Below are 72,089 nucleotides of genomic sequence, written 5' to 3' on the forward strand. Positions count from 1 at the left end.
GAGGTAGTGTATTGGAGAAAGATAACATGTATAAAACAGAAGGTTTTTGCATGTTGTTAACTGCAACTGAAAGGAGAAAGAGTTAATGTCAACATACAAAGAATCAAGTTCCTACTCAATTTTCTGAAGAAAGAATATGATGTTTTTCTCTTGGTCTACTTGACTCAGAAATTCCAGTGATATTCTTCCGTGAATCTTCTCTTCTTGACAATACAGGTAGTCCTCAACTTACAATCACAAAAATTTCTGTGGTTAAATGAGGCATTTGTCAAGTGCATTTTGCCCCATTTTACGATCTTTCTTGTCACAGTGGTTACCACTGAAGTTGATAATTTACTAATCAGATTGTAGAGTGAATCTGGCTTTCCCATTGACTTCGCTTGTCAGAAGGTCACAAGAGGGGATCACAGCACCTTGGGACACAGCAACCATCATAAAAATGAATCAGCTGCCAAGCATCTGAATTTTGATCACATGACTATGGGGATGCTGCAAAAGTCGCAAACCTTTTTCAGTCAATGTAACTTTGAATGGTCACTAAATGAACTGTTGTAAGTTGAGGACTAACTGTACTGCAGAATCTTTGATTCTACTCTGATTCTTCCAGCTTTGTTTCCTGCCTTCTCTAAAGCTGCTTCTGGCTTCATCCTGTTTGGTAAAGTTACACACAATTAGGGCTTCTCCATATTTCTTATCTGACTCTGTTATCAAGTATCCCCATCAACCATCATGCAACAGTTTAATGGCATATAGCTCCTGCTAATGTTGATTAATTAAATTCAATTAATGCAATTAATTTATGTATTGCATTTATACCTTCCCACAATCTCACAATTTTGGGGACTTGCACAACATAAAAATATAAAAACATCCATGGAATAATTCAAATAACAAGTAACTAAATCATAAAGTCACTAAACCAATGCACCATACAAATCCTAAAAGATAATTATTCACCATATAGTAATTTGGCAGCAAGGTTTATCAAGCCTTTAGTGATTACATTAAATCCTGTCATATATTATGCAACTTCCTTTAGCCTTTCTCCATCTCTAAAAATAAAGAAACCCAAATGCATTATATTAGGGAAAAAACATTACATATTAAGCAAATTTGCATCATTATAATTGTATTTATTAATAGAAATATACCTGAAAAAATAATTGCATATTTTCTTATGTTTTTGAAAGATTTTCAAACACATATGGAAATAGGACAAATGAAATTGAAGACTAGAAAAAATAGAAAGCATGATAATAGATCGTCCCTCTATCCTGCGTCCAATCAAAGTACGGTATCTATTGCCTGGGTCATTCAATAACGATGTCAGCTTTTAAAAAATGCTCCTGTTGTTAAAACATTTAACATCAAACTGAGTAACCTAGTTAATCTTGGAGAGTCTCTTATCCAATGAATGATTTATAACAAAAGAGTAGTATACTTTATTAAAAGGTTTTCATGCTTTAGAAGCTGTCACGTTCAAGCATATAAGAGATATCATTCAAATAACAGAAGAAATACATCATCATTATTATTATTATTATTATTATTATTATTATTATTATTATTATTATTGTTGTTGTTGTTGTTGTTGTTGTTATTATTATTATTATTATTATTATTATTATTATTATTATTAGTAGTAGTAGTAGTAATAGTAGTAGTAGTAGTAGTAGTAGTAGTAGTATAGAACATTTATATCGCTGTCCAATCCACTTTTGGTGATTCTGGGCAGCTTACAAAGATAAAATCATAATACAAAAGCCAATAACCTCCCCACACCCCTGCTAATAATCATCAAACAAGTTACTTGATGGTTTCATATCACTCTGGGGTCTCCAGGCCTATTGGCAGAACCATGTCTTGAGAAAGAAGGCCTTGAGAAAGAGTTTCAAAGAGAGACAATATTATCTTTGCAGCGATAACTTTCACAGGGAGGAAGCCACCACAGAAAAGGACCTTCTTCTTGGTCCTACTAGGGGTGGGCTGCTGGAGGTTCTCAGAGGTTCGACAGAGTCCCTAGCTAAGATTCTGTACAGTTCAGAAAACTGCCAAATCCCACTCCTGGCTGGCCCTGCCCACTGCTCCTCCCCTCCCAGGAATCCCCACGCAGCCCATTTTGGATGCAGGTACCTGCAGGGCATGCACAGAGGCTCAGAGAGGGTGAAAAATGGCCTCCTGGAACTTCAGGAAGGCCAAAAATGCACCCCTTTCCAGCTTCCAGAGAGTCCTTGGAGCCCAGGGAGGCTGTTTTGCCCTCCCGTAGGCTCAAGGAAAGCCTTTGGAGCCTGGGGAGGGCAAAAATGCCCCTCTCCCACCATGGTGCAGGAGGATGACTAGGCAACACCCACTATGGCCATGCCCACCTAGCAACTGGGCAGAGAACACTTTGCTAAAATTTTTGAAGCCCACCCCTGTTCCTACTAGATAAACCTTCTTAGGAGCGGGGACCTATAGAATTTCCTACCTCCCCACTCTGGTGGGTTGAAGAGGATTTTGAACCAGCTGAAGCTTTTGGTACTTTTCAAGGGAAGCCCCATGTAGAACACATTGCAATAGTCAAGATGAGAGGTAACTAGGGCAGGTAATTCAACACTCTTACTACTTTAAAAGTGGGCCTCCTCCAACCAGCAAACAATCAGGGGTAAGATAAGCCCAACAGGTACTAAAGCACATGCTCTCGCTCACTTCTAGCCACCACCCTTTTCCTCCTCTCAGACAGGTCACATCCAACACTCCCATCAACACATTCACTCTACATCCATTCAACTCAGAATCTTGCCCAGTCATTCTCATCCACCAAGTAGGGAGCCACTGCTCTCACACAGGTCTCACCCGGGGAGGGAGACAATCACATCCATTTGACTCTCACCCAGCTTCCATCTCTCCCAACATTTGAGTTACCTTCAGGGCCAGATTGTAAACCAATCCAGAGATTTTAAAGGAAAGGTCAGAAGAGCAACCCAAATACACACAGAGACATTTTTGTTTCTCTCTCCCCCCATCTCCCTCCCTCTCTCATTTTCAACTCCTAATGAACACATAGATATAATGTGGTACATAATATCTATTTTATGTATTGAGATGCTAGATAGGTAGATAGATGATAGATAGATAGATAGATAGATAGATAGATAGATAGATAGATAGATAGATAGAAAGATAGATAGATAGGAGATAGATGAGAGAGAGGTAGACAGGCAGGCAGGCAGACAGACATACATACATACAGACAGACAGACAGACATATGTTGATTTCATCTTATACCCAGGCCTGAATCCTGGTTGAAAGGGATTCAGATACTCCATTTCAAAATTGTCCAGTATAGCAGGGTCCAGTGGTGACTTCTTGAGAAGAAAATGAGCCAAAGCCTCCTTAAGAGGGAAACCCACTCTCTCAAGGAGGCATATTAATGCCATTTTCTTTCTTGTTTTTATTTATTTACTGAATTTATATAACTGCCCAGCTTACTCAAACAACTCTGGTGGCGTACCACAAAGCTGATTTTTAGCTGATATATATTAAACATCGTATTGAAATTTTGCATTTTGCATTTCTGAAGAAATAGCCTGAATCTTGAAACACCATAACTCCCAAACAACCATATTACTTTGTGAGGGAGTGATACTGGGAAGTTTAATTCAGCAGTATTTTCAAAACCAGGTTTTCCCAAGTCTAAGATGCCTTTCTATCACTTTGACCTGGAATTCACTGAATTAATACAATCACCAAAAAATAAAATGTTGGCGTTGGATAAAATAGGAAATGCACACATTGTCTATGCATTAAAAAAACAAAATCTCCCCCTCCCTTTGTTCCTTCCAAATAACAGATTTATTTCCAGGAATCCTTTTCCAATTTTACACTTGACCTCAGGTGGCAATAGCAGCATTATTTTCAGCAGAAGGGGTCGTGTTAGACTGGCTTTCTAAATATCTGTATGCAATTTATAAACATAGAAAGATACTAATTATCTTTACTCAGAATTTTTGCTCTTTGCTGACATTGCCAGTGTGTTAACTATTTCCTTTTTCAATACTCTTCTTCATCACAAGCTTAATTCTTGTTCACTTCAGAGTCACATCCATCATGTGGATGTATTGATTGCAATAGGGTTTTGCCCCCATTTATTTTTCAATGATTATTTTATTTCTTGTTGAGCTTACAACTGTATTTACTGATAGTCTTCCATTCAAGTATTAACCAGATCTAGTCCTGCTTAGCTTCTAAAAAAGATGAGTCAAATGCTACTACCTGCTGAGGCTTCCTTCTCAATACACATCACCATACCTCTCAAATGTCTGGCACAGAACTAATTTTCTTGTGGAGCCTTTCATGTTCATTTCCATCCTTCCTCAGAGAATAAAATTGGGGGGTTCATTTAAAGAGGAATATTATTATGGCTTTCCCACATGGTTTGCCTAATCATAAATGAGAAAGCAAGTTTTATCAATAAGCCACAACTGCCAGTATTCACATGTTATAAAGGAAAACCATATTATGGCTTGGTGATACAAGAATCCAGTTAATGTTGAAACTTGCACTTCTCTTCATGGACTGTTTCATGAGGACATGATTGGGGATAGGAGAATGCCCAGTTACTCTCTATCATTAGGGATAATTTACCTACATGCATTCAGTGGCACAAGAGCCAAGTCACTACAAGTAGAAGAGTCTTCTGCAGTGGATCCCACTTGTCTAGATATATAACTTCAGTGTTTACACATTAACAGATGATATTACTGCTGAATCTATACCAGTGTATGCTGTGCAACAGCTCTATAAAGTGTTGAAGCAGCATGCTTATCTCTTAGTATGTGTGTATATCCCTTTTACTCCAGCTGCCAACAACCTAAATTATTCAGCTAGTTCTGGCAGCTGGACCAAGTTGTTATTTTTTTTTTAAGATGGAAATGGAGGTGTTGCCAAAGAACTAATAATATTTAAAATTAGGGTTGAGCAACAAGGCAGTTCTTGTAACAATTAACATCACTTGCAGTCTGCAAGGAGAGTTGCACTCATTTGCAAAAGAATATTAAAATGATCTGCTTTATAATCAATGGCTCCATGCAACACATTACAAATCAGCCAAAACAGCTTCCCTTTCTCTTTTTTCTCCTGCCAAATATCCTGAGCTGAGACATATGAGCCAAAGCAATTCGCCACTGCTTAATAGCATAGCAACTGTATTCACATGGTTATCTTTCCATAAATCCACACTGATCAAATGAATAAATAGAACTTTAGGGATCAATGAACCTCTCTCCTTTCCTGGAGAGAAAGCTCAGTTTCCCATCAAAGTCATGATGAACAACCTGGCAGCAGCAACTCATGGGAATGGTATTTGTGGGCTTCCCAAATTAAATACCTATTTTTATATTAGTAAAGAAATCTCAATCTATAATTGAAAATTGTTTATAACTTTCATGGTTTCAAAAGTAGTTAAAATGTCTTAAATAAGACATCCCATTGCTGATTCAAGGGAAGGAGGAAGATTTCTGATGTTTCCTTCCAGCTTTCCATAAGAAATTTCAATGGTGAAACCAGCAGGAAGTCAGAAATTGCTCCTGTTCTTATTGCTTTTTTTTTTTTTTTTTTTTGTCCACCCATGGTCATTCTGTTTCTCTATTTAGGCATGGAAATATCTCTGAAATGATGACACAAAAAGAGCAGGGTTATCTAGTAACCAACAAAAAAGTAGAATCTGGCTTCCGGTTCAGGCTTCTTCGGCGATGGACCGAAATCCGCGATTGTGAGTGGTTTTGATCCATGCTCGCTGCTGGAGTGCCCCGAGCTGCCCGGATTTGGGGATGAAGCCACCCCGTAGAGGTGGTGAAGAAGGGGGAGCTGTCAGATGGGTTGAGGAGAGCCATATCTCTCCTCGGCTGGCCTTATTCCCTTTCCCAAAGCCGGTTGCAGCAGTGGTCAGAAATGGCCACCTCAAAGAAGAACCCGACCAGACAAGATTGTGCAGGAGGAAGTTTAAAGTAGAAAGCTTGACTGACCAGGTTGAATGGAGAACATCTATTTAAGGTACCTGGAACCTGGATTTTAAAGACTAATACTATTCCTAAAAAAAAAGATCTTAAGCGGCGAAAGAGAAAGGAAAAGGACAGAATTGGCTTTTTTTCCTCTCACATTGACAGTTTCGATTAACTTGGAATGTTAAGAAGAAGAGATTAAATAAGAAATTGATACTAATCCACTTTGACATTAATAGGCTATTTTTAGCTGAAAATAAAGTGTCAAAGGGATAAAGATTCTTGGATAATTCAAAAATTTTCTTCAAAAAAGAAAGAAAGCAGAGGAGGGAAAAAGGAAAAAAGACGGTGGAATCTGGAAAATGGAGGAGACCACCTGGAACTTAAAAAAATCGATAGTGGGATTTTAACAAGGCTTGCAAAAGATACATTGTAGCTGAAACTTTGTTACAAGATAACAGAGCCCCTGGAAAGAGAAAGTGAGAAAAGAAACAAGAAACAGTTTTGGATTATTGGATGATTCGTGGAATTTTGGATGGTGGATCCTAATGAAACAAAATAAAATCAGTTGGGGGTTGTTTAAATGGCATCACTCCTTGAAGAGTTAAAAATGAGACTTAAAGAACAAAGAGAAGAAGCACAAGAGGGAAGATTATCTTTTGGCTTCATATTTCAATTTTTAGAAATGGAGATTTTGAACTATGAAAAATAACAAGAAATGCTGGCAGAACAAGAAGGGCGGGATGAAGAAGAAGCCATCTTTAATGACCAAGCAACTTTAAGCAGGGTGAAAAGGGGAAAGGGGGGAAAGGGAGTTAAAAACTTAAGCTTTGAAGCAACAACAACAAAAAAAGAGTAATTTGAAAAGCAATTATAATATTAGGAAGAAGCAGAAGGGAGGATCACAGAAGGGAGAATCAGATAGAAAAGGGAATAAAAAGGGGAGGGAGAAGAAGAGAGGGAAGAGGGAAAAGAAAAGAAGCTACAAAGGACAGAAACAAGATATAAAGGTACAGGAAAAGCGTACAAAAATTAAAGGTACAAGCCTATTTAAAAGACACAGAGACAATGATTAAAATTTAACTTAAGGAGAGGATTCTGCAAGGGTGCATGGGATAGCATTGTTATATTAGAAATAGAAAAGAGTTAGAAAATATGTTTAGATGATTAAAGTGATAGAAAAATTTGTATTGGTGTGTAATGGAATATTTGTTTGTAAAGAGAATAAGGCTCTCAATGATTTAAAAAGAAAGTTAAAAAAAACTGAAAAGAAACATGGAAGATTTTTATCAGTTGACAAGATGAATTTGAATAAGAAAAATAATTTTATTGACTACTGTTAATACTGTTTGGTTTTTTATTTAAAGAGTAATAAGTAAAATATGAAATATAGATGATTAAAGTGAAAGACAACTGATATTACTAGGTAATGTTTGTTAAAAGAAATAGAAATGTAAAAGATTGTTATTAATATTAATGGCAGAGAATAGAATAGAATAGAATAATTGAATAGAATTGAATAGAATAGAATTGAATAGAATAATTATTCCATTTACTATTGTTATACATATATACACAGATATATATACGTGTTTTCTTAAGTTTTCGCGGGTACAGACCAAGACTCCCAACCAATCAGGATGAAGAAAAAACCATTCTGGCACAGCAGTAGGCTAGCCCCAAATTTAAAACTGAAACAACTGTAAAAGTCTGACTCACAGACGAACACAATACAGAAGCCTGACGATGGCAGATGAGATTCTGCTGAAACGTTGCTACAACTTTAAAAGCACAACTATAATGACGTGGGAAAATATCCGAACAAAGCTAAATACCAGATATATATACATATATACTTTTTTCTTTTAAGAATTTGGTGTGTATTTTTAAGGGAATGTACCAAGCAGAATTTGATTGAAAATAGGTATGTGTTATAAAATAGAGGTTAAAAAAATGAATGTTATAACTATAAAGGTGTAACTTAAATTTTTAAACAAGATTTGAAAAAAGATACAAAGGTGTTACACTCCAGTCTAGTAGTTACAGGGGAAAATTTGTCTTATGAGAAAAGCTAATATGAAATTGTAAACAGGACACATGAAAGTATAAAAACATTGATTAGAAAGATTTTAAAAATTAGAAAAAGATATGTAATTGAATTAAGAAAGGAATGAGATGATTTAAAATACGGTTATAGGAAGTAAAGAAAGGGAAAAGCTATTGAAAAAAATGCGAAAATAGTTATATGAATTAGAATGTATAATGATAAATATGTATTGAGTTTATGTCTGTATGGAGAAGTGATAATCCGGGGTCATGCTGTTCTCAAAAAAAGATATTTTATTTGTATTTGTATGTTTTGTGAAAACTTAAATAAAACTTTTATTTAAAAAAGTAGAATCTGCTCCCAAACTGGCATTTTTACATCTTTTAGAGTTAATGCTAAATTACATAACAAGGAACTTACATTTTTACTTCTGGCAGCTAAATTAATAATTGTTGAACAGTGGAAGTTTCTAGATAATTTAACAATTAAAAGATGGCATACAAAAGTATGATCATTACTCTGCTTGTAAAAGTTGATAACGTTTGAATATTAAGTTCACAGAAAGATGAATGGCATTTTACCAGAACAAAGGGTCTTATTTATATTGTATGAATAAAAATATAGTGGATATATTGATTTGGAAATATGTAAAGGATAAACTGATGCATACTTAAATATTACTTTTTATTCATTTCTGCAGCTCAAGAAATCTAGCATTTTCTTCATACTATTCTGAATAGTAGGTATTTTAGAAGTACTAATCCATATTACCACATGGACATTAGATTTCAATTCCCTTTGTCAGATGAATGGGGAGGGGAATGTACATTTTCCAGGCAGTAGGTTTATTACTAGTAGTGTCAATGTGAATCTGGTAATCACATTTTTCATTGTGCCCAAAGGGTAAAATATTTATAGTGACAATATAATTTGGGTCAAGGTATTAAGTTAAGTAAAAGTTGTTTTATTCAATATGTGATGAACAGTATCCATATTAAAAGCCAAGGGGAAAAGTGTTCAAATATGAAAATATGCTGAAAACAAATGCATCTGTTCATTCTTCATAAATGTTTTAAGGCATGCAGGCAAACACATATTGAAATCCATATTTACTGCATGCAACTGAAAACTAATAGAATTTACTTAATCCAGAGAGAGACTGGATTACAAATTTAACTTCTAATCACCATCAAAATATAGTTTTTCTTTAGAAATCACCATATTGGTTATTGTCAGTCATGTTACAATAGAATTATAGCTCTTCTCTTGGTAAACAAATAATGGTATTAGGTACACAATGATTCAGTAAATAAATATCTCTTCCAAGTTTGAGAGACATTATGAAACTTCCATAATAAGATTACTTTCAATAGAATGAGCCAGCACAGTAATTCCCCAATAAAATTTGAATTCTAAATAGATTCATTCAGAAATCTTATTCTACCCTTTTGTGCATCTATCTACATGTTATGTGGTGATCAGTTCAAAATGATTTTCTTCTATTCCCCATAGTCAAGCTATATTCATAGTTTTGTTTTACACCAACCTGAATTCAACCCCAGAACCATTTATTTCTTTTGTATGCTTTGTTTTGAAGTCTGTATCTGTAAATTCAGTTGCATGGGTCGTGCTGGCTGTGGAATTCTGGGAATTGAAGTCTACACAACTTAAAGTTGCAGCTTAGTGGTGGCTACCTCATGGGGTGGTTTCAGTTCAGCTCTGAGAATTATGCAGAATTTTCTGAGCTTTGCAGACCAGTCCCATGATTTTGTGCTTGCCCTTTGCTGCCTAGGGCACTGGACATCCGGCACCACCATCTGGGGGTCCTCCATGTGGCCTGAGAAGGATAGAATGGCTCCTCTGAAAGACAAGGGTTTGGGGCTCTCCCTGTCTTGCTTTCTTCTGCTGGAGACAGTGGAGTTTCTTTGGTCTTTTCTCTTTTTGTTATTTTTGGCACATATGAAAGTCACTTGTGTTAAGGCACCCAGTTTGAAACTGTCCTTTTGCATGGTTATGGTTTTTAGGGACTATAAGTGTCAAAATACATTAGGGATTATTTTTTTACATTCTTGTTTACTTTTGGATAATTTAATTCTGAAGAACTATTTATTCATCTAAATTTAGATAAATTTATCTATCTATTAATTTAGCCCTATTTATATTCTGCCCATCTCACTTTCAAGCATTTTTTTGCTAGACATTCCCAATCTTATATTACTATATTAATATTTGAGCATCTCCTCAGTGCTTACATGACTAAATCTGCATATATCTAACCTAGGTACAAATCTTTACAATCCCATGTGCAATCAGATCACAACCTAAATTAGAATTAGATTTTTCTACAGATAAGCCACTGCTACTCTGAAATACTAAGGGCTTTCAGATATTTTAAAAAATGAGATAAAATGTAAATTTTTATTTATTTATTTGTATCCCGCGTTTATTATTTTTATTATCCTTGCTCAAGGAAGAGAACATATCCAACACAATTTCCTCCTCCTATTTTCCCTACAACAACCTGTGAGGTAAGTTGGGCTGAGGGAGAGTGACTGGCCCAAAGTCACCTAGCTGACTTTCATGGCCAAGGTGGTACTTAAACTCATGGTCTCCCACTTTCTAATCTGATGCCTTAACCAGTAGACCAAACTCACTCAACATGAAGCCGGTTTACATAATGGCATCAGGGTGAAATCCAACTACCTCGTCCTGGCTCGGGAGAGGTGGTAGGAATGATTTGAATCGTAAAAAATCACCCCTGGTTGCTTTTACTATTATATCAGCCATGCCCACAGCCATGCCCACAGAGCCGGTAGGAAAAAAAATTGAATTTCACCCCTGAATGATTGCTTTGCTTATTTATTAGGACTGGTTTTTACAATGGTTATATGACAACTAGCACCAGAATTCTCTGAGTAAACTACCACAAAATATAATCCAAATATTAAAATGCTTTTAAAATAAAAGATAGTTAAAATTTTAACTTTAATGTATTCTGACCAAGGCTTCCTGAGACAGTAACAACCACACACTGTTCCCCAAAACACTTTTTAAAAATTATTTCAATGGCTGTGAATTATATGCATTTACAGCCTGTAATGAGTTCCAAACAGTTTATGAATAATCCAACAGAAGTCTGCCACAGTCTTTCGGGATAAGGCTGATAAGCACCCACCTTTATCTCCCTTGAAATGCTGCCAATGACTAAATTGCCAATTAGCTGTACAAGGCCAAATGGAGTACAAAGTCAACACAGAGTTTCAGATTTTAAATTGACCAGAATGAACAAAGTTGCTTCCTGCAAAGGCTCATGTCCCTTTCCTCCTCCTTTATGTCTTATGGGAGGGGCAAATCATCTTCAAGCCTTCTCCTGAGTTGCCCCTTTTGTCTTAACTGTTCTTGCCTTCTCTGCACAAGCGCGCACTGGGAACAGGCTCCCCTTGTTTCTCTGCCTCGCTGATGTCAGATTCTGGAGGCTCCGGAGTCAGCACATAACTCTCAGATGGCCCTGGTCCTATCTCTGTGTAGGATGCAGATTCCTCATCCGAGCCCTCCCCGGACTCCTGAACTGGCCCATGTTCCTCCCCACCATCTGACTCTGCTGCCAGTTCCGCAAGCCACCGGCGGAACACAATATTTCATCAATATCATTCTGGCTGTAGGGATGATACTTCTTTATATTCTAATGCCACATATTCACAAAAGTGACAGTTATTAGTATGGAAACAAATCAAGTGATCCATGAAACTGAAATGATCAAGGTTTTATTATATGCCCATTGAAATATAATATTTATTCATTGGGAAATTATACATATTATTAAACCATGATTTCTGATTATTTGTGTTTATCTTAGGTCTTCTCTAGAATAATGGCTAATTAAACCACAATATTAAAGAATAACAGATGATAGAGATAAAGATAAAAACATACGCCTTTCATCTAATGCTACAACTAACTCTATACCTTGTGAGCTGCATTAAAGATTCCATTCAGAAAGCAGTTTGCTAATCCAGATGTATTAACAGATGCTGAGTTAGTCTACTATATTCTTCTATCTGGCTTCCAAAGCAAAATTTCTTGATGTGATCAAACTGTTCTGAAAGAAGCTGGAAATGTATTTGTAAGCTACACAGAAGAGGCAGATCAATAAAGCATATTAAAAAATGCACCTGAGTCCCTATTACTGATTTGATCAGAGGATATTTGGCTTCAGGAAATGGTACAATCATGAATTCCAAATAGTCTGTCCTATTCATGCTTAGATCAAACCTTAAGCAGCATACGTTGCATGAACTTAAAAAAGAATTGCAGTCCAATTCTACTAATGTGGGAGTATTAGAAGACAAATAAAGGATGTATACTATTATTTTTGAAGTACAGACACATTGAATCCAGGGATGAGCCTATAGGTCAGGGGTAGTCAACCTTTTTATACCTACTGCCCACTTTTGTATCTCTGCTAGTAGTAACATTTTCTCTAACCACCCACCGGTTCCACAGTAATGGTGATTTATAAAGTAGGGGACAAAACCCCTACCACCCACCATGAAAGCTGGAATGCCCACTAGTGGGCTGTAGGGACCAGGTTGACTACCACTGTTATAGGTGAAGGACTGAATTACATAAAGCAATATGACCAAAACTTTCCCCATGTACAGTGGAATATTGCTTTTCTTAAGGCAGTAAAACGAACCAATTTAATTCTAAGAATTATTTCAGTATTTTGCATGAATTCCTATTCATGGGCTGTTGATTCCAATGGACATATCTCTCTAAACAGGTATACAATGCAATGAAAAGAAGCTGTTGGTTATTTTAAAGTGTCATTTGCCTCATATCTATGTATATTTAAACATATGTTTGGGTATTCTATTGAATGTGCATAGCTTGTAAGTGGTTCATTTATGACCAGGGAATGAAACAAAAGGTAACTGATTCTGGTATGATCAGCTTGGTCTAAATTACAATCTGAAACTAAAAAGGAACTGATGTATTCTAAGACACATTTCATTTGTTTCCATAAAATGGGTAGATTAAACTGTTGATGAATACCAATTCCCTCACAGATTGCACTTAAATCACATGGGTTCATTGTTTCAGATAGAATCCATGAAAAGTGTTCCTATCTTCTATTTGTCTTGTCCTTTAGCCCTAATTGGATTCTTTCCCATTCTTCAAATTGGCATTCTTTTTAAATATCAAGAAATTGATACATCTATCTATCTTTATCCAGTCAGTCATGGACCAACACAATTAATTAGGATTAGAAAAGAAACATATAATTGTTCTAACTATCTAAAAAGGATTAAAGGAAGTATTGCAGTGTGTTGTAAAATTATAGGACAGAACATAGCTGTGGTCAAGGAAATAAAATCAGATTGATCTGATAACAACAATTTAAGATAAAACAAGTGAGTATGACCAGGATATTTAGTAAATGATGGAAATAATAATTCCTGGTGAGCATCTGTGTAGAGTGGCAATAAAGAATAATATATTCTGTCATTTCAATTATCCCTCCACCATATGGACAGTTTCTGTTCAAAAGGAATATTTTGGTATCTTCCTCCAATAATAAGGGAACATTGAATCTGGCTAAGGATAAAGCTAAATTATATCTAGCTGGTTGGACAAAATGAAAATGTGTGCAGAGTAGCTCAAGAAGATATTTCTGGGTAGAACTAGAAAGTCTTGCTTGCAGCTCTAAATCAATGGACTGCTGTTTGAAATCAGATAGTGTATCCTCATAGCCCATCAAAGTAATAACTGGCCACGAAAAGTTGTAATGTTGCTGTTTGGCATGTATTACTTGGCACCAGGAAGACTGGAAGCTATCTATCATTATTAAAGTGACTTAAATTTAAGTAACTAGAACCAGCGACAGTCCAATATTACTTCTTTAGACCATGCAACCTGAATGCAAACTGCAGCGTCCAGAATTCCCATGCTGCCAGGAGATGAATAAAAATGAGAAAGGTTACATTGATAAATTGTTGTATTCTCTTTAGTTCTGACAGGGAATCAGTGTAAAAAGTGGAACTTCTTGATTGCCCTACATTTGGAAGGAAAAATTTCATTAATCACAAATCTGTCCCAGAGGCTCTATTTTGTCCTGGGGGACATGAAGGAGATATCTGTTAAACATTATTCTTAACCTCCTTTGTACATCTACTTAACATGTTAAATAGCTTGATGAACCAAAGTGAATTTGTCATTGCCATTGTTGATACACATTTAATTGTCCTAATTACCCAAGAATGTATCTCATGTCAAATGTTGTCTATATTCATGAGAGTATCAGATCTATGAAAACTTGGTTGATGGGTTTCCATCCAAACTTATACACCAGTCATAACTACTGCATCTATGATAAAGTTGATATATCTTAGATACTTACAATATTTTTGTCCTAGTTTTCAAGATACCTTTGTAAAAGGAAGATTGAAATAGCCAATTAATGGACTTGAGAGACATTTGTGTAGTACTTGGATTACGTCCTTGACTTCTTTTTTATCTTGGATCAGTCTGTATATCTTCCCAATGTGTGAGACAACTTCCAGAATTCCCAAGACAGCAGAACTCTTAGAGAGCATTCTGAGAACTGAAATCTTTGCATACCAGTATAAACTTATCCACCTAATTCTGACACACAATGCAAAACATACATTCCAGGTTATACATAATACATCCAGAGACTTATACACTACTAGCACTGATGATGTTACCTAGTTAAGGTAATGAAACATCTTCAAGAAAACACACAAGCTCAGAGAGCATCAAGGACCCCTCATTTCAATCTTGAGCTACAAACATTCTCCTTTATTGGTACTGATACATGGAGATGTCCTTCCTTTCTTGGCAGCCCTGAAATCCTGATAAACTTTGATTTCAACTCATTAGTTTTATTGGAGAACCAAGATTTTATTCATATTTGTAATGGAACTGAATAATACATAACTAGTTCTGCATCATGACTTAATTATTCTAAGAAGAACATTATCTAACCATTATTTAATTGATGAAGTTTACCAAGTAAGAAGTTTCCACTGAAAATGATTGTCTCAGTCATAAGTGTTTGGAGACGAGATTTAATTCTGCAGTCTAAATAACTCTTCTTCCCAATATGTACATGTTCCCAAAATCTTTACCTATTCATAAGCAATAGCTGTGTGTGGTTGTCTTCATTGTTTAAAAAGAGAAACCCATCTCTTCTTCTTCTCTAAGTCTGTTTGAGCAAGAGGTTATTGTGTAGTCTTCTATCAATGTCACCGACATTCTAATAACATTTTTAAGGATGACTTCTCTCTCTGCCCCAGATATTCTTCTTCTCTGTTTCAGTCCAGTAGCAGACATGACGCTAATGAATGCAGAATGAACTGAATAGAATGGCAAGCATACTGTAGGATGCAGCCTCATTCAGAAATAAATAAAGAAATAAAAAAACAGCAAAGGCATCATACTGTACATTGCATGCCAGATGGCTAACTCCCATGAGTTAATGAGAGGACCCAAATTTGGATGATTTAAAATGTCCTGCGGATATATTTTTTTCACATGAAAAGGCTGCTTTACATATGTATGGTCGATGCATTGCTGTCCCTTTTTTTTTTTTACAGATCTTCATATAATCATAGGGTTGTAGTAACTGTTATGACTTTCTTTTATCCCTAAAAATTGTAAGCATTGCTTTATTCTCTTGGTATTTCAGCCATGATTGTTTTGCTTTCACCTTTTTAAAAAAATATATATAGAAACTGTTAATTTTTAAAATGATATTTTATTCAGTTTGAAATCTTTTCCAGAGTAAAAGCTAACTTTTGAACTCATAGTGCATCTCCTTTCCATTTTGTAAGCACTATGTGGATGGGTATCAGCCAAAGTTGTCTTTTATGGAAATCATTATTTCTTCATTAACTGTTTTTGCAGTTTATCATATCAACCAGAGATTTAAGAGAAGCTTTCTCTTCATGGATGCCAAATAAAAATCACCAACTGATTTTCCCACCACCACCTTGTGGAAAGTTAGAAAGGAATTGTGGAAGGAGATTCTGAACTCTCTCAGTATGAACATTTTTGGAAACCAGAACAGAAAAGATGAAATCTGATATGGCAGGAGAAGCTAATAAAAGAAAGACAAAGTTAAAAAATGGGCTGGATCCAGAATAGAGCTACAGAGAAAAACATTCCCGAAAATACACTGCCAATAAATCCCTAGGAGAAAAGTTGTTGAGCAGCAGTTTGGAATGCAGCCAACTACTCCTTCTGAGTCTCTCCTTCCTGGAGGCCAGAGCAGTATCTGCTCTCATCTTGTGTTGTGTGTGTGAGCGTGTGTATGCAAGTCCAGGGTAGGGTACACACAGTGTGTAACCTACACTGGATTTACACACACACACACACTCATACACACAACACAAGAAGAGAGCAGATACTCACACATGCAGAGGCAATATACAATATATGTACCTATCCTAATTATATCCTTGCATATAGACATCTATAGATACATATAACATATCTAGATGACATACAATAAAGGTATACAACCTGTCTAGTCCCTTGCGAAAAGGTACAAAGTTCATCGTGTATGCAAGCCCTCACACACAAACAGACATGGAAAACATTATGTTCTTATATAGAATAGCAATCTAGATGGCCCTTGCTAGTAAGAAATTGAAAAGAATTGTGCCCTGCTTGGTTTCTCTAGCTTGTTAATTCTGAGACTGTGACCATATAATATGCAAAATTTGCTGATTTGGCACATTGACTTGATGCAAAAAGTGCTACTGCTTAAATCCAGAGCTGTGTTATGTAACAATGTTTGTGAAGTCAATCACACTGTGTATATAATGATGCTGTATGGAATATGATACATGAAAGACACATAAGATGCTATGATTTAATATCCAATCTTTCCTACTCCTAGGAAGACCAGGAGTTTTCTTACTGATCACCACTGGCAGCCTACAAATTGGGTGCCACCAATCCTTCCATAAACAGTTTCGTGATGATATTTAATTGGGTAATGAAATATCTGCAAGTAAACAACCAAGTTCAGAGAGTACCAAGAATTCTACAATTCAATCCTGAGCTACAATATTCTACAATATTGGAACAGTTCCATTAATTTTCAGAGATAACATTACATACAGTAGAGAATATCTCTATAAACAAGATTAAGTAGAACAGGGGGGAGGTTGTTAAAATTACCATCCACTGCTGTCTTTTTAAAGCCCAAGAAAGATTAACTCTTTCTTATGAATTTTTCTAAAGAAAGAATTAAATTATAGAAATTTTCTAATGGATATTCTTCCCTTTTGCCCTAATTGGGGGGGAAATGCTGTACAGTATATGTCCACATCTATAGTTCTCATGATGCAAGTAATTACTGCAAGGAGATGATTGTTATTAAGAACATAAGGATTCAAATCTTCCTTCTTCATCATGTAACCTTATGCCATTCATTTCCTTTCCAAAAGACAATTCTGTACTCTTAAGACATTTGGCTTTTGATTTATATCTGTCTACAGTAGAGTGATTGCAATTCAGCCCATGATTCAAGATGAAGGGAGTGTATTGATTGTTTTAAAACTGCATTATATTTTTTTCAACTCTGTGTCCTTTCCTTGTTTTTCACGTAGGCTACATTTTGTTTGTAATTTTTCTGTCCTCCAAACCATGGCTGGATATTGAGCTGAGATTTTTTCTGAGCTATCAACAGTGACAATTGGGTCTTTCTCTTGAGAAATCACAGCCAATTTCAAAACCAGCAGCATATGAGAGAAAAGTTCAAAGTTTTCCTTTGACTATGAATGGCAAGGCTTCTTCCCCAAGGATTAGGAAATATAGGCAGCCAACATACACCACACAAAGAAAGCAGTATCACTTAGATATTTGAGTACAGCCGATTGAAATACACAATGCAGGAACACCAATGGACAGCTCATGTCAACTCACAGTGATGCTACTTCATACATGATATTTAAATCTAGACAATTACAATAATTCTAAAATATAAAAAGAAAAGGAGTTGAAGAAAGGTTGTATTAGCTCAGTTTGTATTTTAGTGCTGGCAACAGCAATTTTCTATTATTTTTAAAATACATGTAAAAGGCACATATGACTTCTTTGCTTATAGCTTGTGAACATACTTGATGTGTTAGCATGAAATAACACATGCTAGAAATAGCATGATCTGAGAAAAGATGAAAAACTATTACTAGCCCATAGGGAATGTATCACCTGCTTGTTTTTTCTAGCTTTGATTCAAAACAGTCATTTTCTAAATGGAACAGATCTAAGAACTTCAAATTACATAGTCTCCAGTGCTGAGTTCCAATCTAATAGCAACTCCAGCCCATCCTTTGTCCATCATTTTATCTTAGGATCTTTATCACTGGGATGCTCTGCATGTTTTATAATCTTGTTCTCGTAGTTGATCCATTAATGGCCCAATGAAGTGTTTGAAAGTAAGTATGTCTACCCTATCAAACTGAAGGACTAAGAGGGACATGATATCTATCTTCCAGTACTTGAGAGGCTGTCACAAAGTATAGGGCATTGACTTATTTTCTAAGACACCAGAGGACAAGACAAGAAGTATTGCGTGGAAGCTTGTTAAACCTAGAAATAAGAAGATTTTTTTCTCCAGATTGGGTAAACCACGCTTTCCTTGGTCTTCCTTCCTTCCTTCCTTCCTTCCTTCCTTCCTTCCTTCCCTCCCTCCCTCCCTCCCTCCCTCCCTCCCCCCTTCCTTCCTTCCTTTTTTTGTTTCTGTGAAGCTGAACAAATAGTTCTTCTTTGCTACAGTTTTTCCATAAACTTATATAGGAACACAGAAATGTGAAATGTATTCCCTATTACTTAGATAATTGTAGCAATGGTTCCAATAGAAGAGAATATATACAATTCAAGGTTGATAAGTGGACAGGTTCCTGCAGTTTTGTTGGCAAGATTTTTGAAAGTGGTTGTCTCCTTCCTAGGGTTGAGAGAGAGCAACTGGTCCAATGTTACCTAGTTAGCTTTGTATCCAAGGCAGAACTAGAACTCAGCCTCTTAATTTCTAGCCTGATTCCTTAACCAAAATGGCTCTCTTGAATCTCATTTACGTATATTTAAAATATGTAATCAGAGTCCTAGAAAGGAAGAGAACTCATGTTTTTCAGCAACCAACAACAAATACACAGGAAAGAGCACCAGATAATCGGGGAAGAAACAAAAACCTAATCAGGGGACCTTCAAGGAAGAAACCAGACCCAACCAAGATTGGTTAACAGATATATGGCTACCAGACCACACTCCTTACACTGATGATATTGCTTAGTCTGGTAATGAAAGGTCTGTAAGGAAACAACCAAGCTCAGAAGGCACCAAGAACCTTCAGTTACAATACTACCATACCATAAAGGAAAAAGGAAAAGTTAGAAAGGATATGCATTAGCATCAAATAAAATAATGGGAGATGAGACTGAAGGCATCCTTGTGTGCAAACATCTGGAAAACAAAAGAAAGGCAAATAGACATGTGAAAATGGAAGAATTGCTGAAAGAAAGAAAAAGCAGACATTGGTAGAAAGCAGCTGTGAATCTTGCTTTCCCTGCAAAGATGGGAAGGGAAAAAAATTAGGGAGAAGACCAGTCAGGTCTTACAGCAGCTATTTTCTGGATAGAAAACCAGACTGGTCCCATTGTCAGCCTACTGAATTGTACTCTGGGGTTGAATTTCTTCAAAACAGCTAGGAGTAGCATGGGAGACAAGCAGCTTAAGCTGCAGTATGGAGTAATTTTTAAACGTTACTTGGCTTGCAGAACTGTTCCCCCATATGGAGGAACAAAGGTTAAAATAGGGATAATAATAAATGCAACCTACAAGATGAATATATTTATTCTTGCAATGCCCCTACTGCTAACCTTTATATTTTTGTGCTCTTTTGGCCTTTGTTTATGCATAAATATATTTAGATGCAAGCTCTATTCCAAACAAGAAAAATCAACATTTAAAAATTATTAATCTATGTGCCACTATAAATCTCTTACTTTTTATAGTAGCAGATGATTCTGTCTGGATCTTGTATCCCCAAATATAGCCATATAAATCATTTAGCATTAATCTAGAGATTTACATCCACAAAACAATATAAACTTTTAGCTGCTTATTTTGTTCAGATTTCTTTCTAGCAAAGTGAAGATGAAATCATTAATAAAAAACTTCAAGCACCCTCTCCAAAATAAGCAATCTCGTGTGCAGCATAAACCTTTTAAATTACATTAGCTAATCAGAATCAGTGTTGAGCAATCATTGTCTTTTATTAAATGACCACTGCACTCATATTGCTTTTCAATTAAAACAGAAAACAGTCACAGATGATTGAATAACACATCTTGAGAGCAATAGCTTCCACTGAGGCAACCACCACCAGTAGGAAATCGATCACTTAAGGATATAAGTTAACTTTGTGAATAATCCTTGCTATTCTTAAACCCTTTTTGCATATTCTGCTCAGGTAATTGTGGAGGGAATTTATGAGCTTATGATAAATAAGTCTCTGAACATTGGTTGAAGTGTAAGCCCAATTGTGCTTGTCCCCAGATTATTTTTTTACCTTAATTTTCTAAATAGCTGTATGAGAAGAACTAACTCTTATACATCAGGGCTCAGTTCTGTCCTGAATATCTTTAAACATCTTCAAAAAAGTACAGAAGAGAACATCTGGAAATAAGCATGCAAACAATGTATAGCTTGGGCTCTTGATTTGTCTGCTATTCCAAAGAAGCTACAGTGTCTGGAATGGTTCAGGGACAAGTGAAGGTAAACAAATTGAAATTTTATCCAAAGAAGACAGAAATGTTTTAAAGTTGCACTTACTTGAAGAAACTGACATCTAGGACAAAAGTTATATATTAAAGTACGATTTGTTCCAATAGCTAAGTGATTAGGTCACCAATTATAGCTTATTTCCAAGTTTTGTTCTACCTGTCAGGTTTAAAAGACAACAACAGGCACAGATTTGAATGGTCAGAAATTAAACAAGTTGTTCACATCATACCAATTACCGTATTTATCGGCGTATAACACGCACAGGCGTATAACACGCATCTTCATTTTAAGAGGGAAATTTCAGGAAAAAAAATTAAATTTCTAAATAAAAACTTTGAAGCAAAATAAGGGTAGCTCAGAACTTTTTTTTTATTAATATTATTACCACTTATAAGGTAAATCAGTGGTCCCCAACCTTTTTTGTACCAGGGACCGGTTTCAAGCAGAAAATTTTTGCAAGGACCGGGGGAGAGAAGAGAAGGAGGCTTCGCTCTCTCGCTGCTCCACCATCCAAGGAAGAAACTGCTTCAAAGAAGCGGGGGGCTTTTCCTGTCGCCGCAGCTATTCCGAAGCGCCCGTTTCACCCCCACTCCCACCCCGCGCGCGCTTCAATCCACAGTGTCCCATTCTGCCTGCCTGCCTGCCTGCCTTAGTTTCTGGTTGTTTGGGAGCAGCTTCAGCTGAGAATAATAACTATTCGCCTCTTTTACTCAGCCGAAGCTGTTCCGATTCAACCATTAACGAAGGCAGGCAGGCAGGCAGAACGGAGCACTGCGGGCGGGCGGGCGGGCGGACGGGGTGGGGGTGGGGAGAAACGGGCGCTTCAGGGAAGCTGCGGCGACAGGAAAAGCCCCCGCTTCTTTGAAGCAGTTTCTTCCTGTGCTGGTGGAGGAGCGAGAGAGCGACTGAGAGAGCTGACCAAGAGAGAAGGACAGGCTTCGGTTGCTTCCTCCCTCCCCTTCTTTCATTTGTGTCCTTGATCCCCGATCCCAGCAGCATTCACCGAAGGTGAAGAAAGCCGCCATTTTTTTAAAAAAAAAAAATCTTTGCGGCCCGGTAGAGAGTGCTCCACGGCCCGGTACCGGTCCGCGGCCCGGTGGTTGAGGACCCCTGAGGTAAATAATGCAAAATAATGCCCTCTGCTCGCACCGCCCGGCCTCCGCTCGCACCGCCCGGCCTCCGCTCGCACCGCCCGGCCTCCGCTCGCACCGCTCGCACCGCCCGGCCTCCGCTCGCACCGCCCGGCCTCCGCTGGCTTCTTAACATTATATCGGCGTATAACACGCATACATCATTTGCCCCCTATTTTCAGGGGGAAAAAAGTGCGTGTTATACGCCGATAAATACGGTATATATTCTTGGATCAAGTGAAAACATTGGGTTTGTCTAGAAATCTCTTATAAGTTTGAGTCCAGAGTCATTGCATACAACACCTTTTTGAATCTTAAAATTCTACCCAATGCTGTCAAAGTCCATGTAACATTTATTATAATCCCAAAGTTGTAGCTCCGAATTAATGGAATTGCTTCCCATTTCCTACCTTGCTGTTTTAAATGATGCAGAGTTTTTAATCCTGCCAAATGTCTACAAATTTGACTGTTAACTGTGTGTTTATCATTTATCCAGTTCTGTTTTATTATGTTACTTACTCAGTTGATGCTATGTAGAGCTCAATAGATGATTCTATATGTACAATGCACTCAAAGTAAGCCCCACTGAGTTTAAAGAAATTTGCTCTCAGATTAAAAGATGGTAGCTTTTAGTTAAGATTTTGGAATTCAAAAAATTCATGTTACTTCTGATTACATAATTTACTCATATAATGCTACATATAGAATGCTCACTGTGCTCTGAAAAAGGATTTTGATTGCTGCAAGTTAAATATATGATATATAGCTTCTAATCACTTTATCTTTTTTATGAAGCAAAAGATAAATTCTAAGATTAAATTACAATAAAGATTTGAAACTGAGAGGAATTTTGTTGAAATTTCTTTTTATATGTGCATGAAAAACTTTAATGCTTTTCATTTTGGATTTTGGAAAGATTTTCATACATGCATATTACTAAATTAATCTGAAAAATCTGAATTTTAGGAAAATCTTCAGGGATTCCAGTTCTCTTTTTTCAACAGGTTAAGACAATCTGCAGAAATGCAAAGTATTTCATAAACTGTCTTGAATATTTCTTGAATTTGGTCGAGAATAAGTGCTCTTGATTTGTGTAAAATTGTAATTTTGAGAATACTTTGAAAACACTATACCAAAATGCCTGCTCTGAAATAGCACCTTTTCCACTGACAAAAAGGCTATGAGAGAATTCTTTCTTCCATTTTGTCTGTCTAACCACTATGATCCTTATCATATGCCGTCTAGTTGTACCAAACCCTATAGATTTCATCCAACATCAACAAGGAAGAAGACATTATTCTCTGAGATATCTTTCTCCCTGTAATAAGCCATAAACCATCTTTGTAATGACTTACCAACAAAAAGAGCTGTGGTGGCACAGTGGTTAGAATGTAGTATTGCAGGCTAAATCTGCTGACTGCCAGCATTTCAGCAGTTCGATTATCACCAGCTCAAGGTTGACTCAGCCATCCATCCTTCTGAGGTTGGTAAAATGAGGGCCTAGATTGTTAGGGGCAATATGCTGACTCTGTAAACTGCTTCAAGATGGCTGTAAAGCACTGTGGAGCAGCATATAAGTCTAAGTGCTATTGCTATTAAGGGCATGCTAGAAATATTCTTTTTTATCTTGGCATTTAGACCCAAAGATGTTTTATTGTGTATAAGAATACACACAGAATGGAGATAGGGCTAAGTATGTAGAGTCTGGTGTGCTATGTTGTATATTATGCTATTAGGGCATTTCAATATAATGATGAAATTATTATATATTACTGCATTCCAGTATTCCATATTATTCATATTCTAAAATGCATGACATAATAATAGATGTTGCACAGTTTTTTCAAGCAAACGAACCAATACACAAGTAAATTCCTTCTGTCTGATGCTTGTAACATTTGCTAGGTAGTTTTTGTGTGGACATGACCCAAATGGAGCTAATTTAGCTTTAGAAGGGGAGGAGCACTGAATCTAGGCAAGTAAGAGTTAATTTGTACAGGAAACAGTAACATGTAGATAAATGCTACATCACACATTACCATTTTTATGTCACCACCCCATCATGACTCTCCCCTAACCCATCCCTATCTTCACACTCATTAGGATTTCATGCATATTCATGACCCTGATTATATAGCCACTTCTTTGACTTATTTTAATTGTGCGCAGTGACATTGCAAGACAGGATACCTGACCTTTTCAAGATCATTCTCCCTCTATTACTTTTCATAAAGCTATTAACTTGTCGCCTTCCATAAGATTGCAATAATTTATTTCCCACTAATAATAATAATAAAAATAAAAATCCTAGTGCCATGCAAATTAAAATTTATTCAGCAAATAGAATTCTTTGGATTATTTTCTAATGGCTTTAAATACTTCCATTTTAGGAAGAAAAATAATATTAATGGATGCAGGCTGAGTGGATAATTGCAGGCATGGGCAAAAATATGAGTATGCAACCTATGCTGTCGTTTGCAGCACAGCAATTACTACTAAGTGTTGCTTTACTTAATTTTTTTGTTTAAAAGTATGATAATTTATATCAAGGAATATCATTAAAATGCTGAAATATTCCCCACAGTGCAGAAAGCAGAAACTTGGTTACCTAACATATATAAACAACCATAAAAATAAATAGTACATACAGTGCTAGGATGAACAAAAAATCTGCAAATGACATATAACAAAGTAATCATGGATTTTGAAACAATTCCTCGATTGTGTATATGTCTGGGGAGGCATAACAGAGTCACCTCTAACCATCTTCACATGGTTTATAGAGCTGCCTTGGCAGGCCAGTCAAGCCTTAGCTAGTGCCAGAATACCACAATTTTAGTTGTCCTGATGACATTGCACTATTTCAAAAGGAGTGGCACCAGAGATCCATTTGCTTTCTAGTCTAATTCAAACTTTTGGAGCATACAGTAGGCAGTTTTCACAGGCCAGCAACTGACTTGAACTTAAAGCCCATAATGCAGGTCTCAGCCAGTCCTTGAGTATTGAAGATTTGTCCTGAAATGAATACAAACTCCAGCTCCTTTATAGTGCAATGGTGGTTTATTCATTAGCTCAGCAAACAACAAATGCTCTTCTCTGACAAGACAGGCTAAAAGCCAGGCAAGGTTAGAGTTGGGTTTGAGTTTGCTCCCTGTCCTTTTATTACCATTATCATGAGATACACCCAGGGATGGGATCCGACCAGTATAGCTACCGGTTCTGTTGCTCTGCGTCGTGTGCGCATGCGCGAGTCGTGCGAGTCATGCGAGTGCAATTTACAACCTGCTGAGCTACCTGGACAGATGAGCAGCGCTGTGTGCGGGTGTGCAGCGGTTGAAAAAGGCCCTTTTTCCTGCTTTTTCAACCACAGCTGTGCCGCGCAAAGCAACTGTGGTTGAAAAAGCAGGAAATAAAGGACAGGTAAGAGTTCGGGTGGGCGGGTGGGCCAAACCAGCAGCAGACACAGAACCGGTTCTGTGTCTGCTGCTCTTCAGAGCTATTGGTTCTGTAGAGCTGGACAGAACTGGTAGAATCCCACCCCTGGATATACCCCACCACACCCAGGCCTATACGCAGTTCTAATTCTGGCCACGCCTAACCCATTATCCTATAACATGTCTATATCCCTACCCTATTCCAACCCTCACTAACTGATCCCCACCTGGTGCCACCTTCACCATGTTTTAACCTAACTCCTAATTACCATCTATATGTACCCCAACCCCCTTTAACAATATGCACCACATCAATACATGAAAAGAGCCATTTCCAGTAGCTATGCAGTTGTTTCAGAATCCATCCTCCATCCCCATAGTTGTTGCAGAATCCATCCTCAGTTCTGCTGAGTCATTCCAAAGCCATCGGCTAGCACCCAAGCAGAAATACAGATCCAGCAGCAGCAGAGATAAGGTGACATGGCCAACTGACTTGCTTGCGAGGCATATTCAGAGCTGATGGGCTCCGAGTGAACTCGGAGCCTGACAGGCGGCCCCTCTACCAGAGATCCACCTGTAAAGCAATAAAAAGGGAATAATTATCACCATAGTGGTTCACGTCTCCCCCTTGGGTTTCCCAGGGTACTGTTTATGGAACCTCCATTGAAGACATGGTGCATTAACATCGATGTGGCCAACCCATGATGCCTCACCTAAAGGATATCCCTTCCATTTTACTAAATATTGTAGACCTCCTCTATATATCTGTGAATCAAAAATAGACTATCTCATAATGATCTGCTTTCACTGGACCAGGTAACCGATCATTGGGATTATGTCTTCTGGGTTTAATGAGACTAATATGGAATACTGGGTGGACCTTTTTGAACCATTTAACTGTACCATGACAGGATTAATCACCCAATTTATGGTAAAAGGTCCTATATATTTGGGGCCCAACTTTTTACATGGGACACCCAACTTCAGATATTTGGTAGTCAAGTATACTAAGTCTCCTATTTGAAATGATGGGTAGTCGCTCCCTTTCTTATTGGCATGTGTCTTATAAGCTTTAAATGCCTTATGTATAGCTTCATGTACGTTTCTCCAAGTTTCTGTGATCTTCATAGACCAGGTGGTAGCAGTGGCAGGGTTGTCCATCATCTCGGGTAATTCAGGTAGAGCTACAAAATCTATTCCATATACAACCTTAAAAGGGGCTGTAAAGTGGCTGGAGCTGCTCTTTTGCGTGTCCAGAGATACTTTATCTGTTACCTTCCTATTTACAGGATGCAGAATAACAGAGTTGAAAGGGACCTTGGAGTTCTTCTAGTCCAACCCCCTGCTCAGGCAGGAGACCCTGACCTATATCATTTCAGACAAGTGGCTGTCCAGTCTCCTCTTAAAAACCTCCAATGATGAAGCACCTATAACTTCTGAAATCAAGCTGTTCCACTGGTTAATTATTCTCATTTTCAGGAAGTTTCTGCTTAATTCCAGGTTGCTTCTCTCCTTGATTAGTTTCCATCCATTGTTTCTTGTCCTGCCTTCTGGTGCTCTGGACAATAAGTTGACCCCGTCTTCTTTGTGGCAACCCTCCAAATATTGGAACACTGCTATCCCAGCCTTCTTCCAAAAGTAATCCAAGATGTTTACAAGGAGAGGGAGAGGGAGAGAGAGGAAGGGAGGGAGGGAGACAGAGGCAGACATGAAAAATGTGGTAACCTGATCTAGCAGCATCAGAGGTCTGCTAAGTTGCTCCACCAGGATATATTTTCAGCAGTTTTACTGGAACACCACCTAAGGAAGTTCACTTGGCTTCTAACTATTCTCCTTTTCAGCCAAACAGATGGTATGTCTCATTATGTCTTATATGGGCAGTCTTTTCCACACATTTCCCCAAACAAGAGAAGAGCCTAGGACTGGGCTTATTATGAAGAATGTGTGATCTTGTCATTTTCATTATTATCAGGTTTCTGACTATTAGTTCTGTGTCTGCATATGTTCTCAAAATAATCCCATTTTTAGGGATATTTATTTTTCTGAAACATAAGCATTTTGGTCCCATGGATCAAGCCATAAAGTTCTGGGAAGTACTTTTCACCTTCTTCTGTATATTAAAATGGTACATTTGTATTAATTTCATTATTTTTTCAATTAATTTAATGTAAGCTTCCTGGAGTCACTATGAGTTAGGTGGCCACTTAAAATTTGTTTAATAAACTCAATTCTGATTGATTTTTTTTCAGCTGTCTTTACAGATTATGCCTATTTATTCTTTTGTTTCTTGTGGCCTTGGGTCTCCAGTAGGTCCTTAATTAGAGCTGAAATTTATTTTATTAGAGCTGAAATTTACATTTATTTTAGTCCTTTGTATTTTTTTTCTGGTTAAACAGTATGATCTGTCCTAGGCTGGCTCAAACAATCAAGCCTCACAAACAATTACATCAACAGACCAGTGGTGAGATTAAACATTTTTAAACTGCTGGTTCTGTGGGCGTGGCTTGATGGGAGGGTGTGGCTTGGTAGGTATGGCATGGGAAGGATACTGCAAAATCTCCATTCCCACCCCACTCCTAGGGTAAGGTTACTGCAAAATCCTATTCCCTCCCCACCCTACTAACCTGCTTTCCAGCTCTGTTCTCCTGTGCAGGGCAACAAAAGAAGACCCAGCTGATCAGCTGGGACTTGGGAGGCAGATGGGGGCGGGATCAGTCAAAGGTGGTATTTGCTGGTTCTCCGAACTACTCAAAAATTCTACTACTGGTTTTCCAGAACTGGCAGAACCTGCTGAATACCACCTCTGCAACAGACCGATTGAGCTACAACCAGCCTACGAACCCCTGGAATCCAAATCAATCACACAGCTAACCAGAGACAGCACCGACCTCAACCAACCCACACTACCCCCCCCCCACCAGTAGTTAATCTTCCAATGAACTTGACCTGATGTAACCTCCTTACCATAAGACTCATCACAAGACTTACTGATGACTCACCTGACCTATCACTATACCCTCACTTGACACTCCCACACCTGAAGCCCTTATAAACAGAAGGCCATGGATACTGACATCCCCTAAACTTGGCTGAAGATGTTACCTTAGCCTGGTAACAAAACATTTGGAGACCAATCCACAAGTTCGGAGAATGAACCTTCACCCTCAATCAAGCCCTCCTCCCCAATTCTTTGACTTTATGATATTTGGGTTACCTATCTATTGATCTGCTTACCAGCTTTTATGAATTTGGACTTAATGTACATTTTCTGCATAATTCAGAGTCCAATGTGTTGAGAGATCTACATGTTCCAATATTCAGGCCTTGAATTCTATGTGAAGGGTGGCAGGATCAGGCTACCAAAATGGTAGAAAACATTAGGCAAAGTAGTTCCTTTTATTCTCCCAAAAAAGGAAGAGTGGATGAAATGAAACACCCAGACAAAATTTCTGATGTATGCAATGTTATGCTGTTAAATGAACTGGCTCTACCAGCTTTAGTGCTATTGCCTTGTTGTGCTATTAGCTGTGGATCAGCTGACTGATGTGCTAAGTATCCAGGTTCACCTCTGCTACACAAAATTCCAGAAAATTTACCATTCCTAGCGTCATGGATTTCTAGGAGGAGGAGGAGGAGGAGGAGGAGGAGGAGGAGGAGGAGGAGGAGGAGGAGGAGGAGGAGGAGGAGATGATTTCTAATTGGACAGACTTCTTTGGGCTCTACCTCAGGACTATGCCATTGCCAGAGGGTAGTACAGGAAAATGTAGACACCTTTACATGTCAATCATTAGAACTGATTTTCCTTTCTTTCTTTCCTTTCACTCTTGGTATAGCTGGGGTGATAACTGACATTTCTTCCTCAGGATTCCTTTTGACACAGCAAAATCTTGCAGCTGAGGCAAGGCCAGAATTAATAATCTGTGTGAGCAAACACACAGCTGCTGTTTGTGGAGAGAGATTCTATTAACGAACAGTGAATTCTCATAATTAGCAGAGCAGTTTCTACAGCTGCCCGCCTGACCCCAGACTACACAAATTGTGTGTGGTGTTCGTCCTGTAAATCAATCTTATCTAATTACTATAAGCTATTTTCTAGTCTTAATGGCTAGAAGAGTAAAAGTAAGGAAGGCAGTTCCTTAATTCTCAACCAAGAAATTGTTACTCCTGTTTGACCCACCTTTACATGGAAATTCATATTTGTGTATGATTGTTTCTAAAGGAATGAAAGAGTACCCTATGATTTCAAAGGTCAAATATTATTCAAGGCAGATTGCTGGAGAGTGACTAAGTAACTAAGAATGAATATCCACCATCATGTTCCAGTAGTAGTAGTAGTAGTAGAGGTAGTAGCAGCAGTAGTAGTAAATTTTCTTGCACTATTGTATGTATTGGACAGCACGTTCTCTGATGTTTTCAGTTAGCTGTAGCAGTTTCGATTTATTCCAACCAGTGGAATTCTGGTTAGCTGCTTCAAAACCCTCTAAAATCTATTCAACCTGCCTGTGCACTTCCCAAAATCAATGCTACTTTGTTTTCTTGGCTTCCCTGTGTTAGTAACAGAGGTGCTATTCAGCCAGTTCTGACAGGTTCTGGAGAACCAGTAGTGGAAATTTTGAATAATTTGGAGAATCGTCAAATACCACCTCTGACTGGCCCCACCCCCATCTATTCTCTGCTTCCCAAGTCCCAGCTGATCAGCTGAGTCTTCTTTTGTTGCCCTGCACAGGAGAACGGAGCTGGAAAGCAGGTTAGTGGGGTGGGGACGGAATGGAATTTTGCAGTAACCTTCCCCCAAGAGTAGGGAGAGAATGGGGATTTTGCAGTAACCTTCTCCTGCCATGCCCACCAAGCCACACCCACAGAACCAGTAGTAAAAAAAATTGAATCCCACTACTGGTAAGTAACATCTGTGCAACCAAATGCATATCCAGAGCACCATGGGGAAAACCTTTGAGTACTTTTGTTCAGCCTTCAAGAAACCTCTTTGAGGCTTGAAGGAGTCCAACTAGATATTTTGTTTGCACATGAAGCACCTGGTCAAATATCCTGCACACTCTTGCTAAATTTCATTGTGTGCATCCCTCTCAGCTCTTCATTATTTAGAACTTTTTGTTTGTTTTTTCTGCTCACCTCACTCAACAATAGTTGATATGATCAAGAAGTAGCAACAGCAGAAATTGGAAGTGTGAATGCTTGTAGACCAGGAGTCTTCAAACTTGACAGTTTTAAGACTTGTGGACTTCAACTTCCAGAATTCCTCCTCCAGTCATGTTAGTTCAGGAATTCTGGGAATTGATGTCCACAAGTCTTAAACTTGCCAAGTTTGAAGACCTTGTTGTAGACGTTAGGCATTCTAGTAACTGGTGCTAATTTTGTATCAGTATTATTTGAGCCACATGTGTTTCCAAACATTTTAAATGATGTTATTCCATATAAATCTTAAATATTTTCATAATAGGTTATCCAAAGGAGCATTTAATTTACAACATGTATTTGCTTGAGGGCCTGATATAGCAGTGAGAATTGATAGGCTGGGAAATACTATAGATATGACCATGGAAACTTCATAGTTCTGGAATAACTTTTTCAAGAATATAATAGTTGGTTTCCTAACTTTTTGTCCTTTTACTCTCTGCTGGCTTTGGAATGATTTGTATTATAATAACAACTATTTCATCTATTTCTGTTTCATTGGAATTATTTTTATATTATTTTAGTTTTTGGCTTAGTACTTACGTCTGAATGGGTAAAGTTTTTGTGCTCAGAATCCACATTTTTATTCTTAACATGGGAGGGAATTTTAAAAGCCGTGGAAGGAAAGAAAGAAAGAAAGAAAGAAAGAAAGAAAGAAAGAAAGAAAGAAAGAAAGAAAGAAAGAAAGAAAGAAAGGGAAGGAAAGTTTACTTGTGACTTTATGCCATCAAACAACGATGACAATAATCTTTTGGTCCATTGTAAGGAGGAAGATTCAGTTTTTAGGGATTACCCCAAAATGGTGGAAATGGCAGGATTACAATTTGGTAATTTTACTGCCAATTTGGGGGGCATGTGGTAGGGAGGCTCAAAATGAGGCTGGGAAGGTTTATAAAGCCTGTAGGCCATGAATTGGTTACTCTAGATCAGGAGTGTCAAACTTGCAACCCGGATGTGTCATGCGCTGGCCATGCCCACTCCTGGTTCAGCAAAGGGGGAAAAGTTGAGATATGTTACTTGACAACAATGTGACACTGCAAGTTTGACACCCCTGCTTTAGATCACATGTTGCTGTTTTTGTATTTTAATTGTGTTGTTTCCGAATGTGCTTACATAGTTTTCTAAAGTCTCCTTGAAATGATAAATTATCCTGAATAAATAATTTCAAATTTCACTGAATCAATAGAATGAAATAATGTAATTCATGGTGCTCCAATTATATCATAAAAATGCCTTGTTTCAAGAAGTCATTTCATAACAGTTCTTGAACTGTTTTTAAATGTCAACTGCAGTCTTATACTTGTTTAATCAGAAGCATGCTCTGTGTAGATAAATAGGATTTACTATATTGGAGACATATAAAGAAATGCAGTATTAGTTTACGAATTATATATGTTACTGTTTAGTTTGATAAGTGATGAATATGCTAAATCTTTTGCCATTTCATACTGCGATCCTGATTTAGGAAGTCTATGTATTTATCCTCATTTTTAACTGGCAGATGAACAGGCCAAAGAAATAACTACAAAAGAGTTGCACACGAGCATGTTTTATATGAAGATTTTAAATTATGGTGTGTGAATGTGTTTCTGTTCTGTGTCTGTCTATCATCTCTTTCTCTGGCAGGAAATACGTAATTCAAGAAAGAAATGTGGGAGGCAAAAACAGGCAGAAGGTTTTCTTCAAAAGAGGGGGAAGTGTTTTAAACAAAGAGTAGTAAGCCTATATGGGTATTTTTGGAAGGAGTTCTTTCATAGCACAAGAATGAGCAAAGTTAAATAGAAGAAGCAGAAAGAAAGCAAAATTATCCAGGTGAGCATACATTAGGGTGCTAATGGTGTCATGGCTTCCTACAAATTCATATAATAAATTGGGATGGATACAAAGACTTTTATCTTCATCTATATTGACTGCAAAATGTTTCATAAGCTTCCTTATGAACTGTTCAATGTACAAAAACTGCTCATGGTTATGTGGTTGCCTTTCTGAAAGTTATATTGGTAGGTAGAAGTAACAGAATTTGAGTATAAATGTACACATTGCAACAGTGACTATTCTGTGTTTTTGTCAGTTCAATGATGCCTGCATACTTGCAGGGATGTGGTAAAGTAGTCCATAGTCAGTCATGGTACTAGCCCTCTTTGATTACCCTCAAGCTTAGGCTCCATGAAACTGTATTTCAGGAGATCAAGCAAGTAGGAAACAAAACTAAAATGAAAATGATTAAGACGGCTAGAATGAAAACGATTAAGATAGCTAGAGCAGCCATCCATAAAGTCAGCAATGGGTACTCATTTTGTTGTTGAATTGTGTGTATTTGCCAGCTGCTCTGTGCATCTAGTGACCCCGTGGAGAGTCTGTGCTCCTGACCTCTTATGCCTTCCTTTTCTGCATGCATATTTTAGACTTATTACAAAAGGTTTCATTTACAATTTACAGGCTGAGCAGAACGATTACATTATGTAGAGGTCAGCCTCAGCCACACCCTCTAGTGATGGAATTATAATCTAGACAGCTGGAGAGCATTCCCAAGAGGGATTGAGGGAGACGATTCCTTTATAGCAAAATAAACCCATCAGACATATTTCATATGCCTGAAATTTAGGAGATATCTGGACTTGAAGATGTTTAGGAAGGAGGGAGCAAAGAAAAAGAATGCATCTTTTTGATATCAATAAAATTCAAATTTTATGCCTGTATTTTTATATTTTCCAAAGCCATCCCAACTTCTTCTAAAAGGAATTTGGTCAACCTATGACCCATTTTGTTCTTAGGTTCTCGTATATGTGACTTCAGCTTTAATGATAATCACAACTAGCAGCAATGCCAAAACTTCAAATATTATTATTCTTTTCTTGATGGAAAAAGCAAGAGAGCAAAAACAACTGGGAAGATATGAAACTAATAAAATAGCTTGATAGAATTACTTAATGATTATGTTTGGTTCATTAAGATTAAACTATTGAACCTTGACAGAATGGACTGTAAGCCTGTAACATTTTGTAAAATGTCACTTTTTTCAAAATGAACCACAACTCTCAGTTGTATGCTCAGAGATGGTTCATACAGCATGCTAGAGATAAGATTAATATGAGATTGGCTAGTTTTTGGTTGAATTTTTGTGAAAAACTAGCCATTGTTTCCAAATGTAATATGAAGCAGGCCACAAATTAGCCAAACTGAGTTTAGGCTAAAATATGTAAGTTTATGGTTCAATTTGTATGTGCTGTGCAAGTCTAGAAAATTGTGTTTGCATTTAGGAAATCCAGCAACATGATTTTATTTTAACAGGATCTGAGTGCTAGAATGTAGTGGGTGTATATCTGTGGGATACTGTTTTCTGTGATTATTTTGGTTTTAGTCATATTAAATTGTTGGTTATTTTTAAAATTTTGAGTTATTCATTAATTTTGTTTGCTTGCTCATGAACATAGTCCAAGGTCATCCAGTTTGGGACAGTCTGTAAGTACTGCAAAGGGAATGTATCTTAATATTTCCCATTTAGCTATTTATCACTTCAGACAATCCTTTTTAAGGACTTGGAGTGAATGATTTTAACCTGAAAAATTAAACCTATAATAAAGGGTTAAATAGCTTCTTCCATTCATTCTTTGCTTGGTCCAATTTCCAGTTGATTAGGTAGTTTTTGTCTTTTTAAAACTTATTTTCAGAGGGGGCAAAAACTCTCATTGTAACATTAGGCTGACAAAACAATTATTTTAAAGCTGTCAAACTATAGATATTCACAGATGTTAGCTATCTTACTGTTAAAAATGAGTAAATCTGAAATTGGAATTTTCCCATCTTGAATGCCCTCTAATTGTTAATAAAATTAATTTGGCTTATTTTGCCATTTTATTTTCTTAAGATGCTACTTTTTCTTTCTTAATATAGATGTTGTTTAGTTACTGTCTAGAGTATTTCATTTCCCAAGAAAATGTGGTGCTTCATCTAAGGAATGTAAACAAATGGAAGGAACAGCTGGGTTGCATTCTTTTGTTGTTTTTTTCTTCATTCCAGACTACCCTTGCCCCATATCACCACAATAATTGGTGGAGTTAATCCACATGTCAGTAATTTCTTCCTGCCTTCCATTTCAAACCCATGACTAAAAACAAATCTTGTAGACTTCAGCACAATGGCATACAGGTCATCCCTGACTTTGGACTGTAATGGTGCCTGACCATTACAAAAGTTGTGATGGCCTTAAAGCAAGTCACCTACATGATCAACACTATTTTACAACCTTTTTGCAAATATACACATCACTTATAAAGTAAACCCAGTGCTCACTATGGAACATTTTTGTTGAAAACCAGAAGTAAATTTACAGCATTTTGTCAAAACTGATGCAAATCACAGTCAGTTGACCACAGGTCACTGCAAATGATCTTAAATGTGAGCCAGTTGTTGTGCATCCAAAATACACACACCATCAGAACATTGGAACTGGGTCATAAGTACCTTTGGGGGGTTGTAACTTCAAACATTTACTGAGCAACTGATGATATGTCAAGGGTCATCTCTATGTGGGAGATTTTAAGTCAAGATGGAAATCATGACTATATGATTGAAAACTACTCATTTTTATGTGATGGTTGTATTGGCTCTTATCTTGATTGTCTTTGTTCATACATTGCCAATTTTGTTGCTGTTAGTTGCAAAGTCGTGTCCGACCCATTGTGACCCCATGGACAATGTTCCTCCAGGCCTTCCTGTCCTCTACCATCCCCTGGAGTCCATTTAAGCTCACGCCTACAGCTTCAGTGATTCCATCCAGCCACCTCATTCTCTGTCGTTCTTTTCTTCTATTACCTTCAATCTTTCCCAGCATTAGGCTCTTCTCTAGTGAGTCCTTCCTTTTCATTATGTGGCCAAAATATTTGAGTTTCATCTTCAGGATCTGGCCTTCTAAAGAGCAGTCAGGGTTGATCTCCTCTAAAACTGACCAGTTTCATTGCCTTGCAAACCAAGGGACTCACAGGAGTCTTTTCCAGCACCATAGTTCAAAGGCCTCAATTCTTTGGCACTCAGCCTTTCTTATGGTCCAACTTTTGCAGCCATATATTACAACTGGAAAAACCATAGCCTTGACTATATACACTTTTGTTGTCAGGGTGATGTCTCTGCTTTTTAGTATGCTGTCTAGATTTGCCAAAGTTTTGCATACATTGCCATTATCACCTGTCAATGATTACATTTGTGGTCACCTCTATATCTATCCAACAGTGATAAACCTTCAGAGATACACTTCATATTTTTGATGGGGGCAAGGCCTGTAAACAGTTTGGGCAACAGTTATATCACCAATGTGGATGCATCTGGGATTCTGCAGTTCCTTTCCAGAATCTGGGTATGGGGATTGAAATTCTCCTTTGAAATTGAAATTTTTATACTGTAAAATTTTATACTGGGAAATGCTGCTTCTCATTTACCAGTTGTACTGCAGAATTCTGGAAAAGATCCTGAAAATCACAAAAAAAAAAAAAAGAGGCTGAAGGGCCACATGCTGCTCTGGGACCATACGTTATATATTCCTATCCAGCTTGATAAAGAATCCTACATAATGCCATAATCTGCCTGATATTTTCATGACTGTTGAGCTCATGTTCTAATGAGGATCCTCTCAATAAACCACTCATTCTCATTCTATTTCCAACATCTTATCATGTGTAATTGAAATGCAAGTAGATATGGAAGCTAATGGCATCCATTGGGGAAGGAGGGAGTAAGAGGGGCTAAATGGCAAAAAGCAGCATTGCATGGTACAAGCTCTACCTCATGGTACAAGCTCTACCTCTACCTCTTAAATGGCAAAAAGCAGCATTGCATGGTACAAGCTCTACCTCTTTTGGACATGCACTGTGGTGTCATATGTATGCAGGGTAAACAACCTGTGCAATGCTGCTTTGGTGACTTTAACAAACACATCACCTGGGTTTCTTCCTCCAACATTCCTTTTTTGTCTTTTATCTTCGGTGGCTTTGAATGACTAGAAGGGAACAGAAGGAGGAGGAGGGTTTTCTCAGTCCACATGTGGTTCTGCTGGTAAAACACTGTCATTCACAGAGATAAAGATCTCCATCACCCTTTACCCCTTAAAACAAATCATTTTCAGGTAAAACATATTTAAAATAATTGAAAGCAAAACATTAAATTGGGAACAGATGTTTCAAATTGACCTAGGAATATTGAAGTACTTTAGTAATGAATACACAGAGCTCACTTTTCTGAAACACAGCCAGGCTTCCTGTTTTCCTAAAGAGTGCATATTTTGTAAGGCTTGTCCTTTTTCCTCATGTTACATGAACAAAAAGATTCTCTTTTTGATTAGTTGATGCCATATGCAAAAGAGATTATCCAGAGTTAGGTATGGGGTAAAACATTAATTCCATCCGTATTGGAAGACAGCCTTCAGACGAATTTCCTGCCAAGCTCTGAGGATTAATTGTTGCATTCCCGTCAACCCCAAATTTTGCAATTGAGTTTTGGTGGTGGAGGAGGAGGATACACATTTGTGTGCTAGAGATAAAATGCTATTTAAATGGCTTATGTTGGATAAAGTAATTTGCAAACTGTTTGTAATCACAAAAATGACTGTTAAAAGAAAAATGTGTGACAATTTAAAAAAAATGAAAATTGATTTCAAAATAAGCTAAAATGAATGGAGGATGAAGAAAAACAGAAACTTTTATGGATTTCCATGATTTGGGATGATATAGATCCTATTATTGAAACATCATGAAAAATTCCATCAAGGGAAATTTCTCAAAGGATATTTTAAAAAAAATTCTGTAACCCTTTACTGTTGTGATCTCGATCTGAAATCACAATTTTTTTTTAAAATTCAGAACAGATGGATTCCGATTTATTTCTGAATTCTTATTCTTGCTTTTACATAGATCATAGCTATGTGAACAAAATGCTGAAATAGCTGGCTTATCTTTTCATGCCATGAAGACGAAAAAGCTCCATCTCATATCTAGATGTACAATGTAGAAACCAGTAGGAAGTCCGGATTTGTGCTGAACCCTGACAAGGGTTCCAGGACATGCAAAAGCCTCCATACCTGAGTAATAATTTCTAAATAGAGTTTATGGATCTGACAATGTATGTGTTTGTGCAAACCTTTGGTTAAACCTATTAGCTGCTGAACATTAGACAGGGAAAAAAATAGATGAAAATGTAGTGAGATTGGAGATTTATATTTTTAGATGCAAATGCAACAGAAACAATTGGCCTAAGTAAATAACTGCTTTAGCACAAATTAATTTTCTAAAAAGGAAATGAATGAATTATTTTGCTGTCTACATAGCTATTCATGCCCACTAATGTGAACTGAACATAGGACGATGCACAGACTAAAAAAAAAAAAGTGTGATATTGCTCCCCTGGGTGTGGAAAGTTAATTGCAATCTTAATTGCAACTTAGAATAGAAGAGCAATAATTTGGTACTGCTCCTATGACCACATCTCATCACATTATATTTATATTTGCATGAATTTCATACCATATTATTGAATAACAAAGCAAAAGGAAAGAAACTTCTTAATCTTTCAAATGCAAAGTGTGGCCTCATTGCTAAGCCTTTCTCAAGCAAATGCCTCTGTGAGGTGGAATTGCTATTCATTTCATAACAGTACATTAATAAGGGTTCTTATTTTTCGTGATCTGAATTTAGGTCTTTGACTTTGAGGCAATGAGGGTATGAGATTCTGTACATCAACTCCCCTGATCTTTCAAAACTGAAAGGTATTTTCATTTTTCAGTTAAAGTAACTGTGGCTAAACCCAAGGACATTTTTGTATTATGAATTGTACAATGCATCTTTGTTAATCCAACATTTATAGATTTATAAAGCATGTCAGTGATAAAACATTTATTTTAGTTGTTTGATTTCATTGTCCTTAATATAATGTAATGTCTATAGTGGGCTGTTGGTAAGGATAACATTTTGAGAATATGTATGTATGTATGTATGTATGTATGTATGTATGTATGTATGTATGGTATTCAGCTTTGTTCGGGTATTTTCCCACGTCATTGTAGTTGTGCTTTTAAAGTTGTAGCAACGTTTCGGCAGAATCTCATCTGCCATCATCAGGCTTCTGTATTGTGTTCGTCTGTGAGTCAGACTATCACAGCCATTTCAGTTTTAAATTTGGGGCAGCCTACTGCTGTGCCAGAATGGTTTTTTCTTCATCCTGATTGGTTGGGAGTCTTGGTCTGTGTTTATTGGTCTTGGAGTTTGCTGTGTTCTGCTTGATTGGTGTTTCTAATATCTTCTGTCTGTTTTGTGGCTCTTTTTGTGTTGCCAGCCAATCAAGACAATCAAGAGGTTCCACTCACCATCCTCAGGCTGGTGCTTTCGGCTTCGTGCCAGTGCAAGCAGTGTGTGATGGCAAGTGGGACCTCACCGAAACGTCGCCAAGATACTCTTAATCTTACACGGGAAAAGACCCGGACACACCTAGACATATATATATATAAGTTGTAGCAACGTTTTGGCAGAATCTCATCTGCCATCATCAGGCTTCTGTATTGTGTTTGTCTGTGAGTCACAGATGAACACAATACAGAAGCTTGATGATGGCAGATGAGATTCTGCCGAAACGTTGCTACAACTTTAAAAGCACAACTATAATGACGTGGGAAAATACCCAAACAAAGCTGAATACCATATACATACATACATACATACATACATACATACATACATACATATTTATGTTTTCACGGGTATTTATATGTATGGTATTAGGGTTTCTTCGGGTATTTTCCCACGTCTTAATAATTGTGCTTTTATTATAGCGATATTTCAGCAGAATCTCATTTGTCATCCTCAGGCTTGTGTATTGGGTTCTTTCCAATCTTGTGTGCCAAGCCTGACACACAAGATTAAAAAGAACCCAATAAACAAGCCTGAGGATGGCAGATGACGAGGTCCCACTCGCCATCTTCAGGCTGGTGCTTTCGGCTTCGTGCTTGTGCGAGCAAAGCGTGATCTGAGCTGCCGTCTTTCTATAAATACTGGTGAGGAGGTTGGCTGTGTTGTCATTTCTTGATTGGTTGGTGTTTGCAGATTGGCTGGCTTTTTCTAAGAACATGCTGAGGTATTGGCTGTGTGTCTATCAGCCTCCTGTGTTGTAATGACCTGGGCTGTGTGATGACCTTCTGAGTCCAAACATGCCAAGACCTGCATCTATATCTATATATCTATATCTATATCTATATCTATATCTATATCTATATCTATATTCCTAATAATGCAAGCATTACTAATAAATTGCTAAGCATTACTAATGTGAATAAAATTATATATTTTTCCAACAGTGCCATCAGCACTAAAAGCATTTAAGTTACTTAATATCTGTTGCAGATATTATTTTAAATTAAAATCCATGAGCATTATATATATTTCCCTTGACTCATATCCTTCTCTCCCAGAAATTGAGGTTAAAAGCTAGGATCAAGGAAACTTGGAGGAGAAAAGTTAGTGAGCTGATAGAACTAGAGAAAGGTCTAGTGATTAGGAATAAGAATCAGCTACTGAAAAAAATACAAGGGCTTGACTTTACCTGAAGAGCTAAATATTGCTAAACAAAGGATCACTGCACTAGCTACCAGGGTAAGGAGATACTCTAGAGAAGCAGAGACCAAGAAGAAAAATGCCTGTTCTCTTAAAAAAAACATCCTAGGTTTACACCCAACTGTGGTGCAACAACACTGTAACAGCAGAGTCACTACTACTAGAAATGAACAATAATGGGAGAACATATGAAAGAAAGGCAACACTTGGCTGCATTAACAGAGGAATAGAATCAAGATCATGTGAAGTGTTAATACCACTTTATGAAGCCTTGGTAGGACCATACTTTCAATTTTTGCATTCAATTTTTGTCTCAATGATATAAAAAGATGTTGAGGGGCTGCCACAAAGAAGAGGAGTTAAACCTATTCTTCAAAGCACCTGAAGGCAGGACAAGAAGCAATGGATGAAAACTAATCGAGGAGAGAATCAACCTAGAACTAAGAAGAAATTTTCTGATAGAACAATTAATCAGTTGAACGACTTACCTCCAGAAGCTGTGGATATTCCATCACTGGAGGTTCTTAAGAAGAGATTAGATAGCCATTTGTGTGGAATGGTATAAAATCTTCTGTTTGACCAGGTGGTTGGACTAGAAGACCTCCAAGATCCCTTTCAATCTTATTATTCTGCATTCTGCATATATTAATATAATAGAATAGAATAGAATAGAACAGAACAGAACAGAACAGAACAGAACAGAACAGAACAGAATAGAATAGAATAGAATAGAATAGAATTCTTTACTGGCCAAGTATGATTAGACACACAGGGAATTTGTCTTGGTGCAAATGCTCTCACTGTACATAAAAGAAAAGATACATTCTGCATTCTGTATATATTTATGAAATACAGTTTGGTTATACAAAACGTCTACTTAATTATGATTGGATTTTATGCTATTGGTGTCTATTTTGTGTCTATCTTATTAAGCATTCTCATTTATATTGCATTATATTAAAACTAAAAGTGTCAGAGTCTGTATGTACATTTTTATTGGTTTAAAAAAGAGGAATTGTGAGGATAATCTTTGAAGATACTTTGCCCAACAGATTCCTACTAGATAAAACAATCACATCAGCAACTGAAGAATTTTCTCTTGACTTCAAACCAGTTATGGGATTCAAAAAATTTAACAACTGGTTCTCTGCCCTAATGATTTCTTCCAACAACCAATTCACCAAACTGCTCAGAAAGTTAACAACCGGTTCTCCCGAACTGGTGCAAACTGGCTGAATCCCACTATTGCTTCAAACCAAGCTCAAACTATTGGTGTCAGATATTTCACTCCACCATGACCTGTGGCCAGAATCTCTTTTAAAAAGCACTTCCTATAGTTACGCTTGCATTATTATAGGAGGCACTTGTTTCAATTTCCCCCTAAACAAATGGAAGTAAGTGGCAGCTACAAGGGCAAACGCTTCTTTTGGTTACAATATCCCACATCTGGAATGTTCTCATTTACACTATGTATATATTTGTTATATTGCAAATTTACAAAGCCTGAAAATTTTCCCAGGAGTCATAACATTGACCAGATGTCCTACTCTGTGATTGCAGAAGGCACAGGGCAAATTTACTGGAAAAAAAATCTGACAAGGGATTCTTTCTCCTGCCTTTCCATGAAGCCTTTAGTCGTTTCCCTAAGGTCTTCTCCCTAAGAGAAGTCTTGGCACCAGACCACACTCCCGGATGTCTCTGTGTGGATTAGCCAGGAGGTTGAACATCAAGCTCCTGATCCAGTGAGGTAGAGACCAACCTTCAGGCTCGACTAAATACTGTATTTTTCGTACTATAAGACACACCTAGGTTTAGAGGAGGAAAACAAGAAGAAGAAAAAATCAGGCAGAGCCTGAGAGGACCACAGATAGATGTCCTCTCATGTGCCAGCTCTCCTATTAACTCCTGCACTGTGGAAAACAGACAGAAGAGGGGGGCAATGACAAAGACAGAAGAGGTGGGGTTCAGCACTGTAAAAGGACCCCGCCACTGCGGCCCACTGCTATTCACCAAAGGACTGGCACCTACGCATGGACATTTCCACCCAGTGTGTCTTATGAGGTGAAAAATATGGTATATTCCTTTGCATTAAGAAAAATGGACTTTATATTTTAAAGAAAATGATACAAAATTGTAAAGCAATGAACATAGTTTTTCATTTCTACCATACCAAGGTTGGGGGTCCCAGACATCTTTTTGCATCACTGGGTCCAAACCATTGCTCTATCCATTTATGATTTTCCCTGAGAGATTTCCTGTATTAAAAGATTAAGAAAAAAAGAAAGAAAACTTGGAAATCACGGATATAGCTCTCTTTTGGAATGTATATTTCAAGAATACAGGTAGTCCTCGACTTACAACAGTGCATTTAGTGACCATCCAAAGTGACAATGGCACTGGGAAAAGTGACTTATGACCATTTTTTGCAGTTACAACTGTTACAGCAGTTGTGTGATCAAAATTAACATGCTTGGCAATATTTATGATGGGGTCATGGGATCATCTTTTGGGGTCATGGGATCATCTTTTGTGACCTTCTGACAACTGATTTCAGTGGGCAGATTCAATTAACAACCGTGTCACTAACTTAATGATTGCAGTGATTCACTTAACAACTGTAGCGAGAAAGATCATAAAATGGGACAAAACTCACTTAACAAATGTCCCACTTAACAACAGAAATTTCAGATTCAATTGTGGTCTTAAGTCAAGGACTACCTGTACAGAGGCGGTATTCAGCAGGTTCTGATCAGTTCTGGAGAACCGGTAGTGGAAATTTTGAGTAGTTTGGAGAACCAGTAAATACCACCTCTGACTGGCCCAACCCCCATCTATTCTCTGCCTCCCAAGTCCCAGCTGATCGGCTGGGTCTTCTTCTGTTGCCCTGCACAGGAGAACGGAGCTGGAAAGAAGGTTAGTGGGGTGGGGAGGAAATGGAGATGTTACAGTATCCTTCCCCTGCCACGCCCACCAAGCCAAGCCACACCCACAGAACCAGTTGTGAAAAATTTTGAATCCCACCACTGTACTTGTACAAAGAAATGAGAATGCTAAGAGTTCTGATAGGAAGCAGTTTGAATTGCCTTTCCTATTTAATTATCTAATGGCGTTTTATTACTACACACACACAAGAGAGAGAGAGAGAGAGAGAGAGAGAGAGAGAGAGAGAAATTAAAGTACATCTTAGCTACTTATCTTAAAATTTATTCACCTATAAGTAGTTTGATTAACAAATATTAATTTTTATTGTCTTTCTTAACGCAGAAATAAGTTGTAACAAATATATGGGGCAATATGTAAAAAAAAAACCTGGGGAATAATCAGATTGATTCACTTTTCTTATTAAAGTGCCAGCCTTCTCATCTGAATATTTAGCCACCATGTTTAATTTATAGCTAAGGAGATGCCCAAAATAAGGTCATCTTGGAAAGACCATGAGGTGGATAAGCAAAGATTCCATGCAAATGTAATTTTGTGTCACTCTTAGGAAAGGATAAATCTTATCTGCTTTGTTGTCTGTTTTGTTTGCACTGTTTTTCCAACACAAGTTCATGCTGTCCTGTTTCTTTTTCAGTTTGGGCATAAAAGTGAAAGTCTGCCCTAAAAACATGTAATTGTTTGTCCCGAAACCCCCACATTTTGCAAAACAAATTAGCCTAATATATGCTATTTTGTGTTATTATTGTCATTAGTTTAAGCTTTTCTTCCCAACGAGTTTTCCTTCATATATGCTTTTGTTGTGCGTGTGTGTTTTTTAATCAGAGAATTGCACTGTAAAATTTAGTGAAGTGTGAAAAGATAATTGTGTTCTGATTTTTAAATTAGCTTGGGAAATGCAAATCAGGTTAAAGTGCAAACCAAATAAATTTCTCCCTATCTCTAGTCACCACTGTAGCCCCACAGCAATACAATAATTTATAAACACTCTGCCCCTTTATCAAAACCAAGCCATTCATATTATAGTATTTAATCCAACATGCAGAGAACATTGTGTTTGAATGCTGATTATAAAATAATTGCTATGCTGCAGTTTAAAGAGAAAGGACTATGCTTAATTTTTTTTGCAAAATCTTATTTTTACCTTTAGGTGAAACTCTTTCTTTTTACATTCCATAAATCACAGGTGAACAGGTACATAAATCCCAAGAAAAATTACACACCTGTATTCACATATACTCTCTGCAATATGTAGTAAAACTGCCTCCCATTCAGTCTAATGAAAAGTGCTATTTTGGCTTGTCAGAATCATCAAAATGTAATTAAGTTCATGAAGATTCAGGTAAATGCAAAAGATATGCATCTATTTTTTTTTTAAAAAGGAGAGAAGTGGAGTTTTTAATCAATTGTTTTATCTTCATTTTTGTGTTATTTTTACACATACATATATAGGCAGCCAATGACACAATTACTGTGACATAAAATAGAAATGTATAATTTGGGAGGAAATGTAGACAAAAAAAAAAGAGTTCCATAAACACATGAAAGTCTGAAAAAATAAAAAGGCAGGGGAAAAGTTCTCAGAACAGAGAATCAATGTATAGCGTACATATGGAAATAATGACACGATTGTTAGTCACTGGTTTTAATGATATTCACTTTCTCCGAATCATAATGTGGAAAATGTGAGTGCCAGATGTTAAGCCTTCAGCACAGAAGCAATGAACACTAGAAGGTCCATTGCAATAATTTCTCCTGACACTAAAATATAATGTATCTTTTCCAGCGTCTTAATATTGGGCACATCATGTCACTTTTTTGCTCTTGTTGAAAGAATTATTTTTCTTTGCAGCTTAGATTTTCATATTTTTACCTTGGTGCAACAACCAATTTACATATTTCCTGGAATCTGCAGATATAAAACCGGTAAAACACGCTGAGCGTTATTAGAGGTAGATTATAATCCATTACTATTGTTTCAATTAGCAATGTAAAACTGACCTGCAGTGTTCAGATGACCCATTAATGGATTTAAATGCTTTCAAATATTAATGCAGGTTTTCTAAAGATGAATCCCAAACCCATTATTCCTGGAATAACTAGGAGCTGAAAAGCTGGCAATGAATGTGCATTATGTGGAAAGGCTCATGGTTAATTAAATGAATACCTAGCATTATACTAGTCACTCCAGTGCTACAAAAATTATGTCTCATTGATTTTTACATTCCAAGTCCGTGATTCAATTTACTTCTGCAATTTGTGTCGTTGTGTCAATAAAAGAGAGCTTCTTGAAGATGGAAGCATTAGAGAAGGCTAAAGACATTAAGGTCCAATGAAAGCTACACTTTTCTTAGGGATTTTTTTCCCCATACTATTGAAATATCATTTGTAGGCAGCACTTTGTTATGTATTATTAATACAATTTTTGTTTGCTTCCATCTGCTTTTGCTTGCTTTATTTCTTTTTATAGATAAAGATTGGAATGTTAGTGATGGCTTCAGGGTGAGGAGCTTTCAGTTGCTTTCAGTAACAACTTATCTCACCATCAAGAACAAAACACAATCAACACAATCTTGTTATTTCGTGTTAAATGAACTAGAAGGACCACATTCAATGAGAAATGGGGCATGTGGAATAAAAAGTAGGGTAGTTAAATGTAACTATAAAAATCTATTGATATATGAGAATATTTTAAATGTAGCTAAGTTATTCAGTTAAAAAAGACTACCCTAGTGTGATTTGATAGTTCACTTTTGTACTTTATAAAACATTTTTTAAAAAATCATATCAGCTTGAAAAAAAATTATCACTTTTTGCGAAAGGCTTATTTTATCCACAGTACATTCACTGATTTTCCTTCCCTGGGTTAGACTGTCCCATTTGTTCTAAAAAGCCACTCTGCAGTAGCAAGTGACACAGAATTGGGTGTGTTTGAAAGAATTAGCCACTTTCCATGAAAAAGATGGAATGCTTCTGCTACATCCAAACAATAGCCTATGCTTAGAGGCAAATGGGATTCTCTCCTGAACAAGGATCAATGTGGGTTGTAATTGATCATCCTTTTGCACTCCCAGATGCATTTGTGGTTCATCCCTTCAAACAATTCTGAAGCTGAGGTCCCCTTGGTAGATGGGTATAATATATGAAAGTGATTCTGTACATTGTTAGAACCAGGGCATTTTCAAAACCACTTAATGGATGCCCAGTTAGAATATTCCCACTACACAAATGAAACTATAGTCTGCTTATAGGCTACTTGATTTTCTTGAAAAAAATATACTTAATAGCAAACTTGTTTAGATGAATGGAAACTAAGCATGTGGTACTCTTTTAATTTCAGAAGGATGAAGATAGAGCATACTGCTTGGCATAAGCCACTGGCTATTTCTCATTACAGGAGAGGTCCTAGCAGATTTTCAAAAATCAATAGGTCCAACCACTGGTAAACAAAGATGAGTGTTTGAGCTGACCAGTCATAGACAATCCCCAAAACATAAACTTAGGAGAATGAAAAAACTGAGAGACCCTGAGGTAACAACTGAGGAATAATTTCATGAGACACATTGTTTCTGGAAGCCGTCACTTCTCTTCTGCAACTGAGATAACAGCCCACTTGGGCTACCTTGGGATTAGTGGAATCTCCTCAGACAGGTTATAATGCAGGAAAATTCCTGGGAAGGGAAGCGAAGATCAAGATGGCAACCTTTTATGAATGTGGTATATGCAGCACATGTAAAAAAGGAGGAAAAAAACCTTGGGTTGCATGGACATGCATCTTTCCTTCTCCTGATGTATGCCCTGCTTAAATCCTATCAAAACACCTAGCAGCAGCTCATATTAATCATCTACTTAATATAAAAGGATACAGGAAGTGAAGAGGCCCCATTCTTCTTATGAAGAACATGAAAGTTAGAAAAATATCCTGTCCAATGCTTGCTGAGGTAGTGATGGTTTTGCTGCTCGCAGGATGAACAAAGTATGAGACCTTCTTTCTGTTCTCTTGATCTCATTTGTGTTCTGATTTATGCTCTGTGTCTATCATGGCTGCTGGAAACTACCGTGTTTCTCATATAATAAGGCCGGGTCTTTTTTTTTTTTTTTTTGAGCCCCGAAAAAATGGCTAGGCCGTCTTTTTGGGGGTGACTTAATTCCCCCCCCCCCTTGCATCTTCAGGCGGGTGGGCGGTGACAGCTTGGATGTTGACTTCAGTGTTGGTGGGGCACTTCGTATCAGGGTCAATGCAGGCAGCACCATATCCAGGTGTGCAACAAAAGTACTTCCTAACGGCAAGCCCCCCAACCATTCCCCCCCATTTCGCATGTTTTAATATAGGCCTTAATTTGTGGGGAGGGGCTTAATTTCATTTCATGCCTATAAAACATGCTGGGACTTCCTATTGGGGGAGGCCGTATTGTTGGAGAAACAGGGTATATTATTCACCTCTCAGCTAGGGGTATACAATTCAGGTTTTAGTTTGGGGTTTCGAGTCTGCATTTGGAAAATCCTTATTATCTTATGTCACATTCAGCCATATAATCAAGATAAATGAAATCTGATGCCCTGTTCAATCTGATGGCTTGTTTACTATAAATACCATAATTAGCCTTATGCAATATTTCCTTTCAGTGCTCCTTTCCTCTTTGGGCTGTACTATACTGAAAGTATAGTTCTATCTCCAATCATGCATCAAACATTATAAGGTCATCCAATGTTTTCAACCTTTGTTTTTCATCCAGATCATTACAAACACCTAAAGGGTTAGATGGCCACCATGTAAACCAAGATTGTTAACCCAGGATACAAAAATCAAACTCAAGCTGTGGTATCATCTATCAGTTTTCCAGATTTGTCCAGCCTCAATCTTGTCTAAACTAAATTGAACAAATTTAACCAAACCTAAATTGCACCAATCAATCAATAAATCAATAAATTCTAGAAAGACATGGTAGTGACAGAAGTTAGAAAGAGGCTGACATAAGCAGCCCTATGTTACTGCTTCCTTTAGGATTACTCTCTTCAATCTCCTTACCTCAAAATGTGTAATTTTAAAGCTAAATGACAAGATGAAGAGCTTTCACATACTAAATAGATTCATTTACTAAACAAGTTCATTCGTCACTAACAGGGCTTGTAAAGTCACACATATATATGGATGTTGATAAATCATGGTTTTCGTATTTTTATATTTATCTCTTTACCTATAGCTATCTCTTGGGGTCAACAACCCTCTCTAATCTTTTTGATGCTCCTAAGTAATTAACAAGGTTATGCTGTTAAAATTCATTAACACAAAATTATTTCTTTAAAAACAACACTGAAACAAATGTGATAAACTTCCAACAAGATTAATATTACTATTTTACTACCACTGATAGACAAATATCCACACAGACACCTTAACCGAATATATATATCAAAAGGAGGGTCATAAATTCTGCTCATTCCCATCAGGGTAGATAGTCATACCAAGGTTACATCTTCTATCAAAATGCAAGCAATTCACAGAATCACCCCAGATCCTACTATAGTGTAATGTCAAACACTGTCAAATTGAAGAAACACACCACCTATTCAATAACATATTCCCTGGAATCAAATTCATATGAGAAGAGGAAACAGACAACAGACTCCAATTCCTCGATGACAACATGAGACTAGACAATGGAGAACTAGAAACCCATGTCTACTGCAAAGCCACACATACAGACCAGATCCTCAGCTTCACAAGCAACCAACCCATTGCACACAAAAGAAGCTGTGTCCAGACCCTGTTCAGAAGTGAACCAGCAGTTGACGCTGACTAGATGTAATCTGCTTATCACAAAACCCATCACAAGACTCAATGATGACAAACTTGACACACCCACACCTGAAGCCCTTATAAACAGAAGAATACTGACATCCCCTAAGCTCTGCTGAAGATGTTACCTAGCTTAGTAATGAAACATTTGGAAACCAGCCCAGAAGCTCGGAGAAAGAACCTTCACCTTCATACTCTCATGCAGGGGTGACCAACTTTTTGGACCTCAGGGACCACCAAACTCATAATTTAAAATCCCACAGACCAGAGACCTTGGAGAAAATCCCCTCCAAAGTCTGCAGGAAAATTCCCCACCCCATTTTCCTACCAATTGATCATTCTTTATTTGGGATTGCAGGATGCTGCCTCCAGCTCCATTCTCAGGGGGAAAGAGAGAGACTTTTGGCTTCATGCAAGGAAAGCAGAAGCAGCAGCAGAAGTCTTTCTTTCTCTCCCACAAACTTCGCCAGAAATGAGTCTTTGCCGGCACAATCTCTTGGAGCAGGATGCCTTGCAAGGTCCCAAAGACTCATTTCTGGTGGAGTTTGGGGAGAGAAAGAAAGACTTTTGCTGCTTTCCTTGCATGCAGCCAAAAGCAGAAGAAGAAAGAAGCAGAAAGAAGCAGCCTGGTGGCCAGGCGAGGTGCGTGGGGTGAGTGGGGCAAGTGACCTCCTCCACCCTTTCCCCCTCCCCTCACTACCTCATGTTGATCGCAATGTCACACAAGCCTTGTGTTCCTGCGGGCCATGTGGGCAGTGCAGCCTTGTGATCCTGCGCAGCCTGGATTAATTGCTTTGGGGATGACATTTCTGCAGACCACCAAAATTTTCTTGTGGACCCTGGCCCACTAGTTGACCCCTGCTCTAATGGACTATAGGAACAGCTTGTCAGCAAAAGAAGGAAGGATTCCTATGACTGACAATCAGGGGCAACGACTATTGTGCGCTACATTAATTTTAAAAAAAAGGACAGGATGAAGGGAAAAAGGTATTTTAAGCAAAACAAAACATAACACTTTTAAAAACAGATTATTTATGTTTCTGTTTTAACTTCATCTACAGAAAACCTGGTCTGTGCTGATAGAATATGGGCAGAAAACATTCTCAAAAACTTGGTTAAGCACTGCTGTGGTGTGAAGACTCCCTGCATCTCCCTTTAGACATTCAATAGATTAAAAATTCTTGGCCAAATTTAAAATGCTTCAGGGCAGACATGTACAAATATGTCTATTCCTATTAAATATGTCTACTCCTACTACTAAAACAGGAGGGGGGAATCATCAATCAAGCCATGGAATATTGTATGCTGGCTGAGGGATTCTGGGAGTTGAAGTCCACATACCTTAAAGTTGTTGAAGTTGAGAAACAACCTCACTAAGGAGAGATCAAATGATTAAATCACAATTAAGATACCATGTGGTACCATGTTTTTGATCTGATTATTTATTTATTAAATTTAAATGCTGCCCATCTCACTGTCAAGTGATTCTGGGTAGCTTACAACATCATAGACAAGTTAGGAGGAAACAATCTCGTAGACGACCCTCAGGACCTAGGCGTACTTATCTCAAATGATCTAAGCTCCAGAGCCCACTGTAACAGCATTGCCAAAAGGCTTTAAGAGTTGTTACCCTTATTTTGTGAAGCTTCTTCTCCAGAAACATTGAATTGCTAACAAGGGCATACAAAACTTTTGCCAGACCAATTTTTGAATACAGCTCATCTGCCTGGAACCCGCACTGTATATCGGACATTAACACAATTGAGCAGGTTCAGAGGTATTTCTCGAGAAAAGTACTCCATTCCTCCACTCACAAAAGAATTCCCTATGCCTTCAGTCTCGAACTTTTGGGCCTGGACAATCTAGAACTGCGCCGCCTGCGGTCCGATCTAAGCATAGTATACAAAATTGTCTGCTACAATGTCTTATCTGTCAACGACTTCTTCAGCCTCAATCACAATAATACATGGGCAAACAACTGATGCAAACTCAAGGTAAACTAATACAAACTCGATTGCAGAAAATACGACTTCAGCAACAGAGTGGTCAATGCCTGGAATGCTCTGCTTACACTCCATTGTTACAGCCTCAACTCCTCACAGCTTCAACCTCAAACTGTCTACCATGGACCTCACCCCATTCCTAAGAGGTCCTTAAAGGGGGCGTGCATAAGCACACCAGCATGCCTACCATTCCTACTTACTGTATTCTGTATTTACTGTATTCTGTATTTACCCCCCCCTTTTTTTTCTTGTTTATCTTGTTTATACTTATACTTGTTATCTTGTACATGTTTGACATAATTTAAAAAAACTAAGAAAAAGAGACCAATATGCAAATAGGGTGGTTTGGTGCAGTTATTAAAGGCACCAAGCTAAAAATTAGTTGTGAGTTCTAGTCCTATTTTAGGGACAAAGCCAGCTTGCAGCCATTTATTTGTAAAATTTATTTATTTGTAAATTTCTAAATCAAACATAAATTTTAGCTTTGACCAGAAATGTACATCAGACTACATAATTCATTGCTTAGTGTTTATTTTCACATTAAATGGTTTTTAGAGACAGTAATCACTTCTGGCAATCCTGACAGCTCAACAAATTTGAAAAGGAATTTCCACATGTACACTACTTCCATTCAATGCTTCATCAAGATTTGGAGTTTATGAATAGTTTCATTTCCTTTTTAAAGCATCTCAAAGATTTATAAAATATACTTTCTTATTACTCAATCTGGACTGATTTCTCCCAGTTCTATCATTGTAATCCCTAACATGGATTAGAATTCCCAACAATGTACACAGAAGATGTTTTGGGGGAAAATCTATGTGCGTTTTTCCATTTTAAATGTAAACATGAGTGGTGGTTAAAGAAGCAATAATATTTATGTCAGTCTCAACTTATTTTTCTTTGAATTTATGGGAGTCTTTTGCAACAAATGGTTGGATTTATGTATTCATAAAGCATGCTGATTTTGAATTAATATGAGTGAACTCACTCACCCTTGTTTGGAAATCATTTTGGTTTAGAGTTAGGTTTAGGATTAGAAGATTAATGTGCGAATTTTTGTAGCCAAGCAACAAACTACAGTTAAACAAATAATAATTTAGCATTTGTTTAATCACAATCATTAAGTTACTAGTCACTAATTTTCAATGCATAGATCCACTTTACTTTATAGTAAAGAGTAGTAGTACAGTAAAGCTGCAAAGCACATCTTGGAAGCTCCTTTGTAAAATAATGTATTACCCACTTCCAAATACTGAATTAATATCTTATTGCTTTGCCTTGCATCAATCCAACTGCCTTCTTTGTGCATGCAATTGCCAAAAGAGGTCTCCATGCATGAGTTATCTGTGAACCTCAGGAAGGCTAATTAGGATTGAATTGCATCAGCCTAATATGACCAGCATACCCAGCTCAGTAAGGTTCTGTGTAAGGCAGCTAGCTGGCTTGCTCATTCACATATTCCATTCCCATATTTAAAATAATCAGTATCATAGAGACATGAGGCCATCAATCTTCAGTGTGGCTGAGGGCATTGGAAACAATGAATAGAACAATGGTATTTATTTATGGTAGAGAGGTAACATTCCTCAGGAAGTCCCAAAGGTGCTTTTTCAAGAAGCAACTGGACTGTAGATAGCTCTGGAGATAGCTCTTAGAAAGCTTCTTAGGTGAGAAGTGAAACATCTTTAAAGAAAAACCAGAAAATCCAGTTGCATCTTTGAAAAGCACTTTTGGGGACAACAATGACCTGGATGACTGAGAATCTCCATAGGCATGAAAGATCCTGAAGATACTGACCATTAAAGAGATAATTCCATAACTACAGCAAGAAATGCTATTATTATTCTTTTAAAAAGAGTATTTATTTAGTAGCTCAGAATCTGCTATTTTAAGAAAGAGAATTCTTCAAACAGATTTTGGAGTTTTCTTTTATTAATTATTAGTTTAGTGAGTGGGTGGGTGAGTAGAATGGAATGTTTGTGTCCTAATTAAGCTACAAAGTGGGTGTGGTATGTACATTCTAGATTTTATTTTAAACAAACCCTGCAGAAATCTTCAACTTTCTTAAACCAAAAGATTTCATGGGGAAACTCCTAATTAGGGCTATTTTAGGAAGGCAGATTGGTATTAAAAGGAGAAAATTGAGAGAAGATAACACCAATAGCAAAAGCTAAAAAATGTTTCCAAGAGAAATGAAAAAGAAATTCTCAAGCTTTCTGGGAATAGGATACAGAAACAGAAAATCTGAGAGATTGCAAATCAGGTTTTAGGCCATCATAATCTATTGCCAAAGATTCCCGCTTAGCATACACTGTAACATAATGGATGCTTTTACAAAAAGTTATTTCTGGCTGAAATTTATGACCAGTTCTGTTACAACAGTTAAGGGTTTAGCAAATCCATTACCTATTTTTGAACAAGTGTCTATAAAGAAGAGAATCCTTGCAGTTCCAACATCTTTCTGCAACAGGCTGTTTTCTAAGGCTTCTGAGAAAAATCTCTGGAAATTAGTGTTCAGCTACCTGATCGAAGATAAGCTTAAACTGCTGTGTGGCTGAAATGCATTGTTGATATCGAAGCTTTCAACTACAACTATGGCTGTACTTTGCCTCACTTTCACTCACAAAAGAGTATTATTCATTAGAATAAATTCACATGCTGTTAAATTCATTTATATAGCCAGAAGCCCATAAAAAGAATATAGACGAAAGAGCAAGCTGAATAATGAGATCTAATCTATGTAAAATAAGCCCCAGAAGAAATGTCCTTCACTTTGATAATATCCCTTGAAACAAGATCCCCCACTGGAAATCACAATAAAATGAGAGCTTGGGAAAACTCGCCAGCAAAGTGAAGTTGCCTTCCTAAAAATAATAGCTCCCCAAGCCAACCGACCTCATGATCCTAAAGAGCATTTTTCATTAAGAGCAATAAAATCTCTTCGATTTCCTGAAGTTACTGGGAAAATAGAAATGGGGAGTGGGGAGTAGGGGGGGGTCCCCGTTTGCACCCACTTTTTGTTAAAATGTACAGATGAAATCTCAGCTTGTGGTCTACGCAGAAAAGGATCCAAAAGTCCATTCAGAAGAAAATAATGACTCAACTCCAGCTTTGTATCAAGTGTATTTGACTAGGAATTTCTGCTCTTTGGTGCTGGAGCAGATTGATAGGTCAGGAGACGGCCAGCAAATACACTGCAGGGGGTCCACCCTCATAATATTTACTAGCTATTTATGAGTCAAAAGAGTCTAAAGAGCTTATTGGAAATTTCTCACAAAGCTTGTGATAGAGTGCCTACATTTTTATGATTTTCTCCCTTCATATAGTTCTTTAAAAACTAGATTTCAATTAATGTATTGTTTTCATAAAGACATAAAAGGTTGGTAGAAAACCAAGAAAGCAAGCATAATAAAACCAGAATATGCATTTTCATAATTTTTCAAATGCCATTCTGATTATAGATGGCTTATTACAATATAATCAAGCTTATATATAAGAAATGATTAAAATAAATAGCGTGTAATAAAACACAGAAATCTGCACTTTTGATACCAGAAACAGAGGTTGTTGTTTTTTTTTTGAATGTTTATATGTACATGTGTATATAACTCTCTTTGGATTCAAATGCCTGTATAATCTTTAGGATACAGAATTAATCTTGCTTCTAGAAGTTGTGAATGGTCCAACACTGGAAGTTTTTAAGAGATTGGACAACCATTTGCCTAAAATGGGATAGGGCTTCCTGCCTGACTAGGGTTTCTTTAATTCTGTAATTCTGTTCGGTTCCATTCTTATGTAACAGCCCACGATACAGTCAGATTTGGCCCATGGGGCCATCCTGTAAAATGTAAGGGGCTGGCCTGTATCTCTTTGGCCCAGTCTACCCAATGCAAAGAGGAAATATTGGGCCAGCATGGCTTCAGCCGGGTCTATCCAGTACAAAGAGGAAACATTGGGCCAATGTTTAGGTTTAGTTTAGGTTTACTTTACTTTACTTTACTTTACTTTACTTTACTTTACTTTACTTTACTTTACTTTACTTTACTTTACTTTACTTTACTTTACTTTACTTTACTTTACTTTACTGTCATTGCACCTCGTACAACGAAATCAAACACGATCTTCGGTGCACATCATGACCATGACCATGAAAATAAACACAAACACACATCCTTCACCCTTCACACATTGAACCGAAAACCCCGACACCACACCAGCATTGCACTATACAGCAGCATTCAAAAGAGCTACTGCCCTTGGATAGAAGCTGTTTTTCAGCCTATTTGTCCTTGTTTTTATTATTCTGTACTGTCTGCCAGATGGTAATAGTTCAAAACAAGGGTGCCCAGGATGAGTTGAATCTTTGAGAATGTTTTGAGCTTTCTTTAGGCAGTGGGAGCTATAAAGCTCTTCCAAAGAGGGGAGAGGGCAACCAATGATCTTCTGGGCAATGACGTTAACCCTCTGGAGTGCTTTCCTATCTGCCACTGTGCAATTGGCAAACCATACAGAGGTGCAGTATGTTAAAATGCTCTCTATGGTGCAGCGGTAGAAGGTCACCAGCAGTTTTTCATTCAGCTGTTGTTTTCTGAGAAGTCTCCGGTAGTATAATCTTTGCTGGGCCCTTTTGACCAGGGCTGCAATGTGAGCAGGTCCTCTTTTAGGGTAACACCCAGAAACTTAAAGCTGGCCATTTGCTCCCCTCGGTCTCCATTGATAAGCAAGGGCTGGATGTCTGATCTGTTCCCTCTATAATCCACTATAAACTGTGGCGTCAGCCTGGTGTATCCAGTGTGAAGAGGAAACATTGGGCCACTTGGTCTTTGGCCTGGTCTACCCAATGCAAAGCACAAACATACCAGCAATTTGGCGAGTGGCATCAAGCTGGCCATGCTCACCCAGTTGGCCATGCCCACCCAGTCAGCCACACCCAGTGAGTGGCATCAACCTGACCATACCCATCCAGTTGGCCACACTCAATCAGTCTATCATGCCCCCCGAGGTCAACCACAGCCCTGATGCGGCCCTCACCACTGTGATAGTCACTGAGTTTGACACCACTGTGATAGATTCTATTGAAAATAAATGGAGATCTACCAAAACAACATTGTTGAATCAGAGTTTCAATCCAAATACAGGTAGTTCACGACTTCTTAGAACCAGAATTTATGTTGCTCAGCAAGAAAGTTGTTAAGTTAGTCATACTTCATTTTACTATCTTATTGGACACAGTTGTTAAGCAAATCACAACAGTTCTGATCATGTGCTCATTAAGTGAATATGGCTTCCCCCATTGACTTGGCTTGTCAGAAGCTGGCTGAGTAGGTGGCAAAGGGTGGTGACATTACCAGATAACAGTTCAACCATTGCAAATACATGGTGGTTGCCAAGCATCCAAATTCATGGGAATGCTGCGATGGTCACAAGTGTGAGGATCAGTTGTAAGTCACTTTTTTCAGTGCCATTGGGGCTTTAAGCAATTACTAAACGAATGGCTGTAAGTCAAGCATTATCCACACTAAACTGAAAATTAAATCTTTACATCATCCACTGAAAGAATTGTCCCTGTACTCAACAAAATCTTGTAACACTTTTTCTTAACACATTTGTCTGAATCGGCATACATGTAAGTTGCCGTGATGGAATGTGTGGATGACAGAGGTGGTATTCATCAGGTTCTGACTAGTTCTGGGAAAACCAGTAGCATAAATTTTGAATAGTTCGGAGAACCGGCAAACACCACCTCTGACTGGCCCCACCCCCATCTATTCTCTGCCTCCCAACTCCTAGCTGATCAGCTGGGTCTTCTTTTGTTGCCTTGCACAGGAGGATGGAGCTGGAAAGCAGGTTAGTGGGGTGGGGAGGGAATGGGATTTTGCAGTAACCTTCCCCCAGGAGTGGGGTGGGAATGGAGATTTTACAGTATCCTTCCCCTGCCATGCCCACCAAGTCACACCCACCATGCCAAGCCACGCCCACATAACCAGTAGTAAAAAAAATTTGAATCCCACCACTGGTGGATGACCTTGGGGAACAAGGGGAAGAGATTCTCCCTAGGAAGCACTCAATGGCTCAATGGTCAGAGAAAGAAGAACTGGCCCCAATGGATCAAGCAGTGAAAAGTGATGGTGGGAAAGTTGTTCTTTCAAACTTTCAAGATTCTGTTAACGTAGCCTTATAATAAAGTAGAATTAGTTAATCTGATCGTGTTTCCTGTCTGATTTACCTGGGAGGGCTGACAAATACAATTTTTTGAAGTATCCTAGATTAGGCCGTGATGCTCATTTCTAGTAAATATACTGGCAATCCTCAACTTACAACAATTTGTTTACAACAGCACTTATGACTGTTTTTCAAACTTACAACCGTTGCAGCAATCCCATGATCATGTAATAAAAATTCAGACAAGTGGCAACTGACTCATATTTATGACCGTTGCAGTGTCCCCGTGGTCATGTGATCCCTTTTTGTGACCTTCTGATGAGCAAAGTCAATGGGGAAGCCTGATTCACTTAACGACCGTATGACTAACTTAACAACTGCAGTGATCCACTTAACAAATGTGGCAAGAAAAGCCGTAAAATGAGGTAATACTCATTGAACAAATTTCTCACTTGGCAACATAAATTTTGGGCTCAGTTAGTAGAGGGCTATCTGTATTGACTTGAGGCACTGAAGTGGAGTGTTTCATTTTCCAAGTTGAGGTGCAGCTTTAAATTGAATCAGTATTAAGATGAGAGGATTAAGTTTATCAGATTACAGAGAAATAATTCAGGAAAAAATATGGATATTGTTGATAAATTGGTAGCATTGCTGAACTATTGCAAGAGACCATCTTCATTCCTATATGCCCCACCCCTATGCTATTTTAACTTTACAAGTTTTACTTTTGGTGATTTTACATCTTAGCTTACTATGATTCATTGGACTGAAGTATAATGGGAACTGATTATATGAGATAACCATTCTTGGTTAGGTATACTCAGCCCACCCTTCATAAAGTTGTAATGAATCAGAATTCCCAAGGAAAGAAAGAAATAGGAAATAAATTTAATCAATGTAATATCTCAAGATAAATCAAGATATAGTAATAATTGGAATAATTTTGATGTTGGAATAATTTTGTTCTAAGCACTTGGCTAAAGTCTCATGCCAATGGGAAGTCTTATTATTAATATGAAGTCTAAATTTAGAAGAACAAATTGTAATGATTTATATAGTATGAATCACGGGCAAACAGCACCCAGTATCTTAAAAAAAAAAAAAAAACCAGAAAGTGCAACCATTTTTTAGAAGATATTATTTTGCAGCTATTGTAATTTAGTCCATAATGTCATTAGACACTCAAAGAGTCATGAAACAAGATATATAAATGGTAGCTTATCAGAGCAATGCTGACATTGTAATAAAGAAATTGAATAATTAATATCAAATATATTGTGTTCCACTTGACAGTATGTGCAGCTCAAAAGTATTATTATATATTATATATTCTATCGCGCCCATCAACGTAATAGCCACCAAGATAATCACATATTTTGAATATTATATACTATGGAACACTGAAGGCTGAGCAGCTACAGGGCCTGGGAAATGCAGCATTTTTTCAGGATTTTTTTTAAAGGAAAGGTTATTGTACTGCTTGTTGGAAAAAACACAACATTTTAGAAGAAATATAGCTTAATTAATAGTATAAGAGGGAGAAAGAGCCATTTCAAATTGGTGTGAACTACTAGATGTGTTGAATGATAAGCTCTATAATTCTTCTCCAGCATTTCTCTATTTTAAACTCCTCTTTATACAAAGAAATGGTGTTGAAGATGAATGGATTTGTATTCATAAGATAGAAAATTTTAATATAGTGTGTTATATCTGGAGCATGAAGCAAGGATTCCTGAAATAGTACATTTTAGCCATAGTGCTTACTAGTTAGCTTTGGAGATTTGTCTTCTTCTAGCCTAATTTAGTTGCTCTTTTTTTATATAATGGATGATAGAGCAGAGATCTAGCAATGTTATAACACTGGATGGATAATAGAGTAGAGATCAAAGGTTATAAGAAATAGGTTTTTCTTTATAAACATACAAACAAACTTATTGGGATGTTTACATGCTAAAGGCACTTTTAACCTTATCCTTTTCATCTTTCTAATATGGTAGTTTTCTTAATTTATTTAAATCCATCTAATTAGACTTCAATCTTATCTTAAGACTATTTAATATATTTTTCTGCCCCATATTCATTTTGCTTCTCTTATTTTCATGCCTCCCTGATTATTGATCTCTTTTGTAATTTTCTTGATTCTATTTATTATTTTATAAATTTAACTATTATACTTTTATTGCCTTTATTATCTCTCCCCTCTTTCTCTCCACCCTCTTTTAAAAAGTTCATTGTTTTGCTTCTTCTTTCTGAGATTGAAGTTGGTTCTCAAAACAGAATACTGTAGACACCCATCTCCTGTCCCTTTGCCTTCATCCTTCTTCTTCTTCAAAGGAATTCTCCTCTGACTAAATGAAGGAGTGTCTTTTTTTGACTTTCTTCTTTTCCTTGACCTAGCTCCTCGTGTATTTTTTTTCCACATAGTTGCTTTCTAGCTCTTCCTTTTTCTGGCCCTAGCAGCTAATCTTAAAGAGATTCCACAGAACACAGGTTATGGGAAATGACCTTTTTTCTCCAATTATGTTTTCTTCTAGGTCAGTCTTGCCTGGAATATATTATATTGTTGATTACCATTTCTCTGAAACTATTAGTTCTATGCAAGTTATAACAATAATCTTCCTTTCAGAAAAGACATTCCTCCTTGGAGCATGTAATTTCAATTCTGAGATGCTTACTATTTATGGTTTTGAGGTTGGTAGTGATTGTTTTCTTTCTCTCTCCTGTCCTCTCCGATATCTTTATCTTGACATAATAGTCAGCATCTCTTGTTCAGCTCTTCTTCCATTGCTAGCTAGGAATTGTTCCTAATTAATATTCCTGATGGAAAGGTGCTTGTCTATGTGTCATAGGACATGCACACCTCTTGAAGATACTCAGATGGATAATGATGTTGGTAAACAGCAGGCAAGGACTGAACTCTCACACAATATGACAAGGTTGTTTCACAGATGAAACAGAGGGAGTCTTTTATGTCATTCATTCTTAATATAACAAAATAGTAATAAAATATGTTGTGGAGCTCCAAGTTCCAAGATGGATTGCATTCTTCTTTCATGAATGCAAGAAAGAGATACTATAAAGAAATCCCAATGTAAATATGGGTTTGTGAAAACAAGCAATGTATCACATTATTTTTTCAAACTTCTGTTTCAGTCATTTTTTTTATGATGGCTTTTTTTTTAGCACTAATCACTCCTTTTCATTCAGTGAAGAGAATAGATTCTTCTTGCCCTGAAATCATGAATGCCTTGCTTAACATTATCTTGTTTAGATAAAATTGTATTGTATTACTCAGCTTCTCAGTACACGCCCCTGGTCAGTGTGGACACTCAATCAGACTTTCTCCTGTTGCATTTTCAGTGGCCAATCTCACTTTTCATGTATTCTGCACCATATAATTAATTCATGGTTCTCAAACTTCAACATCAACATAATATCTAGACTATAACCTTGCACAATGAGAAGAGCAAGAAATCACTTGATAAGAATGTAGGTGTCAATTATAGTTCAGATCACATGACGGCAATCTCTAATACACTAGGCTGTGCAGATTATAAAGTAAAAAGATATGGAAGATGAGAGCATACATAGAAACAACACATGTAGAGTTAGGAAAGTGGAAATAGCAACATGTAAGGTTGATACCAAAAAGCAAGGAAGACAAGATGAAATCCATTGGTTTAGGAAAAATCGGAATCATTGGTTCTCTTAAGTGCAATCCAGACAAATGAGCCACAAGAATACAGTGGTTAATTACAGTATCTTAAAAGAAAATAATAGACCTAGGAAGTCACACTTTATATTTCTTTTGCTTTGTGTTAGTCAATAACTAGAAAAGTCATATATTTTTCATTCTCAAAACAGGATGCAAATAACTAGCATCATTTCATTACTTGAGCTGTAATTGTCAGCAATCAGTGTATCTACATTAATTTTCTTCAACTAAAGCCCTAAAACTGTTTCTTTCAAGTAACATTCTATTCCTGAATCAAAAAACTATTACTTTTAATAATCCTCTGGATAATTTAAAGATAATTTAAACATATTCAACCATCAGAAGAAGCAATAATCCAGAGGACAATTAATTTCAATTCATCAAGTCACACTAATCCTTCCCAATCCATCTTTGATTTTTGTCAAAATAGTGGCAATGTAAATCAGTAATGGCATAAGTGAATTTATATACAATATGTTTGGCAAATGTGAATCTTGGAATATGCCAAACTTATTCCAAGATTCACAGCCCAGAAGTCATCACTATCCTAATAACTGTTCTGGGTGAAAATGACTATCAGCGTCATTCACATTGAGGAAGCTAAAAATGGAAACTTCAACCATATTCAACTAAGTTTTTGTTTCATTGCATTTGGGGTAATATATGGCTCAACATTAGTAGATAACATTCAAGTATATAACATCCCAGACTGCTGAAAACATGGGACATCAGGTCCTTGGGAGGAATGCTCAGCTAAAATGGGAAATTCTTCAAAATCACTCAGGATTCATCAACTGCTACGAGAAGACCATCCACCAGTAGTATGGTCCTCATATTGGATGCTTGCAGTTTACACACTACAGAGCAAAACTGGAAGGAAGAATAAATTGATTGGTCACTTAAATCATCTTCAGTGAATTATTCAGTTCAGTTTTAGTTCCTAGGTAATGAAAATGCACAATTGAAAACTGATTTTAGCGTAGGATTTTTGGTATGTTATACCAAAAAGTTGCATTTGTATGCTGGATAGCCACATAAATGGGTTTAATAAAGAAATAAATAAAATATGTGTGTAAAGCAGAAAACCAATATCATAATGGGTTTATGAGATTCTTTTTCATCTTGCAGTTTCATTTCTGACTTTAAAATGTATAGTGCAATCTTAGACATGTCTACCCATGAATATATTCTATTGAGATCAATGAGTCTTAGGAGTCTTCAAATTTGAGATTTTATATATAATTACTTTGCCTTATTCATATAATTTACAAGAACTACAGAATGTTTTGTCTTCTATCTATAGCTTTATTTCTCAGAACCTATTTTATTCTACAGAAAATATATAAATAGAACAAATAATAAATGTGTTTTAACTGGTAACACTAAAAATCCATTTATGGAAGTACACACCCAACAGAAAAATGCCAATAGAATTGCAACCTGTATATGTTTAATGTAGGTTATAAGTGACAGTCACCTGTATAAATGGCCAATTATTAGGCTAGCTTAGGCATTTGGGGAATTGTAGTCCCACACCTCTGGAGAACTCTAAGTTGAAATATGAGCCTTTTTACATTCTTTCATTGCCCTTGTTCTGACAAAAATGGAAAATGATGATTTATAGGAGAAACTTACAATATTAATGTTGTATCAAAATTGAAACTTCATGTATTATATTGGAGAAATCATGCAATCTCTTTTCTTTGCAGTTCTAATGCTGTTTGTTGAGTATTCTATGGTTGAAAAGAATCTCTGCTTATCTCCTCCAATATTTGATGATGCTTCTTCAGATCCCTCCAGGACTTCACAATGGCTTGCAATCTACCCTATTGACTATTATTCCACCTGATTGATAGATCTTCTCATCACAACCTTTCAATATGCATTTTTCCAAATGTTTCTGTTTCTCTGCGGGAAGGGCTAATTCTGGAACAGAGCTGTATGCATCTCCCTCAAAGTGACAGTTAACTACAGAATTAGCAAATCTCTATCTCTGCCATTAAATTCCTTCTGTCTCTTAATAAGTACTGGTTGAAGACAATGTAGTTATCAATTTGTTTCAGGGCAATACAAAACTAGTTATATAGCTCTCACATCTCATTATGTATGCACAGAAGAAGAGTAGAATATTTTGTCAGTGTATGTTGAAATGATGAAATTAAATCATTTTCCTAATAAGTCTCTCTTTCCCACTTGGATTAATTTCACTTTCTTTCCCATGCACACTTGTATCTCGGCTATTATTTTCAAGCATGTCCTATCAAAAGCATATCTAATAGAAGCATTACTTTCAAGATGTCAAAGATGGCAGATTCTGCCTAATAAAATCTTACAAACACACAAGTGATGGGAGCAACTAGAAGATCACTGCTGTGTGCTTTGCAGTGCCTTTGTAGTTTTGAAGATGGTATAACATAATTTAATTAGATTAAAAATCCTGTCTCTTGAGGAATGGAAGCCCAATGAAATGTCAATGATGCTGTCACTCTCCTTCAGGCTAAACTCATTAGAACAAAAACTAAAGATGAAAATAATCTAAGACAGAATCTTTCATTGAAAACCAGAAGGCCACACACCTTATAGTTGTTGTTGTTTTTTAAAGGCAGATATGATACTAGATACCATGCAAAACTTTGTTGGTGGTTATCATCTTACAAACAGCCATACTTCAGTAGTAACAGTGCTTAGAGAATATTTTCTAATTTATCTTCATGGAAGTATGGCAAAATACTGTATATATCTATCTAAAAAGAATTAGTTTCCCTTTTACAAGTCAGGTGCTGGGGTTATTCATCAAGAGGTTAGGGCAAAAAGGAGAGGGCAAGAGGGAGGGAGAAGGAGAAAGGGAAAGATAAAGGGCTTTCTTTGAATTAGAAGTGATATTTCAAAATGCACATGCTTATTATGAAGAGTAATAAAATCTGGCATTTTCTATTGTCAGATGGTTTATAAAGGCTAAATTTCTTGATTTATTTAAATAGACAGGAAGGTGCCAACTACAAAAAAAGTGCTACATACTGAAGGCATGTGAATTACCTCCTTCCCAAGGATAATGCAAATTAGAAGTGTGTAAAGCTTTGTCTGCACCTGGGATCTTTAATGAGGATAAAGAAAAATCAGACAGAAATTCTCCTGGGAACTGAGCCGATCGTTATTTGAATAACCTGCAGTGAATTCTAATCAATGCGACGTGACTTTGAAAATGAATGTGGTCTTTCTACCTGCTGTATTCAAGCCATAATATTAATCATAACTTCATGCTACAGTAAAACCTATGACAAATGGTTATTCAGTGGACTAACGAAAAGATCATTTGCACCAGGGAAATACCATGCTTATAAATCCCATTCTCTCTGTGGAGAGAGAGAGAGGGAGAGGGAGGAGGGGGAGGGGGAGGAGGGGAGGACAGATTTCCACAAGTCTGTTATTTAAAGAAACAAGAATTGTTTGGAGATGCATGCAAAATTTACATTGCTTTCCATCAGAGGTGACATCTGCAACTCAGCTCATATTTTATTCTGCTGAGCATGCTGTTAAGCATTATAATTTACCTGAAACTATGTATTTAGTTTGAAGACAAGGTTTTTGCCAGACTGATATTATTTGTCCCCCACCTGAGTGAAGAGACCAGTTTTGTTTTTTTACCCACTGCAAACTGGCTTTTTATAGGTATTTCATTGTGATAGCCTTGTAAAAGATACAGTGCCAATAGCTTACTAGCCTAAGCATAACCAACATTTTTCAATTTCAGAATTTGTGGGGATCTTATATCAGACTATAAGCAGCATGATTTTTAGAATTTGGCCAGTATATCTTTTTCAGAGAGCTTAAAATTCTGCAAATCAAAGGCAGTTCTAATGAATAGATCATTGCTTTGTTATATATTATACCTTCTTTCAACAACAAGCTGTTGTCTGTGTCTAGATATGGCTTTTAAAAATGGGTTAATTGCTACAGCTATTTATAGATGTGTAAAATGTAAAGTAAATAAGGGTAAAGTGATGCATATTGACAGAAAATCCAGCTTTTAGTTATACATTAATGGGATCTGAGCCGGCAATGACGAACCACAAAAGGGATCTTGGTGGACAGGTTGATGGAAATGTCAACCTAAGGTGTAGCTGTTGCTGTGGAGGGGAAGGGGAGGGAGAAGGGGAGGGAGGGAGAGAGGGAAGGAAAGAGAGGGGGGAGGGATGGAATTTATTAGGAATAAAATTGAAAATAGAACTGCCAATATATCTAATGCCTTAATAAAATAGACTTGGAATATTGTCTGATCCTACTCACTACAATTTGAAAGGATATTACAGACCAAAAGGTGTCAACAAGGGCATCCAAAATTATTTGAGGACTGGAGATTAGGGGACAAGAAGAAATTATAGCAATTGACATCTTGCAATGAAAGAGGGGAGATCCAGAAAGGGTATATAAAATCATACATGGTATAGGTATATTGGATACAGAGCAGTTTTAGAATTATGTATTGAAACTAAATGCAAGGGTCAATAAAAATAATTTCTATCTTTTTATACAGCAGACAGTTAAATTGCCATTTATTACCAGAAGTTGTGGCAATAGCAGCCAGTTTGGATAGTTTTAAAGCTACTGGTAGTTTACTCTTTCCCGATTCTCTGGCAAGTACAATATTAGTTATTGGGAGAGAAATATCAGAAGACAAAGTCCATCACCTTCTAGTCCAGGTTTGAAAGCTTCCTAAATACATCTAGTTTTCCACATAATGCTTGACTAGATAAGTCTGTGGCTTAATACAGCAGGGTTCTTATTTATTCTTGGTGCAATAAAATATTTACCACCAGAAGCTTCTTGTTGTGGCAAAGAGTTCTACAGCATTATTCTATGAAGATTGCAAAAAAGGAGATGATGGCAGAAACTCTCCTTTTACCCAGAATGATTTGTCCAGCAATGTCTAGGAAATGTTTTCTTTTCTCTCAACTTTCTCTGGTTTGCTGCGTGATCCTTGCTTGTACCTATTGCTATACATATACATGTAAGGATGACAACAGCCAAACTTTTGAACATTGTAGGAACCTTGCAGAAGACAAGAAAAGAACAACCAAAGAACAAAGCAGTTCTGGGTGCCACTGGGATTTCTCATATGAATTTCCCTTCAGAGAAAATATCCTAGAAACTTCAAGGAAACCTCAAAGATGTTTGATAAACTTGACAAGCAATAGACATCCCCAGAGTTTAACCACATTCACACTGGGCATTGTTTTTTGTTTGTTTTTTGCTGAAAGTGAAATCAAAAGAAATTTTAGAAATTTCTTCTCAAGTGAAACATCAAAGGAGTTTCTATGAAGTCAAATGGATGCTGAAGAGATAAATAACATGTCCCAGGAGAAATAGGATTCACATGTCTGTAATCATTTTAACATTGATATAATTGATTGTTCTTAACTAGTTGAATATGTATGATATTCTTTGGCACCAGACTGAAGGAGTACCCATAACTTACATATTAAGGGGTTTCTTTTTCATATTTTCTATATTTCAAATGGATAATGTATATACAGTAGTGTTGGTACAGAGGGGAGCCAAGATGATATTAGTGCTACTTCTAAGACTGTGGCAAGTATAAAGATATCAGTATCAGGATATTTGTAGCACAGGGCTGAAACATGGAATCTTTGGTGCTCTCTAAACTTGGTTGTTTGCCTGCAGTCATTTTGTTAGCAGACTTTTAAAAAAAGCAATGGTAGCTGTCTAATTTGGTAATGAAATGTCTGCAAGCAAACAACCAAGTTTAGAGTTCACCAAGGACTCCACAGATGTCAATCATCATTGTGTTCCTATTAAATAATTTATCCAAGTTTTATCCATTATAATGATTTGTTTAGCAGAGAAAAACTAACAGCATAGTCTTGTACAAGTCTGTCCACAAGTTAAAGCTATTCAACAAATATAGGAATGCAGCATGAAAAATTAGTTAGGGCTACTAGAGAAGGATTTCAAAAATTGAAAGAGGTACTTGATGGCAGCAACAAATTAAAGAAAATTCTAGCTCTGACAAAGAAATAAAATCCTACTTTCCCAGTGCCAAAGCATGGGTGAAAGAATAACATTTCCATGTAAGATAGATAATCCTTCTTAAGTCATTTTAATTTAAATGCCCACTAACTTGCTCCTCAGTAGACATTAAAAGAGAAAAAAGAATTGCCTGTTGCCTGGTTGGGGTATGTTTGAGCTGGAGGTATCAGGGGGGATCTGTTTGTGCCCAGGTGTTTGCCTGGCTTGTGGTGTGGATATTTTTTTGTTTGTGAGTGCAGGCTTCCAAATGATTGACAGTCTGGTGGAATCATCTCTTCTATTCATGCTTTCTGGTCTTTTTTCAATCTCTATGGCTTCTCTGATGATTCTGTGGCTGGGGTTTTCTATAGTGGCTAGGGTTTTGGTGCCATTGAAGTTGATGCTATGACCTGTGGCTTCCATGTGTTGGACTAGTGAGGAAGTGTGTTCCAGCTTTTTGACTGCATTTCTGTGTTCATCCAGGCGGGTACTTATTCTTCTATTGGTCTGTCCAATGTATGTGGCCGGGCATGATGCACAGGGGACTTCGTATATGCCTTGGTTTTCCAGGTCAATTTTATCTTTGGGGTTTCTAAGGATGGCTGCTATTTTTCTGTCTATTTTGAAGGCAGTCTTGATGTGATGTCTGTGTAGTATCTTACTAATTTTGTCTGTAGTACCTCTTATGTAGGGCAGGACAGCTGTTCCATAGGTCTGTTCATCTTCTGGGTCTCTATTATGTCTCAGTGTGTTTTTGTGGATCAAGCCGGTGATTTTGCTTTTGTGGAAGCCGTTGGCTGTCAGTACTTTAGTCAGGGTGCATAGTTCAGTCTTAATGTGTGACTTGTCTGCCAGGCGTTTGGTTCTAGTAATTAGTGTTTTAGCCACGGACTTTATCTGTGCTGGGTGGTGGTGGGATTGGGCGTTGAGGTAGCGGTTAGTGTGTGTTTTCTTCTGGTATACGGTGTGTCCTAGTGTGCCATCTGTTTTTTTTTGTAGATTAGTGCATCTAGGAATGGTAGTTGTTTGTTTGTTTCCATTTCCATGGTGAACTTGATTTTGGGGTGTGTGCTGTTTAGGTGTGTTAGGAAATTGTTTAGGTTTTCTTTTCCACGGGGCCAAATCACAAATGTGTCATTGATGTATCTTAGCCATAGTTTGGGTTTGTGGGTGGCATTGACTAGGGCTCTGGATTCGAATTCTTCCATGAACAGGTTTGCAATGATGGGTGACAGTGGTGATCCCATAGGGGCTCCTTCAATTTGTTTGTATCTTTGTCCTTTGTACATGAAATATGTGTTGGTTAAGCAGTGTTCTGCTAGTTCCATGAGGTGTTTAGCTGGTTGGTATTTATTTTTGATGATTTCAAGAGTTTCTTTTATCGAGACTTGAGTGAATAGTGAAACCACATCGAAACTTACAAGCAGATCTTCTTGTTCCACGTGTAGATCTTTGATCATTTCCAAGAAGTGGTATGAGTTTTGTACATGTGAAGCTGCTCTTTCAGCATGGGGCTGTAGCTGCTTTGCTTAGTGTTTAGCTAGGTTTTGTAGTGGTGCTCCTCTGGAACTGACTATGGGTCTGAGAGGTATGCCTTCTTTGTGTATTTTTGGGAGGCCGTATAGTTTGGGGCATCTGGAAGATTTTTCTCTTGGGATGATCGTCTGTTGGATCTCTTTGCTCATGTGGCTGGTTATAATTTTCTTCTTGGTTATTTTTTCCAGATATGTGGTTGGGTCCGTGTTTATGGGTTTGTATGTGGAGTCTTGGAGTAGGTCTGTCAATTTTGTTTCGTAGTCTTTTCTATCCATTACTACCGTGGCATTAACTTTATCTGCTGGAAATATGATTATGCTGCTGTTGTTCTTTAGGGCTTGCAGGGCTTTTAGTTCCTCTTTGTGCAAGTTGCTTTTGGATGGTTTGCTTGTGCATAGGATGTTAGTAACTTGGTGTCTTATTCTATCAGCTTCATCTGTATTTAATTTAGTTAGGCTGTATTCTACTGCACATATGATGGATTCTGTGGGGATTTTTTTGAGTGCTATAGCATAATTTAATCCTTTGGTTAGGACATCTGTTTCTGTTTTGGTGAGTTCTCTGTTGGAAATGTTATATACTAATTGTTTCAGGTGTTGTTGTGAGTTGTTGGGGGCTTTCTTGCCATGTTCTAATTTCTTTAGTTTCTTCAACAGTTTGTCATTTTTGTAAGTAGTTTCAGTTTCAGCTCTCCAAGTTGTAAGTTGTTGTATCTTGTCCCAAAGTTGAGGGTGGATTTTGCTGCTCACTTCCAGGTGTAGTGTTAGCAAATCTTTGTTTAACTGATCCAATTGGAATCTCTTTCTGTGGAGCTCGTTCCTGAGTAGAGCCATTTCAGTTCTTTTCAGGATACGTTTAGTAGCTGCTGTGCTGTGATGAAATGTTAATTTGAAGCAGGTTGGTGCTGCATTGTTTTTTTTTTTTTTTTAAAACAAGTTTTATTAAAAGTTTCAACAACAAACAAATCATTACATATTAAGTCTTTCCCTGTCTTTCTACAATAATTTCCCCAGTATTCTCATAAAACACAAACAAACACAAACAAACATAAAAAAAATCTTTTAGTAAAGTACCTTGGCCCCAGTTACCTCTCTTTGCATGGGCTAAAATAATAGCACATATCACTCTTCACATTTCTATCTTATTTAATCCATCTTAATTAAATCATTAAATTTGTATCTTTTGCCCATTCATTTATCTCTCTATCTCTTCTTATAATAAAAAAAAATTTCTCCTGAAATCACTAATCAGAGTATGATGCCTTTCTATCCTCCCCCTAAGTTAGTAAATTAACATTCAGCATAACAAATACCCAATTTGGTTCTGCTTGGTACATTCTATCCACCAAAAATGTTTAAATACATTGTATCCTCCTTTCCTTCGATATTTTATTACATTTTAAAAATCAATCATTATTAAAAACTTCAACATTTTAATTTCTTATTAAATCTTAAACCATTCTAATTTACTATTTCAAATATAAATGTTACAATACCATCTTCTGTACCTTAGCAGAATCTTTCTTACAAAAAATTATATTTCATCCTTTATCTCTAAAAAAAATCCCTCTTCTCCCATCCAATTTTAAAGCTTTGAGGCTTTTCTCCGCCTTTCCCCTTTCTTTCTTCCCCCACCAAATCTTCCTACCCCCTTCTTCTTCTAACCTCTACCTTGCTGGGATCCCTTCTCTGTTGTGTTCCCTTTTTCTCTTGTTTGTTATCATTATATTTACTTTGAATCATATTTTTCTCTTTCTCAAATGTTTTTTAGATCTTAAGTCCTTCATTTTCCTTGCTCTCTTCCTTCCTTCTTCCTTAGATAAGTTTTGGGATTCAATGAAGATGGCGTCTTCGTCTCTTCCTTGTTGTTCTTCTTCCGTTTCCATCTGTTCCATTGTCTGTTGGTAATTGACCAGCGCCATTTCTAGAAATAGAAAAGCTTTTTCCATGCCATCTTTGCAGGTTGCTTTTGTTTGCTCATATTCATCCCTCAGGTCTTCAAAAAGGAAAGCCATTATAAATAAATCTTTTCTTTTCTTTATTCCTCTTTCTTCTTACACCAACCAAATATTCCGAGAGAAAGGCAAAACAATCCCAAAATCCACAATCCTCAATAAATCCAAGCAAGCCAAAATTCCCCCTTCCTCTTCCAGGGGTGGTATCAAACAAATAAAAAAAAAAAAGAATCCAAGTCTATATTTTAAAGCCTTATTAAGATTGTATTTCTGTCCTCAAGTCTTCAAGGCATCTCCTCCAACAAGATCCAAATTTATATATTTTCTTTATCCTCTCCCTTCCGGCTTAATTCCGTCGGGAGGGAGAGTAAACTTTCCCTTCAGCACCTCAAAATAGCCGCTTTTTTTTTCTCTTGTGGAAGAAATCATCAAAAAACCATCTTTTCCAGGAATTAAATTAGATAAATCTCAAAGCCCTGGGTCGACCAAGAAGAACTTTTACTTTCAATAACTTTCTCTTCTTCCTCCTGCATACTTGCCCGGCTGTCAACTTCTTTGTGGCGGCCATTACGGACCGCCGCTGCACCGTCCTGGTAACAGGGGGGTTCTGCCGGCCAGGGAGGGGGTCTGCAACACCCCCAAACCCTTCCTCCGGATCCCCCTTACCTTCAGCTACCCCTGCAGGGCAGCCTTGCTCCGCACCCGTCCGGGTCGGAGCCCCAAAACGGCTAGCGCGGCAGGGATCGCGCAGCTTCGCGAATCCCTACCGCTCGCGAAGCCGACAAACCGGAAACTCCATCAGGTTGGTGCTGCATTGTTGTCTCTGCAGCTGCGTAGGAATTTGAGGTCACATAGTATTCCTGCTCTTTTAACTTCCAGCTTCTCATAGGTTTTGGTCTGGCTGTTTATTTCCTCCCCATAGAGGTCTGATATTTGTTTTCTTAAGTTTTCACGGGTACTTACATGTATGGTATTCAGCTTTGTTCGGGTATTTTCCCACTTCATTATAGTTGTGCTTTTAAAGTTGTAGCAACGTTTCAGTACTCACAAACAAAAAAATTTCCACACCACAAGCCAGGCAAACACCTGGGCACAAACAGATCCCCCCTGATACCTCCAGCTCAAACACACCCCAACCAGGCACCCAGATGAAACCTAGCTTCCTAATAAATGATAGCCGTCCATTTACTCGGAACCAAGCCACACTAAAAGCCTCCAATACAGGAACACAATGTTGCCAGCCAATCAACACAAAAAAAGCCACAAAACAGACAGAAGATATTAGAAACACCAATCAAGCAGAACACAGCAAACTCCAAGACCAATAAACACAGACCAAGACTTCCAACCAATCAGGATGAAGAAAAAAACCATTCTGGCACAGCAGTAGGCTAGCCCCAAATTTAAAACTAAAACAGTTATGAAAGTCTGACTCACAGACGAACACAATACAGAAACCTAATGATGGCAGATGAGATTCTGCCAAAACGTTGCTACAACTTTAAAAGCACAACTATAATGACGTGGGAAAATATCCGAACAAAGCTGAATACCATACATGTAAGTACCGCTGAAAACTTAAGAATATATATATATATATATATATATATATATATATATATATATATATATATATATATATATATATATATATATATATATATATATATATATATGGTGTTCGGCTTGGTTCGGTATTTTCCCACGCCATTGTAGTTGTTCTTTTAAAGTTGTAGCAACGCTTTCAGCAGAATCTCATC

Source organism: Notechis scutatus, chromosome 3 (assembly GCF_049901735.1).
Source record: "Notechis scutatus isolate UNSWTSFEM ecotype Mainland chromosome 3, rNotScu1.2, whole genome shotgun sequence".
NCBI lineage: Eukaryota > Metazoa > Chordata > Lepidosauria > Squamata > Elapidae > Notechis > Notechis scutatus.